Source organism: Numida meleagris, chromosome 1, assembly GCF_002078875.1.
Source record: "Numida meleagris isolate 19003 breed g44 Domestic line chromosome 1, NumMel1.0, whole genome shotgun sequence".
Lineage (NCBI taxonomy): Eukaryota > Metazoa > Chordata > Aves > Galliformes > Numididae > Numida > Numida meleagris.
Window position 1 is genome coordinate 128,112,367 of NC_034409.1, and position 60,948 is coordinate 128,173,314.

Consider the following 60,948-nt stretch of genomic DNA (forward strand, 5'->3'; position numbering starts at 1 on the left):
TTTTAGAAAGGGCCACAATCTACAGCTGACAGTAAATATAATAAGCAGCAGTAAAATGTAGATGTACATCAATATGGGTGTGATAGACGGGACTCCAGCTTCTCTATCTGCTCTGAGAATGAGTGAATCTGTCTGAATTAATAACTGACCATTTATTCCTGGTTCCATTTTCATATCTTGTCTCTCACTAGTGTTCATGATGGAGACATTCTAGCAATGTTATCCAGAGGTGTGCGCCGCAGGATCTGGGAAGGGAGTGAGTAAGAAAGTGCAAAATGTGAAGGGTGCTCAGTCACTCAGGATGGTGGGTACTAAGGTCATGACTCTTACAATGTGAGTAGCGTTTAGTGAAAAACACCTCTAATTGTATGAGTGCAGTGGCCTGTAAAATAGCTCTTTCTTTGTGAGAGAGCTCAGAATCATTCTGGGTAGTGTTCAGAAGGTAGCAGGAATTATTAAAAAGTGAATGGTGCTGGGAACAAAAATCCTTATGTTACTGTGTCCTTGCCATCAGCATTCCCTGCAGCTTTGGCTATCTTTGAAAGGACGTAAAAGGGAGAAAGCAGAGCAAGGCAAAAAACAGCCAGAGCTCCAGTGTAATTTTCCTGTGATGAGTAAACACCCGTGTTGTTAAAGTTTTGGTAAAGGAACAAATCTGAGCATGACTTATCGCAGTTCTGGTCGATGGAGGCAAAGCCTATCATAGGCTGTTCTGTCTGCTTTCCCTACAGATAGCTGCAAGCAGTGTTTCCAGTCATTAGAGCAGCTGCATTTTGTCTGTGCTTCTTGTCCGCTCTGGTCAGCAATGAGGTGTTAAAGTGACCGGAACGTGTTTTAGATAGCAGTCATTCTTGATCCTTTCCAGTCATGAAGTTGAGCTGAAGCTCACACCTGCTCTAGGCCTGGGAGCCTAACTTTTCCAGGATCACACTGTATAGGCACAGCAGGAACTTCCTGACAAGATAGCACAGTTCCTCTACCCGCTCTGAGTGAGGGCAAGCCACCCTTCTCGCTCCAGTTCACCCAGCACTCAGGAAGGGAAGGAAGCTCTGCAGTAAATCTGGAAGTGAGAAGCCTATCGTGGTTTGCTGTAGTTAAGTAGGTTTGGGCATCTGAAACGTGAACATGAGAAAGCATGTAATCAGGTAAGGGAAGAAGGTCTGGTATTTAATGAGAAAGGAACTCTTCTTCAACATTACCTAGTGTTATCTTAGAAAGCAAAGCTACTTCCTTACAGCTACTTCCTGCGTACAACCATCCCCCTTTGAGGAACCGATGCTTTTAATGCTACTTGTTTTCAAATGTTCTGGGTTTTTTTGTTTTTTTTTTTTTTTTTTAAATTTAATCCAAATAAGCTGTTGTTCTTTTGCTTTTGCATTATGTTTTTCTCAGATAGCTGGGAACATCCTTCTCTAGTTGTGACTAGCTAGGCTTTTTAAGGGTTCTCAATAACTTCTCAGTGTGCAGACACTGGCTGGATATTTGAACTAAATCAAACAGAGGAGGAGTGGAAATTGTGGTATGAGATGGTGATAACAACTGAAGCGTGCCTGATGAGCTGTGGAAGTTCAGCACTGTCTTTCTTTCCCCCGGGCATTCTGTGTATTCCCTAATATAGCCAATAAAGATGTTTGTGTTTGTCAACCTAATATCGCTTCTGCTGCAAGATATCATAGGTGTTTAGACCGAGCTCAGTGTTTGCAAAGAAACTGAATGTTGTTCATCCTATTTTCCCTAACCAGGAGTGGGATCACTAAGTGAAAGCTATTAATTATTCCCGCTAGACTAACCTACACACATAAGACCCAGTGACTTCTGCAACACACTCGCAGTACCAGAAGCCGTGTGTGTTTTTGAAGTTAGGAGCAAAGAGGTTTTTTGGTTTTGTTTGTTTTTCATAAACAAAGTTCACATTCAGTTTTGTGCAGTGTGATGCTTAAAAATGTAACTTTTTCTAAATACACTGTTTACGTGTTCTGAACCATCTGACTAATGAAATAAAACTATCAAATCCATGTCTATTAAAAATGTTAAAACCAAGCCTCCTCTCTTCTTATGGAACAAGAAATTGTATTTAAATGCTACATGATTATGTCTATTCTGAGCAACAGAAGCATAATAAGCTGGCATCTTACCAGTTGCAGCCACAACATTACAAAGTAGTGTTCAAATTGGTGCTCAGATCTAAAGATGCTTTTAGCGCTGCAGCTGCATTAAAGAGAAACTATCCACTTCCCCAGCAGTTTTTTTACCCTCATTGGTTTAAAGCCATCAAATGCAGAATTATCATTTCAGAGGTAGATAAATCACAGAATCTTAGAATGGCTTGGGTTGGAAGGGACCTCAAGGATCATCAAAGCTCCATCCCTCCCCTCCCCCCCCCCAGCCACAGGCAGGGCCGCCAACCTCCACATCTAATACTAGACCAGGCTGCCCAGGGCCCCATCCAGCCTGGCCTTGAACACCTCCAGGGACGGGGAATCCACAACCTCTCTGGGCAGCCTGTTCCAGCACCTCACCACTCTCATAGTAAAGAAAGAACTTCCCCCTGACATCCAACCTAAATCTTCCCTCCTTCAACTTAAAACCATTCCCCTTGTCATGCCGCTATCTACCCTTTCAAAGAGTTGACTCCCCTCCTGTTTGTAGGCTCCCTTTAGGTACTGGAAGGCTGCAATGAGGTCACCCTGCAGCCTTCTCTTCTCCAGGCTGAATGAGCCCAGCTCCCTCGGCCTGTCTTCGTAGGGGAGGTGCTCCAGCCCTCTGATCATCTTGGTGGCCCTCCTCTGGACCCTCTCCAACAGCTCCTTGTCCTTGTACTGGGGGCCCCAGACCTGGATGCAGTACTCTAGATGGGGCCTCATGAGGGCAGAGTAGAGAGGGACAATCACCTCCCTCTCCCTCCTTCTGATGGAGCCCAGGATACCATTGGCCTTCCGAGCTGCAAGAGCAAACTGCTGGCTCATGTTCAGGTTTTCATCCACCAGGACCCCCAGATCCTTCTCTGCAGGGCAAGAAAAAACAAAATAAAATAAAACCCTGCAGACATTCAGAAATTGGTCTCAGGAATTACTCTGTGGGACCTCTCACTGCTTCTGCATTCACCACATCAAAGCATCATTAGATGAGAAAAAGTTCTATTAATTAAATGCCCACCTCAAAATTATTGTCAAGTTCATAGCATCATGGGAAACTTCTCCTACTTAACCTATCACCACACAATAGAATCATTAAGGTTGGAAAAGATCTCTGAAATCATCTAGTCCAACCGTCAACCCACCGCCACCACCATGCCCACTAACCATGTCCCTCAGTACCACATCCACATGGTTTTTGAGCACCTCCAGGGATGATGACTGTAGAAAGTGATAAAGTCTCCCCTGAGCCTCCTCTTCTCCAGACTGAACAATCCCAGTTCCCTCAGCCGTTTCCCATCAGACTTGTGCTCCAGAGCTCTCACAGCTTCATTGCCCTTCTCTGGACGTGCTCCTGGGCCTCAATGTCTTTCTTGTAGTGAGGGGCCCCAAACTGGACACAGCACTTGAGGTGCGGCCTCACCAGAGCTGAGTACAGAAGAACGATCATGTCCCTGCTCCTGCTGGCAGCACTAGTTCTGATACAAGCCAGGATGCCTTTGGTCTCCTTGGCCACCTGGGCACACGGCTGGCTCATGTTCAGATGGCTGTCAACTAAAAATCCCAGAACCTTTTCCACCCCCCAGTTTTCCAGCCAGCTGCTGTACTTCCACAAGCAAATGACCTGTAAGTCATTTTAAAAATGAGCTGAGTTTGTTCAGTTTTAAAACTGCTTTCTGGCTGTCTCCTTCAAGGTTACTATGACCAGTCTACAGGCAACACATTAACCTAGAGCAGGTAGCCAAGAGCGGCAAGAGGTTTATTCTCCATGGAAGTATTAAGACAACCACACATAAAATCTTGTCAGAAGATAAAGGTTAACTCCTTTTCAATCCAGGAACAAATTTTGAGTAATATCAGCTTGATACTTCCAGCGTGAACATAGCAGCTTTGATTGTAAGTTCTCAAAAAAGTCAACCTACACAAATATTCTGGTAAGGATTTACTGAGAATCACTGTGAGCTATGGCTCCAGTCTACAGTTTATGGTGGAAAATGAAATTCATACTAAATTCCTCAGCAGTATAACTGCAGTCACTCAATCAGAAAGAAGCAACTCAAGGCTGGGTCCTGCTTGCTGTCTGTTTCCACATCTTACATCAAAACCGCAACAAAACAAAAACCACTTGGAACGGGCACGACAGGTAGGTGAGAACACCTCTCTTCATGCAAGAATTTGATGTTGTACAAATATTTATCTGGTTATCTGATATGGTGGCATTAAGGCAGCACTTGGAGGAGTTCTGTGGCTTGAATCACATGGAGCATGGAAGATGCTCAACGAAAAAGGATGAATGAACCCCAGAGTGCTCTGTCAGAACACGAATTGTACAACTGAAGCCTGAACTGGAAGCTAATAAGCTTGAAAGCTGATTAACGTGGTGTTTTTTTTGTGGTTGTTGTTGCTGTTGTGCAATAATCAATCATATAATTATGTACTTCTGCTAAAGCAAAGTTACAAAGTTTCCAGAAGGAAGTGGTGGCAGGCTGTGCTCTGCACCCAGAGAGAGAAATAAAAGACCTAAAGCAAGAAACGATTCTGAGTGATGGCAGAGAGCACTTTTATCAGCAGGCATCCTGACTGCTGGGGGCAGTTCCCGTCTTCTCAGAAAACAGGGCAAAAATTACCAAGTTAATGATGTGGCTTTTGTTCTCGTTCTCATTTATGGTACAGCTCTGGTACATTTTACTTAAATCCTGGCAAAGACAAAATGACCAAAATTTTTAAATGACATTAAGTTGTTGTGGAGTATTCCAGAACAAACTATTCACAATATTTCTGTGAAGGGCAGCATTCCCTCCTCCTCACAGAGCACACAAACAAAACACATGAAGCATCTGTAACCTGTGGGCCTGGCTTTCTGTAACATTACAGCTGGTTTTTCAGAAGGCTTCAGCATTCTGCTGACAACTTTCCACAGCCCGTGGGGCTCCCGGAGCCCACAGTCTCACCTCATGTCATAACACAGCTATCTACCACACCAATTCCTTCCCATTTCTAAATCGATGGAGCTGTCTCTTAAAAGGAGTTGTCTTTTCTCCCTCCCTTCCTGCTCCACTTGGAAGCCTGCTCCAGAGTCACACAGTTCTTCCAGCTTCCAGGCTAAAGTGATTCACTGCTCATGCACAAATTCCTGTTCTTGTGCCAAAGCTGTCCATGGCACGGTTACCTCTCCCCCTTGCTGCTATTCATTCTGCTGTGTGCTGCTGTCCTCCTTCCACCTTTCCTTTCAGGCTGAATAGCTCTGTCTTCTCCAAGGCAGAGGGCTTCTACTGCACTTGACATTTCTCTCTACCTACTAAAAGTCTGAATTAATTCACCCTGAGACTGGGTAATTAAGACACAGAGTGTGGTACTGCCATCAAACACGTGCCTTTTTCATGGGAACACAGAGGTCTGAGTGTGCTTGCTGAAGGTAAGACCAATGCAGATGTTTTCTGGTGTAAAATAAAGACACACAAACATACAAAAACCACTTTTACTAGCACATGCTAACAGTTTTTCGCAAACGTGGCCAACTGAGAGCAGCAACAGTAAAAACCAAACACGTGCATCCCTTACATGGAAAGTCATTCCCCCTGCCCAAACTGGGGTTCTTGTCCCAAAGCGCTGCAGTGACAAATGACTTCACATCTTGAGAGCCATCTTTGAGAGCACTTTGGACACAGGTGCAACACCACCACATCCCAGCCCTGGTTTCAAAGATGGACTCCACTGAATTAAGTTCCCCAAAGAGAATTAAACCTTGAGCCCAACAAGAAAAGATTCAGCCTAAATACAGTTAAAGTTTGTCAAAGTTAAACAGTTAGAAATGGGGAGGAAAACTTGGAGGCGGTGGGGAAAGCCCCAACTCCTGTTCATTAACACCAAGAAACGGTGAGCAGGGCATCAGCAGGGCTCAACAGCTTGGTGCTGGAAGTCAGAGTTGCCTGGTGCCAAATACCAAGACAGCATGAGTACAGCCCTGACTGCAGGATGTGCATCAGGTCCCAAGCCTGCAGAAAACCACCACTTCGATGCCTTTGGGTCTACAGAGCTCTGTTCTTCACCAAAATATTGTTTAATTGCACGACCGTAACAAACTCAGAAGTTCTGCACTGGTTTTCATAATCGGGCTTACCGAAAGCTGTGGTAGTGATGGTAGCCTGGAGAGAACTTCATGTAGAAACTCAGAACTTTTCTCCATACTCAGAGTGACCGGGGACAGCACTGAGCGTACTGACCCAACATCACAGCTGTTCCATAAGTGCCCATTCTCCACGACCATTCCAGCATTCCTCAGAGGACAGAGCAACTGGGAGAGCTCTGTGCTGGCAAACAGAAACCAAAGAAAGAAACACCTCTGCGCAACAAAAACATGTCCATTGTATCTAAAGTATGTGAGTACATAGCGTGGAGATCTGCAAGTGATGTCCCTGCACGTGTAAGTCATGCAAGGGGCTGTGTTTCTTCACTCTGCACTTTCACTGCTTCTCACGAGCGTGCAGTTGCCGCCCAGCAGTTTGAGGACAGATATGATGTGGTAACAGAGCAATTAGCAATTCCAGCACGGAAACACCACACTCAGAGCACAGCACTTTACATACAATTAGAGGACTCAAGTTTCTACCTCTCTTAAGGCAAACGCACCATGATCAAAAGTTAAGTAAAACCAGATGACAGAAATAATGGTGTAAGCATTTGTCGGCTTCGTTCCCAGTTCCAGCTACGACTTAATGTATTAAACCTGTTAATTCATTACATGTAATGTGACACAAGCATAGACTGTTCCCAAATCTCAGTCTGAACGACTAAAGCTCTGTGGCCCCTGTGTTCTAGAAGATGCCCAGAGCAGCAGAAGAGCTCATTAGCAAGCCACAGCAGTGCAGCTTAACCCTAGCTGTCCTGCACCCGGTGCCCAGCAGGCTGGGTGTCCTTCCAGAGAGCTCTCCCCACAAAGCTGCAGCGCCCACCCCAACCTCACACATTTCTTCTGTCCTTTCAGGCACAGATCGATGCTGTTGTTCGACATTACAATGTTTTTCCTTCAAGGTGCAGGTTACCAGGCCAACAAGGATGCGCTGTAAACATCTGTCACAATGCTTCAGGAGCAAAGTAGGTGGTGAGCCTCAGCCGTTCTCCTGAGACGGGGGCATTTCAGCAGGTCCCGTCCCAGCTGATGTGGAGCAGTCACAGCATCTGTCGTTGAGCAATCGTTGTCTAACCCTCGGTGCTCTTGCACATCCTGCTCTAACACCCCCCTCGCTGCCACTTCTTCATTTTTCAGTTTTGTTTGTTCCCCGCTGATAGTTTCACAGGGTCTTCTAATAAACTGTCACGCCCTGAATACAAAACAGAAATTGCACTTGCTGTATTTTTATACACTTTGCAGAACAGAGCCTTTTTCACGGTACACACACACAAAAAAAGACAAGAACTCCATCAGGTCTTAGGAGAACAGCTTGTGGTGAGAAAAAAAACCCAGTGAACCACTAACAAAGAAACTGCATCAGGAAACAACTTCTGTGGAGAAAAAATAAATCTTGGTACAGAAAATGCATCTGTCAATGTGGAAACTGTTTCAGAAAGCACGGAACAGTTTACAATTAGCGGATTTTTTTCAGAGAGAAGCACGAAGTTAGGCTGGGCGACAACATCTCTCACAACAAACCAATAAAAGTGAACCTAAGGGTGCATTTCCCACAGCTCCCTGGGACAGACCATTGCATCCTGGGCTGGCACGATGAGGCTCTCTGCCAAGGTGAAGTGAGTGCTTAACAGCTGCACTGTACAGCTCCGCGACTGCAACTTGCTGAACACAGACCAGCACAGAAAGCATGCTCATGACTGCGTTTCTTCCCAGCAACAGTGTCGATGCTAATGGCACTGCTCTTGGGTGGGAAGGCCAAGGAAGGAAAAGAGCCACAATAAATTAAGGTTGGCCCTAACAGACTGACATGTTTCACAGCACAATACCCAAAGCATGAAAAACTACAGCGCAATGCAAATGTTTCTCGTAAGACAATGCAACGTCTTCGAGCTGCCTTAGTTTCCAGCAGTTTATATAAACACGGCTTTGTTCTGAGCCTGGATTATCCTCCATCTGAAGCTCATGCTCTCACTTTGTGCTTGAGGATTGCATGTTAACATCACCACAACCCTACGTACTCCCGAGGTGCCATTTAGCTGCTGTCAGATTGGAACGGACCCAAGAGCAGTTCCTAAAAAGTTACAGTGAGTGCCCACAAATCACTCTTCAACCTCCTGTCCCCAAAGCAAACAACAGAAAGAAGACACTTGCACGCACACACGCATACCCTCCTCATACAAGCCCCAGGAAGACTACAGAAAAACATCACCTGAAAATCCAAAATGAACCTTAAGGATGTGTTGTATTTTTTTTTTTTTTCCTTAAATACAAACTTTTACTTGGGGGCTTCTTTTGCCAGGATGGATTTGCCCAGCCTTGTGTGGCAGCATGTCCTCTGTCCACACGCAGGAGCTACAGCTGAAAGGATGTTATTGCTGGGAAGGGATGTGAGCACAGCAGCCCTGCACAGTACATTGTCTCAGCCAGGAAGCTGGGACAGAAAGGCATTCTCTCTGTTGGTTGAGAAAACAAAATGGAAATGTCAAGCATTCACCTTCCAGATAATGTCATTTCTACGGGAATCCGCGAATAACATGTCAGCCACCAGTATCACGTGTACCAGTCTGTTAGAATACCCCACTTTAAGAAAAGGATTACAGCCTACTTTAGAAAAGTACAGACTTCTGGAACAAATGTTCTCAAGACACGGAAGCAGACAAATGCTCACGTTGCTCCTACCAGTGCTCCAAGGGCAGGGCTGCAGGTGGGGGCTGAGGGAGGTGCGGGCAGGGCCCATCCCACGGCTGCAGGGCAACCAAGCTGTGGGCACGGCAGCTCCTGCCAGGCGTGGGCAGCCAGATCCCGCAGGGAGTCCCACAGAGGCCTCCTTCACGTGTTTTAAGTGCGATACAACAGAACCAGACGTGTTTTATGCTCTGGGAGGGGTGATGCTCTCACACGAGTCCTCTGATTCTTTGCTTGGAGTCTTTTGTCAACTCAACACAAGTTTTAAGAACTTAAAACCCTTGGTAGGTCAGTTTTGCGTCCAGTAGGCCTTGGAGCTCGATGCTGTCCTGTGAAGACCTCTCCTACCAAATACCTCAGAACTCGTAGAAGCGCGTACCCTCAACACCTGGCGGCCGTCCCCAACTCCCCTTCACAGCAGGAGCCCAGATCTTGCCGCCCAACGGCCACGCTGCACGGGGCCGCCTCGCCCCTCGCTCGCCGGAGGGTCCCCATCCATCCCCTACCGCCGCTCCCCGGCGCTCAGCGGGTAGGCGAGCAGGCTCATGGCCTCGCCGCACGCCGCCTCCACCTGCCGCACCTGCTGGCGGCTGAGGCGCTCCCGCCAGGCGTGCACGGCCTCCCGCGCGTCGCGGGCGGAGATGAGGAAGGGCCGCTCGGAGGAGTAGGCGGCGCCGCGGGTCATGTTGACCACGAAGGCCTCCATGGCGGGCGGCACGGACAGACCGGCGAAGCGCAGCAGGCGGCGCAGCTGGGCGCGGGGCTCCCGCACCAGGTCCTCGTAGCGGAGCTGCGTGTAGCGGCGGCGCAGCGCGGCGGGGTTGCGGCGGGCCAGCAGCAGGTCGCGGAGCCACGCCTGGCAGATGACCTCCAGCGCTCCGCCGAGGAAGAACTCGGCGCGGTGCTGCGCGGGGGCCCGCCCGGCGCCCAGCAGCCCCAGGCCGGGCGGGAGCGGCGGCTGCTGCGGGCGGGGCGGTCCGCGGGGCTCGGCGCGGTGCCGGCTGCGCAGCACCTGGATGCTCTCGCGGAGCAGCGCCTGCTTGGCCTTCAGGCGAGAGTTGTGGACGGCGCGCGGGTCGCGGAAGAGCTGCACCACGCGCAGGTTGAGGCCGGGCTCCCGCAGCAGCGGCAGCAGCGCGCCCAGCTCCAGCAGCCGCACGTCCTTGATGACCACCACCGGGTACTTGCGGCACTCGGCCTCCAGCTCGCGCAGCGCCCGCGGCGGGCAGCGCTGCTCGCAGGCGGCGCCGTCCACCAGGCCGATCTCGCGGCGGGGCCGCGGCGCGGCGGGGCAGAGCGGCGCCGAGCAGATCACCTTGTTGGTCCGCCAGCCGAAGATGCCGGCCGTGGTCAGGTTGGCGGCGGCGGGCGGCGCGGCGCCCAGCGGGTCGCGGGGGGCGGCGGGGGCGGTGTAGAGGCGCAGCACGGAGAAGTCGCAGCGGAAGAGGGCGCGCAGCATGTCGCGCAGGGCGCCCTGCAGGCTGAGCGCGTCGCCGGGGTACAGCGCCTGCCACAGGTGCCACATGGGCTCGTAGAGGTAGAAGACGTCGGGGTGCTGGTTGAACAGCTCCCCCAGGAAGGACGAGCCCGTGCGCCAGGTGGCGTGCAGGTAGATGTGCCGCTTGCCCGCCCCGCTGCCGTTCCCAGCCGCCGCCGCCGCCGCCTCGTCGTCGTCGTCGTCGTCGTCGCCGGGCGGCGGCTGGCGCTGCTCCCAGCCCCACTCGCTCAGCGCCTCCTCCAGGCTGGGGCAGCGCCGCAGCAGCGGCTCCTCGTCCGCCCGCGCCCGCCGGGCTCCGTAGTCCAGCACGTAGGGCACCAGCAGCAGCAGCAGCAGGGTGTAGAGCGCCAGCAGCAGCGCCAAGCGGCGGTGCTCCCCCCGCCAGCACCACCGCCGACGGCCCTTCATGGCGGGGGGGGCGGCCCGAGAGCGAGCGGCCGCCGCCGCTCCAGCTCTCGGGGAAGGAGGCGAATACTCGGCGGCGGGGGTGTGGGCTCGGGGCGGCCCTCCCGCCGGGAGCACGCCCACGGGCACGCCGGCCACAGCCGCCGCCTCACGGCGTCGCGCGGAACCGCCGCACCTGGCCGCGCCGACCCCAGGGCCGGGCGCCGTGTGGGCACCTCAGGGCTCGGCCGAGCCGCGGCTGCCTCCTCGCTGCCCTAACGTCCGCCTGGCGGGAGGAGCGCCCTCAGCACAGGGGGAGTGTCGGCCGGTGCTGAGGAGGCGGGCTGCGTGCCGCGGGCTCTGTTAAGCTGTCCAGAGAGAGAACGCGCCGTAGTGATGGGAAGAGTGCGAATGTCTGTTTAGAGGCGGGACTCGGTACGCGGCAGCTATTCCAGCTTGCTGTAGGTTTCAGAAGTCTCAGCCGCGTTTTTGTTTCGGTGCTCGCGGCGGCTGCCTGCGGGCATCTGTGCGCGGGCTGACGTGGGCACTGCTGCGGCACGTCCGGCCCTCCTGGTGTCCCCTCCAATCTCTGGTTTACTACCTGGGGACGCAATGCTACCTCCTCAGGCTTAGGGTGTCACCTCTTTTAGGCTTCTAAGAACAGATTAAATAAATCTCTTCATTCGAGATGGAGGTCAACAAGATGTTGACTTCGGGTATAACCCACTGCAGGGAACCTGCTTCAGCAGGGGGTTGGGCCAGATAATCTCCAGAGGTCCCTTCCAACCCCTGCAGTTCTGTGATTCAAGTGCTTAAATTCCAACACTCAGCCTCAAAATGTGCAGTACAGCCCCTGCCCCAGCTGAAGATGCTCACAGGTGGATCCCGATCCCGTGTTCCTGGTTAAGGTGACCATCTGGCATGAAAGTGACATCCCCATCCTGCTAACTGCATGGCAGTGGATGGTATCCCAGGAAGAGAACAATATTTAAGCATGGCACACAGTGAAATTCAGCCACAATAACACAGCTCTTGCCTACATACATGATGTTTTCACCTCCAAAGCAGTCTGTGCACTGTGTGTTCACCCATGGTGAGGCACATGGCATAGCGTTAGTCACCAATGTCACACAAAGCTGTACGGAAATGACACACTAGCCATAGACGTTCTAAGAATGCTCTCTGCACAGTGAAAGTGTATAGATACAGAGCTTTCAGTTGCTGTGCATTTGTCTGCCTGAATGGGTAGGTATTAAATAATAATCTTATTTCAGATTTATTGGGTAACATAAGAGGGATACAAAGTGATGCGGGAGAAAAAGTGTGTGCCTGCCGTGCCCAGGTAGGGAGCCAGCCGCCTGCCTGCTAACACTCTCCTTGACCTCTGCTAAATAAGCGTTAAAGACTCGGCTTCCTGCAGTTTATGATGTGCTGAGTGAGGAGATGGAGCCAAACAAGACTCCTGGGTTCCAGAGCAGAATAATGTACAAAAATCCGGAAGGAAATTCTGCCCCAACATATATTTCCCTACTTAGGTTCATTGTGGCTCTGGGCTTTTTAAACAGCAAGATAAATCAGTCTGAGCTTCAGCTCGTGCTGTTTTACAGCCAGAATTTTATTTAGAACCTCTTAACTAGAGGAGGATACCAGAATAAAAGCACATTTGTCAATACTAGGCCATGGACTTGCCAAAAAAACCTTGACCTATGCAGAGAAAATGCTCTTCTAGTATTTCAAGGAGTTCTAGCACGTTTGACTTGTGTGGCATGATAATAACTTTGGAGGATTTACCAACTTACCAAGATGTAGATGAGAATGGATTAATGTGAGCTACTGGGGTTGTCCCTTTGTAAGACATGTAAGAATAAGATGGCCCGCCAGACCAATGAGGGACCATAGAAATAAAAATACGCACGCGTTGCGCTGAACATTTTCAGACAATGGAGCTACAAACTTCTGTGGCAAGTGTTCTGGAAAACAGAAGACACAAATCACTTTACCACGGGCTATGTTTTCACTAATATAAAAACTCAGGAAATTCTTGAAAGACTATCAAACCAAAAAAGAATCACATTGAATGCTTTGTTCTGCACCTTCATAGTGAGGTTCCTGCACTGAAACAGGATCATCCTGAATATGTTCACTTTGGTTCTTTTAGGTTTGGGCTTTTTTGGAGTGGAGAGAGAGCAGGAATCCCACTAAAGCTAGCATTCATAGAGTATCTCTAGTTGGAAGGGACGCTTAAGGATCACTGAGTCCAGCGCCGTTCTCCACACAGGGCCACCCAAAGTCAGACCATCTGTCTGAGAGCATTGTCCAGATGCTTCTTGAACTCCAACAAGCTTGGCACAGTGACCACTGCCCTGGAGAGCCTGTTCCAGTTCCTGACCACCTGCTGGTGAAGAACCTTAAGATTCTAAAAGAGCTTGAGAACCTCAGAGAGCTGGGAGGAGATCAGCCCTGGCTTGTCTTGGCTTTCAGTTTGATTAGAGTTTGTTCTGTCTTCAACACTAACAGTAGCGATAAGGGGGATGATCTTCCTCCATTTACCTTTTTTTTCCCTATGATTCATAAAGACACTATTTAAATAGATTATCTTCTTCATTTCCTTCCAAAAGCATGATAACTCAGCGCATGAGAAAGGCAGACAGATTCTTTGTTCATACGTGAAGCAGCCTGGCTGGCATCTGACTTCTGCCATTTCTTGGTGATAATTCTTTGCTTCATGCTATATTATAAAGAAAAAGAGGGTCAAAGTAGACATGTTCTGCATAGTTTTGTGTAGCCGTACTTCCATTCTGGTTTCCAAGTTTGTCACTGAAAGGGCTGGCTGTTTTTAACCTGGTATAGCATTGGCTTCCTGTGTATTATCTCTCTAACTTGATTTTTGCTCTTCCGTCTCCCACAGCTCTTCAACTGACAGGAAAGCCTGTAAACGTTGGAACACAGTGCTTCAGCTCCAGAATCATTTTTATCTTCTCAGCAGAGGTTTTAAAATAGAACTAGTTGCCTCTGTATCTCTTCATTTTTTGGATCATGCATGCTCTTGTCATTTTCAAAGAGCACTTAGCGATTAAAAATAGCTTGATTATCTGATAAAATTAAATGTGCTTTGCAAGAGGAGCATGGGCCTCACACATCCTGGCTGCTAATGAGCACTGTGCTTGCAAACATTGTCACTTACAGACTTCAGCCAAAAGGAAGCCCATGGTTAATGACAGCTTTCAAAGCTTTAAGAAGCCAACAAGCTAGGACAATGTTTTCATGTAATTCTTTTTTACTTTTTTGAAGGGTCTTTGTCATCCAGGGTTTCAACATGTGAGGCACTATGTGCTTTGCATACAAGACCAGTCATAATAGGTCACGGTTCGGAAGGAGTGCATTGAGAGTAGCAGGATGCATGGTGGCGTGGGAACCAGGTGGGTCAGCCCAGGGTTTGGTGCGATGGAACTTCCCTGAAGCAGAACAGAGACAGCCTGCAGTAGGCCTGAAATACTGCACGGTGTTTGGGAGGCTCGGTGGAAACTAGAGAAGATGCTGAAAGTGGAAAGTCAGACAAAAGGAGTAGCAGAAAGGTGAGGAGACTGTAGCCAATGGCTACAGTACTGGCTGAGAACTGGTAGAATCATAGAATTAGCTAGGTTGGAAAAAACCGACAAGATCATCCAGTCCAACCATCCACCTACCACCAATAACCCCACTGAATCATGTCTCTCAACGCTATATCTAAATGTTTCTTGAACACCTCCAGGGACGGTGACTCCACCACCTCCCTGGGCAGCCCATTCCAGCGCCTGACCACTCTTTCAGAAAAGTAGTATTTCCTAATGTCCAGCCTGAATCTCCCCTGGTGCCATTCCCCCTCGTCCTGTCACTAGTTATAAGAGAGAAGAGGCTGACCCCCAGCTCACTACAACCTCCCTTCAGGTAGTTATAGAGAGCAATAAGGTCTCCCCTGAGCCTCCTCTTCTCCAGACTGAACAATCCCAGTTCCCTCAGCTGCTCCTCATAAGGTCTGTGCTCCAGACTCCTCACCAGCTTCGTTGCCCTCCTCTGAACATGCTCCAGGGCCTCAATGTCTTTCCTGCAGTGAGGGGCCCAAAACTGGACACGGTACTTGAGGTGGGACAGTGCTCAGTATAGAGGGACAATTACTTCCTTACTCCTACTGGCAACACTATTTCTGATACAAATGGAGTCATAAAGGGAGCTTTTAAAAAAGAAAAATTATGGTTCCTTTTCTGACATCAGTGATCTTGTGAGCTCCTCCAACTTCCTGTAAGAAAGGAAGGAAGAAAATGCCCTCATTGAAAGTGATAGAAGATGCTACTAGGAAATATAACAAGAAAATGCAGGAGGTTGGAAGGCAAAGCAAAGTAAGCATATGAAGGTTCAACAGGAAGGCCAAAGGAGAAATCTATTATTTCTTACAGTGGAAATACAGAAAAAAACAGTTAAGTAGCAATGAAACAAGAATGAGCATGTATTCCGTGCTCAAACTCAATGCTAATACAACTTGAGTATTTCCATGGATGAGTTTAATTTGAGGTATTTAAGGTTCTTCATAGCAGAGTATGCCCAGAGTACCCCTATTATCCCCCAACAGTGACAGAGTAACCTTGCAGCCCAGCAGTGGGCATCTGCTGCATGAATAGCCAGCACCTCCTGAAAGCCTCTCCATGCCTCACAGTTTGCAGTAGCTACTGAACAAGAGTTATTCTCACAGGAACTTGTTTGAGGTCTCCCTGCTTCAAGAACAAGAAGCACCTCAACGCTAAAATGGATCTGATACCGTAATTGATAATGGCCGAAACCACAAATCTTTTTCTGTTTTCTCTCAATTTTGCAGACGTGCTTTTGCTGAATTAGAGATGCTGATGAAGAATAACAGCAAGCTTTTGCAACTCAAGTTAAACCATTGTGTCTGTGTAATTAGGGAACCAAATCTTTTGCAGTTCAGTCAAGCGAAAAATTGAGACTATTTTTAACAGGGGATTTTTTTTTCCAAAAATTCCTCTGACAGCTATTGCTACAAAATGCGTGCAGGTCTTCCGTGCTTTGTAACTCAACACTTTCATGCACAGAGTATAATATATAACAGGCATTTGGTAACCGCACTTTGCATAGTCAGAACTGAAGTGGGAGTGAGAAGTAAAGGTTGCAGTAGGTATCAGCACCTTGGCAGAAAACGACCGATGAGGACAACATGCTTACAGCAATTTTCTGTGATTAAAATTTGCCCAGGGCAGTTCTTTGTATGCAAACTTTAATTGTCAGGCTCTATGCTGCTTTAGTCCTGTAGACAGTTTAATGCATTTTTGGGCAGCACACAGCACTGAGAATTGCATTACAGATTTTACTAAAGCTTTAGTACAGATGTCATCTGCTCTTTTGCTCTCACGTTATCTGCACTCATACCATACCTATCAGGAAAATTAAGACCAAACCCACAAACTCAACTCATTAAACAACTGGGTGAGCAGAAGAAAACCACAAAGTAAAAGGTCATCACATAATTTCAGGATATAGTAGCGGGTTGACAAATGAGATGTAACTAATGTTCTAGCTGAACGACGACAGAAAAGTTGCATATGGTTGCAGAGCTCCTGTGCAAATTAATGGAATCTGTTCAGCTCAAATAGAAATCACCTAAATTCAGGCTGGACTCAGTGTAATCTCTGCAATACTCCTCATGTTCTTCACCCAGGATAAATTCCTGCCCATTCTGCTTTTGGGTTGTCTATAGAAGCGTTTTGGGAAAACCTGATCTCTGTACCTCCTGGAACTATCCTCTGCCCAGGTGGGCTTTCTGCATCATGCATTAGCTGCTGGGCTTGGATGTGTGGAATGTGTAGGAATTACCGGCAGTAGGATTGAATGGGTCAAGTCTAGCTGTTCTAGTTTGCTGTCCGTGACAGTCATTAGCCAAGCAGATACTAAAATGTTCCTCATACCTCTGTCCTGCATTCAAGAAACTTTGTACTTCCTTTGCTCTCTTTAGTCCTCTTGCCTACAGGCTTTATGCTCTTATACTCTTGGTGGAGGGTGCAGTCCCCAGCCCCAGGGAAGAGCCCTGTTCCACCTGAGGCTGAAGCAGCTGCCAAGGCAAAGAGCAACAGCAGGCTTTCCACATCTGTTTTGATACTGGGGTGAAATGGAAGGAAGACCCTGTTTCACATCTTGTTTTGACAAATTGCCATACTTCGTGGTTTTACTGTTTTTTAATTTCCCCTTCAATCACCTAAGAAATACCTCCTGAAAACAAAGTAAGACCACTGCTAAACCTGAAAATCTTACAAAAATTTCAAGTATTTCAAGTATTTGAAATCATTGCCACAGCAGCATCTATCTGCATTTTGAGGCGCTGCTCAGGCTGGATGCCTTTGATCTGGACATTTCCTACAGATGGCCCCAGGCTAGGCTGATGTGGGGTCCTGGGCAGGTTGCAGGGAGCCCTGGAGGGCAGGCAGGGAGAGGGAGATCTGCAGGTGCTCTCAGGAGACGGTTTCATTTCTGCCACCAGGCACTTTGAGGGTTGTGCTGGATACCCACCCACATCTGAGCTGATCACTGCTATAGGGCCCAGGCTCTTCCACCTGTGCTCACTAATTTTTGCTGAAAGAAGAGAAATGCACCAGTGTATATTCTCCTCACATTCCCAAAGTATAGAATCATAGAATTGCCAAGGTTGGAAAAGACCTACAAGATCATCCAGTCCAACCACCCACCTACCACCAATATAACCCCACTAAACCATGTCCCTCAACACAGTATTTAAACGTTCTTTGAACACAAGGAGTAAGCATAACATCAGCAATCACAAGGCTGTATCTTCTCTTGGCATCCTTGGTGTACCAACAAAGTTGGTAAAGCTTGTTTAACAAAGGTGAGGTGTCCTCTTACTGGGACTGACTCAAGTAACTCCTCTGCCACCAAGAGTTATGCTTAATTCTGAACTGAGCAAATCCAGATAGCTAACCAGTCTCTTTACATTTCACCTATTTGGGGTTTTTATCTACTTTGCCTTGGTCAAAGGTGTCCTGAATGGATTTTACCCATACTCACAGTCTGTGACTTAAAATAAAGGAGTTTCCTAGCTACAGTGTCACCTCACCTCTTGAGTAACTCAGCCACAGCAGACTTGATGGGCACCAAGGAACTTCTCTGAAGCTCTGGTTGAAGACGCCTCCTGAACACACAGAGTAGGGCAGGATAACGTGGGCACGTTCCACCTGTCCAGAGCCCTGGTATCTCACTGGCAGTCATCGCAAGCATCAGTCTGAGCTGATGGTGCTTTAGGAAACTTCAGTCTCCATGCCTTTCTTGACTTATTTTGTTTGTCACTTTTCTTACAAGATTTTTTTTCTTTCTAAATTACAGCCTCAATTGTCTCCACCCAAGAGTACTTTGGGTTTTTGATGTATCTCACCTTACAGCACTGACAAGAAGGTTTTGTAGGACAATCTAAATCAACACTTTTCAGTAGTTTATCTTTACTGACTTCAAGGGTCCGTACAGTGGCTAGGGAGCCTGACATTTACTCTGCAAGGAAGTCAAATGGATCAGTTTGTTTAAATGTTCTGCCTGGGATCTAAGATGCACTGTGTCTATTTACTTGGTTAATTTATCTTTATCCTGAGGGAGACCTGAAAAAAAATGGAGCCTCTCTTTAAATAGTTCCTGAAAAAACAATCAATTAAAATTATCAGTGTTTGTGTTAGGAAACCTGTTTTCCTTCCCTACGTGACCCACATAAGAGCTCCCTGTGATCTGAGTGCCAACCTTGTGTTTTGCAGGACTGAGTCTTGCTGCCTTGACCACAGTTCCTTCTGCTCCATGACATGCTCAAGCACAAAGCATGTAACATCTTTCCTGATTTAATTAGTGATGCCTCCATCTGTCTCATGATGAAAGTAACTGGCATCAACGTCAAGCTACATGGCTTTGTTGACTCTCTGTCCTTCAGACTGTGCTCATGTAACGTCACCTGTGGAGAGCAGTGTGAATTATTATGTATTTCTGATGTAGAAAACTGTATGCAGAGGCTGAAATACAATAAAATCATGAAAAGATGTCACCAAAGCTATGCCACATCATATAATAAATGCTAAGTTGCAATAAAAACAATTAAAATTCAAATGAAATTGAAGTCAGGTCTCATATTGTTTCTTTTATTACTTTTACACTATCCTCAGCACAGTAAATTCAATACAAAAACCAACCAATTAATACCAAGATTACCATTCCTAATATAAACTCTAAACGTGACTTTGAGTTTGATCAAGAAACCTAGGCTAGGACTGGAGAATTTTAGTGAGTAAATATAAGATGCAGCTGAACAGAAAAGCAGAACTATTCTTTTTTTTTGCACCAGAAACTCAGAACCGATTACAGAACTCCCTTCAGTTTTTGCTGTGAGGGGGTTTTGCTATGAAGATGGGATATTCCTGTTATTCTCATATTACTGCCACAGTGCCTTTATAATACAAACACTAGCAAAATCATTTCAGTAGAAATCTTAGCAGTCCTTAATTAAACAAAAGCACTTGACTGTCTCAGATCTCTAGGTGATTTTAGATGTACAAAATAGCATAGAGGCTGCCTTTATGAAATGGTTTACAATCATATTAAGTCTGGGGAAATTTGACTCACCTTCACTCTTGCCCTTAGTGTCACCCTTCTGTTTTTTTCACAGTCCTACAGTTTTCAACTCTACAAAACCACTTCACATGGCTGGGACCTCCCTGCAGCTTTGGCCGGAGCTCTGCTGATGTTCTCTGAGCTTCTGCACTCCCTGATCTTCTGCACGCCCATGCTGCTGCCTGCCCAGTGCCTCAGCAGCTGTAGGTGATGTGCCATCACCCTGTTGCAATAGTTGTTAGCCCACCCTGGTTGTACAGCTGGCGTGCGCTAATAGTCATTGGGATTTTGTACCAAGGCCACAGTCTGAATTGGCCGTGTAGCTCATACGCCCACATGGGTGTTTCAGGGTGTGACACTGAATTAAATTAAACTTTCTAAATACAACTGATCCCTCAAAAAATCCACTGCGCTGGCAACTTTCTAATTTGTTCTGACGCTTTGGTAGAAAATGTCTGAATCACAGACTCACAGGAGGGCAAAGCCTGGCAGAGCCCTCAGGGTCCACCTGTGGCAGGGCCACCCAGAGCAGGGTGCCCAGGGCCACGTCCAGGCGGCTGCTGGAGATCCCCAAGGAGGAGACCCCACAACCTCTGGGCAGCCTGTGCCACTGCTCCATCACCCGCACAGCACAGGAGTGCTCCTGGCATTCAGAGGGAGCTCCTGTGCTCCAGTTTGTGCCCGTGGCCTCCTGTCCTTTCAGTTAAAAGATATGCGATACGTTGCAGTGAGTGAAGCAGGTGCCAACTAATTTCTGGTTTGTGCTAGTGTCCAACTGATGTGTGCAGTGCAAGGCAGCCCACAAAACCTCTGGCTCATTCCAGGGAAAGAAGGATGTAAGTCTTACTTCTCCCACTGAAACACCCTCAGCATGGCCAGCTGCTCACAGACAGAGGACTGATTGCTGGATGTGTCCTTTATGCCAAAGGTGTGAAGTATCACCTTCAGACAACTCACAACCATTTTTCTTTCAGAACATGGCCCACAAACCCACTCAGCAGCAAGTACCACACATCTTTAAAATGGGGCAGTGGGAAGTACCTGCTTCTTTAATTTTAAACTTAGCTTGATCCTACAGCTACACCATTTCCATACCCAGCACAAACAGTCGATGCTGTTTGTTATTTCCATTTTGTTTCATTTTATTATCTATTTTGTTGTTTCTTCTCATTATAAGGCGGAAAAGCCGTATCACAGTGATGAAACACTAATTTCGGGCACCGGGCCTGGTGATACCATGGCTGTGTCACAACAGTCAGAATGTTGGCAGTGGCTGTGTGCCTCAAGGCCAGCCCAGGCCGAATGACCCAGAGTCACATGAGAATGGGCTGAGGGCAGGGAGGAAGGGGCTGCCTACAGCGATGGAAGAGGGCTGCTTCTCTTTTTCTGCTGCTTCTGGTTGTTACAGGTAGGCTACTGGCAAGGCACTTATACCTTGACTCAGTTCCTCTTTCCCCTTGCCACTAAGCTGAGGAGTTGTCAGCACTCTACAGGAAAGATGAGCCTACCTGTACCCCGCCGTTGTCTTGCCGGGAGCTACAGGTGTACCATAGCCATGGGCAAAAGAGACATTAAAGCCAGTTTGGATGGGGCCCTGGGCAACCTGATCTAGTGCCTGATTTAGTGGCTGCCCATGGCAGAGGGTTGGAATGCAATGATCTTTGAGGTCCCTTCCAACCCACACCATTCTATGGTTCTATTATTCTGTGATCCACATCCTTCTCCCCAGATTTCCAAGGGCTCATCCCCACACAGGTCCTGGCACCAGCCCTAGTGATGTGGCAGCCACGTGTATGGCACGCTCCTGTCCTCTTCCTCCTCATCACTCAGCTGAAGAGTGTTGCAACTTTCTATGACGACAGTCGTCAAAGAATAGAGAAACACATATTCCTGGCCTGTACCATGTCTTGGTTCTACAAGCATTTGGAAGGTGCTCACTGATACGGAAAACGTGAACTGCACACCACCCACCTTATCTGTACCCAGTCCTACACAGGTGCCTGCAGATATGGACAATGGGATCTCCACGCCACCCACAGCTCAGGCACAGGCAACTGGAGCTGCTCCCTACCCACCAGCTCTGTATCAGAGCAGACTGCAAAACACCACCTTGAACTGCAGTATTTTATTTTCTCCGTGTTTAAAAATATGTGAATAAGCCAGCATGTTTCCTTGTCTGTTAGATATGTCCCTGTATTTCTGTGAGCTACTGTTAGGGAATGCAAATGGAGCTAGTGATGTGCTGGTTATTTAGGTGCTGAAGATTATGTGGTGATATTCCAGACTGAGTATTCAGATTCTGAGTATCGTCTTAATGTGTGACTGATACTCTCAGCCATCAGTGCTATATCAATGCATGTAATATTTCAAGTATGTAACGGCTTCTTTATGCAAAACACCAAGCACTCTCCCCTCTCTGCTTCTGCTGAAGTGAAATGTGCTCCCACCACACCAGAAAAATTAGGCACAATCAAATTGGGCTCTCTGTTAACCTGATAAAGGCACTTATACTCTATGTGCCGTGGCATACTCATACAGATACAAAGCCTTTTCAAAAGGCTCAATTTAAGAAAGCAAATGTAGGGAATGCCAGCTTTGTCCTGTACAGAGCACTAATTCAAAGGATAACCTACAGTCACACTGTAGGCAGTGTGTTGTTACAGGGAAGGCATTCCAGTAGGATTCAGGACATCTGGATGCCATTCCTCTTGTACCAAATTACTGCACGGCCAGGGACAGGTTACTTTCCATGTCTGAGCCTCCCAGTGTTAGTGTTGATCTTCACCAAGAACGCTGTTGTAATAAATATAATCAGCACAGTCAGATGTACCTCTTCAGAAGAACTGAAAAGGATGCGCGTCACTGCTTCATTAAAAAGACACAACACAAACGCTCAGGTCTCAGGCTAAATTGGAAATGCTGTGCTCCTCTGGTCGCACCATCTGCTGAGACCTAAGGGCAGACCTTGGCTGGCGCAGCATCCAGAGATGCAGCAATCTGCAGCACAGGGGAATAGAGGCGTCCCTGCAGCAGACAGATTAAGCTTCTTTTTATCTCATTCTAATCTGTTAATCATGCGCAGGGTTTAAGTGCAGCTCAAGGCACACCAGACATTGAATGATTTAATTTTGCACTATTTATTGAACTGGGTTTAACTTGAAGATACGTTGTTATCCGCTGCTCAGCAGTTCTTCAAAAAAATAGAAGTTTATAATGAGATTTCTGCCATGAATCAGTGATTGTGTGTTTAAAATGGGTCACGGGGCAACAGGGTTGGCCTGTACAGCTCCTGCCACAGCTGGTGATCTGCGACAGCCACACAGGTTAACCTCTGCAGAACTTATTGTGGTGTCAAAGGCAGGGGAGCACCATTCAGGCACCTAACAGCACTTTTTTTTTTTTTTTAAAGTAATAGGGGTCTGCAGCCCAAAGCCACTTCACCCAGCATAGAAAGAGAGAATAATAATAATAATAATAATAAATCCATGATTGGAAGTAAGGGGATGTAGTGGTAAATCTGAGCTCAGCCAAGAGGATGAGAGGCAGTGGCTGTGCTGGCCTGGAAGGGAGTTCGTAGGGATTCGTGGGGAGAAGGGGTCAGGCCGCACTCACATTCAGCTGAAAAGGGCTGGAATGCCAAGAATGCGTGAATGTGGTCTGAAACCTGCAAACCATGGAACTGCTGACAGCAGCACAGCAAATCCCACAGGGAGAGAAACCACCGAACATGGATAGAGGTGTGTTTCCGGATGAGATGGAAAACCAGCTATATAACAAGTTGTGCTTGTTCAGGGTAGTGGCAGATATTCTAAAGGCATTGCAGCACACACGACAGTGTGTTTCACAATGACTGGTGTCCGCCCTGCATCCTTGCTGATGCTGTGTGCAGGAGTGTACGTGTCTGAATCTTCCTCCTGGTTCAGAGCTGCCTGTTGGCCACGAGGTCCCACCTGCTGCAGCCCCTCAGCTCAGCTTACAACTGGGACACAGAAGAGCTGACCGGCTGTGCAGGCTGCATGCTCATGCAGGACAGTGATCACCAGCTCTATTTCTTTTGGCTAGGAACATGAGGAAATACTTACGTGAGGAATTAAGAAATCAAACATGCCTAACTTTAAATATTCAAGCAAACAGCACTGTTATATTTTTCACTCCCTTGCCACACAAGCTGGCTTGTTTCATTTAGCAATATGAAAGATAAACGAGTTACCTTCTGTGAGCTCCTGATCTGAAACTGCATAGCGTACGGGAGAATCAGATTCCTCAAGAACTGAACACATCAAAAAAGCAATAGATAGGTTAAATATACAATTGCCAGTGCCAACCGAATGCATTCATCTCTCTCTATCCATTCCTGAGGTAGATGTGTGCTTTCAATAATCACCAAGAATTCTGATGTTTTGTTTTCCCTTCTACTCCTTCTCTCCTCAATTTCCTCTCAGCCACATTCCTGGCCTCGTTACAAAATTTGCTCAGATAGTAAAATGTTATTTTTTTGGGAAATGGATTAGAAAAGAATGCAAACCACAACAGACATAAAACCTGTGCTGTGAAGACAAATGCATTCCTCACAGCCCAGAGAGGGATACAGTTCTTGAGTGTGGTATGTAAGTTTGATGGGGTGAGGGAGTTAGGGAAACAAATTCTGTACTCTGTCTTTACTCCTGAACATTTTCATCATGTTTACTGATAAAATTCTTTCAGCTGAAAGTGCTGAAAAGGCAAAGGGTGGCAACCCCACCCAAGGCAAGGTGTTGGAACTAGATGATATTTAAGGTCCCTTCCAACCCAAGCCATGCTATGATTCTGTGATTCTATGAACGCTTTTTTCATCCTTGCACCCTGCTATGTGTAAATCCTTCTTCAGCCATATGCCCTTTGGAGGGAAATCTCCCAGTCGCATTGGTTTGAGCTATGGAGCTGTGATCATGTCCCTGCTTGTTATGCAGTATTCACTTCCCATTACTCAGAAGAGATGCTCATGGCACCATTTACTTGGGTAAATGGATCTGTGCAGCCATTAGCCAAAGGATGCTATGGATGCTATGCCATGGACACTGCCATGGATGTCCCTTTGTCCAGGTTACGTGCTTGTACTTAGTGCTGTTTTGGAAAGGTTATTTCTGATTGTTTTTTTTCCAGTTTGTGAAAGGCATGGATTCTAAGGTGTTTTTTTGTTTGTTTGTCTGTTTGTTTTTGTGAGAATTATAGCAACCATAGCTCAAGACACTCCTAAACCTAAAAAATATGGAAAAACAAATTGTGTGATGATTACAAAGGGAGTTTCTTTCCCTCTGTCATGCAAGCAATCTGTGTGGCAGCTATGGGCTGTATTTGACAGCAGTCACAGAGGAACACTTTTCTCCACACCTCCATACTTCTTCACACCCTCCCAGCCCACTGTAATCTCTGACTCAGGAACAGTACAGAGATGACGATCGAGCTAATCTATTTTCAGTAATTAATGGCAGAATGAGACTTTCTGGCAAATAAGGTGGCATTTTCCATGCTAGTTGCTTCTTTGGCCATCACAGTCTTCTCAGAAGTTGGCCATTTTGGTTGCAGGCCTCCATCCTTCCCTCTTCCTAGGCAGCTCAGTCCCAGGCACTTTGCATTCCTCAGCAGATCTGACAACAGTTCAGCATCTATTGCTCTGGCCACACAGGGATAATGAAACTATTTCTTAGTAACTGGCTAACCCTCATCATGTAAAATCTTCTTTCTTCAGTTCAAAAGGGCCACAGTTTCATGCCTATCCATTCTTCAAAGTGGCAGACAGCATATAGATCTGAATCTTAACAAAATCAGTCCCTTCAGTAAGTTTTCCTTTGCTTTCCTGACAATCTGTTAAGGAGTATATGCTCACGCTATTTTGTCAAAACTTGCATTTTTTTACTTAGATGAGTAAATGGAGCAGTACTATCACTGACCCTTCACGATTGTCCTGTTATCGTTTCAAATGCTGCAAAAGACTGAACTTGCAGCTGGTGTGGGTACAGGCCTTGGGGGGTAGCTGCCTTCAGCTGCTCCAGTTTTACGTGTAGACACTTTTGCCTGGGCTTCACAGCATCTCAGGATGATGGAAGCTGTAAGAGACTTCTGGAAGCCTTCTGGACCAGTCCCCACTTCTTCTGACTTCGTTTTATTCATCCATGTTGGAAGCACTTACAGCTGAGCTGATCACCCTGTCCACCCTTTACAGTCGAAAGAGAAACTGGCAATACCAAGGTGCTGTTTGTTTTATCTAGTTCAAATATCAGCTTTCAAATAGGATGACTCATGCCCAGAAACATCTGTTGTTCTCTATTTGCTACAAGGAGAACCCAAGGTGACTAACGCTAAAGCTGATGTCTGCACTGGAAACATCTAATCTGAGCACATTTAGCCCACTGTCTGTTCATTGCATTTGTTTTATAAAAACTCCTGACATGCCTCTATGCACTCTTTGTGTTCTTCCTACTTGGTGCTGAACTTAAAAATTTCATCCACAAGGATTGGGTTGAATCTGAATAGTCCTTATTATTAATTGATATTATTACAAACTGAATTAGTTCACTTAAGTATTTTTAAATTCCTTTTGAGGGATGATGGCAGACTTTTTCCCATGCATCTTCAGATCCACTGTTCACTTACTAGGAGTCCTTAAATAAATCAAAAGGTCATAGGATCATAGAATCATAGAACCACAGAATGGCTTGGGTTGGAAGGGACATTAAAGATCATCTAGTTCCACTCCCTGCCATGGGCAGGGTTGCCGACTAGATCAGATCATATGTATTGTCCATACAGGTCAAGGAAGACAAGTCCAGCTGACACCAAGAAAGTTCTTGGTAGGCAAAGAAGAAAGATCCTATCACCTGTCCAGTATGTCATTTCCTACTTATATTCAGGTGAAACTTAAATAATTTACTTGCCTATTCCAGCTAAGTTACTTTTTTTCCCAAGTGCTAACAGAGTCCAGTGCTTCTACTCCTGTCAGTACCCTTTAATTAAGAGCAATCTGTTTCTACTTGTATTTCCTTGAAAAAACCTACTAAATACACCCAGACATAGCTTGTAAACTTAACTACTTTCTAAGAGCCTTATCTAAGAGTCTGCTTTCTCTTTCTCAAATGTCTTTCTGCATATCTCCTGTGCACATGAGGAATTTTCCCATATTTTTGACTCACACTGGGTTGATGGCCGAAGACTGAAGGATGCAAGATGCTTCTCCTGCCCCCAGGCAGACTCTCTCTGGCTCCCCTGTACACGGAGAGCAGGTGTGAGATGAGACATTGACATCTCAGCCTGTGTACTACTCAGCTGGGCTCCTGCTGGTTTACATGGAGACTCACCTTAAGGAAAGAGAATCACTCCTCAGCCTCTTGTTTCTTTTTCCTGTTATCATAGTATAAGCATCACTGTGTTGGACGCAATAGTACAGTTTGGGTATTTTGTTAAAACCTGAGGTGACCAGGTTACCCTTTTGCGATAAGAACTTCTCCAAGTTTCTAGTAACCTGAAAAAAGTTACTTCAGTCTTCAAATGCCAAATCATCTCATTTCTTGATTTTTGGCATCTTTATCTAGGTTTCACAGTTCTTGGAAGCTGCCTCAGTGCATTGCCTTTTGCTTCTCGGTCAACAGCTTCATGGCGTCGCTGATTGATTTTCTAGCTCTTTGTTACAGTTTTTCACTTTCTGCCTCTTCTCTCTCTCTCTCTCTCTCTCTCTCTTTTTTTTGGTTGGTTTTTTCATGTTTTATTTAGCCAGGATTAGGCTGGCTTCTGTCCTACTTTGATTTGCTTAGCAGGTGGTTTTTCCTCTCTTTTCACAGTTCCTGCTTCACTGCTTTCTTCCAGAAAGGAGAAGGACAATTTAAGCATAATTTGCCTTAATACAAATTAATACAAAAGTGCAATTTTAGCAGACTTGTTCTATTCCTCAGCCCTGAAGGCAGGCTACCTTGAGCTACTGCCAGCAAATGCTGAAAGTATTTTCCAGACCAGACGACATAAGCCAGATGACCAGATGAAAAGTAAAATGAGTTAAGAAACTAGCAAGTAGTTTTGGAAAACAAATAAAAAGCAAGCAAGCAACAACAAACTTTATTGGCTGGCTGTCTCCAGTCTGATTCCCAAAATCCTCTCTGGGTTTTGTTCAGCTGGGAGCTGAAGGGACATGTCTGCAGCTTGTTGGAGCACGTAGCTGGCTTCCTTGACAAGCTGTATGCCCTGGCACTATCCCCTGGTGCTAGAAACTTGTTTACAGCAAAGCTCTTATGAATTTCTCTACGTGCTGCCAACTGCTGAATATAAATGCACTTCTGGAGACATCCGGTATGCTATGGCCATGACACTTCCTTTAAATAGGGCATTAATTTATGGCTCCTCAGTCTGTGAAGCACAGTCTCAGCCAGAATTAGCTTTTGATCTGCTGTGGTGCTTCTGAGACGGGGCCACGTGGCCTGTGTTCTGCTATTGACCAATAGTCAATAGGCAGTTCACTTACCTAGTGCAAACCTATCTCTTTTGACAAATAGGGTAATTAAGAGCTAGATTTATGAGGCTCCAAGCATATAAGTTTTCTGTAGTGCAGACCTCAACAGCTACTCATTTGACAGCCATTTCAGTGCTATCAGGAAATACAGCTTCAGATGAAGACTAAATATGGTAACTTGGGGATCATCCTGATTACTGCTTTCAGGATCTATGTTTACTGACAGATGACAAATCTGAAGGGGACTGCAAGAATCTGGGAGCAATAAGTGGAATGCTTGACTTTAAAAGGATTAGATTCTCATCTCAGTGTCATGAAGAAAAAGTGAGACCACTGACAGCAATGAAAGTATGCAGGTGTTCCAGACTCAGAAAGAATGTCATACATATATGACTAGGCAGGACAGGAGTGACTTGCCTTAATACCAGTAAATGAGTTGTATGGCTTCTGGAACCTATTGTAGTGCAAATTAGTAAGGTATACTTGACCATTAGAACAAACTGCTGTGTACTCTGGAGCCCACAGCCTTTCTACAGCTTTTCTACTGCTCGTGGCAGCAAAAAAAGTGGCTCAGAATTAAGATCCATCACAAAAATGGTGGCAAAGCCATTCCCTGAAGCCCTGCAGAACTAAACATGCACTCCCCCCAAAGCCCTTCACTTTCAGAACTCCTCCACCTATAAGTGTGATAAGACCATGTATGGCGAAGAGAATTTTTATTATATAAAAATAATCACAGTCAGGAACTTGCACAAAAAATAACAGGAAAAATAGACAGCAACTTTGACAGAAGCTTATCCACCTCCCTCTCTGTGATTTCCAGATGGCATCCAAATAACCACTTGTTATGAAAGTCATGTTGATGGTGTCCTAAATGTGTCTGTCAACATCTTCCTGCTATCCTTGATGCTGATGTGAGCTTGTCCTAGTTAGAATTCTTGATGCTGTAAGAAGATCCTTCTCTGAGGATTTCCTGTATGTACTTTGGAATAAATCTATTGGTTTTCTATGCCCCCACGCCCAAAAAGTATGATGTCTGCATCGAAAACATATTTTTCTGGGACATTCTTAATATATGAAGGTTATTTATTGTTTAGATACTCATTGCTTCTTGCCTATACAGATCAATAACATTACTTTCTTTCTATAATACTTTTCCTGTACGTTTAGACATTTTTGAATGCATATAGCAATACAGTATGACTTTTTACTGAAGAACAAGTGTGATTTCCATATTTCTAACAGATCAAGGCACTCAAAGTATTTAAATTATCCACAGAAATTCACGCACTCACTATGGTTACCTTCTTTATGGCCAATCGTGCAGAAATCATACTGCAGTTAGGGTGATGTGCACCACCACACTTTGACTCTGGGAAGGCTGTCAAGGGCAGGTGCTGGTGACTCTATACCTTCCAGCCATTTCTTACAGTCTATTTAGCAGCTCTGTACAGAGCTCAGGATATTTTTTTGGTGTCACCTGACTTTGTGTTCATAAGGTTTGTTTTGGTGTTCTTTCTTCTACTGCTTCCTGTTAAGCTGTTTTACTGCTGCTCTTATATGCTCCCCATTTCGTGAGAGTTTCTCTTATGTTTTCTAAAGAGCCTGGCTTTTTGCAGTTGCACTGGCTCCTCAGTTACATCTGAAACATTCTTTGAGTGTTTGTCTTTTACTTATGGACCATTGGAGACTTGTCTACTCACTCTCTCCATTTAAATTAGTTTCCACTTAATGCTAGTGTCATGACCATGCTTGCTAGCCTATACAGCATGCAAATTTGCCTATAAATGTTAAATTTTCCAGAAATGCAAACTTCTGTCTTTTTGCAGCAAATGCTGGAGAGTTACATTGCATTTTATGTATTTATAAGTAGATTTCCATGAATCAACAGTATATTCACAGAACTAAATTCAACTTAATCATTCAGCGTTTTGGTTAGAGTCAAAACCAGTCCAAACGTGCCCAAGATTTACAACAAATGATCATTGTTATTTTGCATTAAAATCACAACGTAAGCACTAGATGTCATCCCTACAAAGGCCTCCTGTAGCAAGTTATGACAAGAATCTTCACCTTTTCTGTTTTTAATTTTTTTTTATAATTATAAAATATAATACTGTTTGATTGCTATTTTTTTTTTCTGATCTAGCAGTAAACTTTAGTAGTTCTTTCACTGAATGGTTCTCCCTGAGTCAGTGCCTTTTCTGCTTCCAGCAGCACCGAGATAGTTCTGCCAGATTCTGGTACTGGGCAATAGTGGTTTTTGTCCCGATACATAATTTCCTTGAACCGGGCCACCTACTCACAGTATTTTTAAGAATGTTAAAAGCTCTCTATTTTACCTGACATTTTACCAGTGTCCCTCATTAATCTCATATTCTTAAGTTCAATTTTTATTACTGGTTTGGTCTGCAGGATTTTTTTGAGGCCTGGCTTTCTTCTGTGCTTTGGCAAAAGTTCATCACATTCTTCAGATTAAGCTGATCTCTTGTTGAGGCTTGGCTCCCAGTGTGTAATTCGGCAGTTTGACTTGTTTCATGCAATGGGAAATGCATAAATGCAATGGAAAAAATGGAAAATCCTCTAAGGCACTAGGTGAGGAAGAAAATATTAGAAGCTCCTTACGGAGTTACCTAGAATTTATCACTTGGGAATAACTGGCTAAAAAAAACACTCTTCCAAATCTTCCCTCCTTGACTGTGTCCTTTTGGGGATGCAGTGAGAAGTCATCGTGGGTAAAGTCATATGGAAAATCATATAATAACTGAACAGAAATTCTCCCCAGCATACACCCCTCTAGCATTTTTACTTTTTGTAACTTGATGAGCTGGATGCAAATACATAGCTCCCAAATGATTGCTTAGCATGTCAAAAGGGACGTGTTTGCTAAGCTCAGCAAAATGTGTAAGCTAACCATACTGTAAGGCATAAAGCAAATGCTAATTTATCTGTAAAAATGCAGTCGTGATCTCATGCAAATACTCCTTCTATAGTGATGTGTATGCATCCATCGATTTCATTTCAACTAATGAAGGATGCTTGTGTGATGTATGTGTTGAATTTGATGTAGATTGTTTGATTCTAAAAAGAAAAATCATGAAGCATCCTCATCTCCAGTACAATTCTTTATACTAACAAGAATGTGCTGAATTCTGCTCTCCTGAACATCAGACAAATCAATCAAGTCAGTTTTCATCACCAAGCACCTTTTCACCAAATACCCCCCAAACCTCTTTTCCTAGGATGCTGCTGCTGTATTTGTTTAGACTACTTTGAGGTCTGCCTACCTCTTTTACCATCTGGACTATCTCTCATCCTTGAAGATCTTAGAAAAGCCCATGGTAGTTCCTGAGCTGTCATTTTTCTTCCTTTTTGTCAAAGATACTACCTGTGTTTTGGGTATGAACACTGACTGTACCTCTGCTGCCAGCTCAGGTAAAGAAACTTGTAGATTTCTTGTAATGCTCTGAAATGAAAAAATTAAAGTTGCTTCCAATTATATCAACTTGCTTTAATCCAGTTTGAAATCATACACAATTACTAGTGATCTAATAAAGCGTTGATATAATTCAGCTTATTATATAGCAGTTACGTCATTTGCTGTGCGTTCATTAGCTCAAGGACAAGCAGAAATTCATTTCTCATATTTCATTTATTCTTTAATTTAATTCTTCAGTGTCTTCCATCCTATACCTGGAAATCAGCTTCAAAACCATCACCACAGAAGCCCCAGTGACACACTGCAATTACATTTCTAAGCTGAATAAAAAGAAATACCCTTAACAATACTGATGTTTTCACAGTTTGCAATGGGAAGTATTCCTGGGTTAGATCAGGCATTTCTCATTCCAGCATACAGTGACTTCAGATTTGCTGAATACTTGCACATCCAAGGACTAGTAATAGATTCATCTAAGCGATACATCTGGAAATAACTGAAAACTGTGTAGGCTTTTCCAGGGAAGCATGAGGAGGTGGTTTCCTTGGAAAGGTAGTCTAGAAAATTTCGGAGGTCATCAAGAGATGTTAGGTAACTACTGTGTGTTATGAAGAGAAGATAAAGTATGCTGCTTTTTTCTTCATTTGGCTTGTTTGCTTGTATGTCCCGTCACACCTGTGTCTTTAAGTGAAATCTACAGATTGATACTTAGATGAACTTGGAAGTTCAGATATTATATTTTTCTAGCACAAGGGAAGAACCTGTTATCGCAGTTTTACCTTGTTTCCTTAAAAAGGTTTCACATTACTGTAGCAGACAATACTGAGCAACCGTACTGGTACACTGAGATGTAATACCACTGAACACAGGAACAGAATGACAACATGCTCCCAGAAGGACCTGACAAGGGTGGAAACTTACGTCAGTGCATATACCATTAAAAGAAAATCAAAACTGATCCAGAAGAGCAAAATATTTTTATAGCATCTATATTTTTTAGCAAGAAGGAAAGCAGCATATGGTAAAATTGTCTACGAAAGCTTGATAACTTTAATGGGTGGGAAAAGTGAAGAATGCAGAAACAAAATATAAATGACTGTGACAAACTTCACAAACTGGAATACTTCTTAACATTTATGAAGGTCAAGTGCAGTTCCCATAGAAGATTAAAGAATGGTTCCTCAACCTAGTTCACAAACAGGTGAGAAAATCTGGAGACTGTGGCAGCTCCACTGACCTTCTGGAATTATATTAGTGAAGGAAAACACATTATACACAAATAAAAATTCAGACTAAAAAGTTTTTTCAGCGAAGAGTCTTCCCATGGAGCCAGTTTCACCAAGCTACCATGTAACTGTTGAAGTGTAACTACACAGGAACACTGGAGGTTTTTCAATATGCTAACAAGGATTTGCTGTTGCTAGCGCAATAGTGGTCTGGGATACAACATGATTTCTGTCTTCTGTGACTCTACAGCACAAGGCATTGCAGCCCTGATCAAATGGATGGGCTGGCTGTGCACATGAACCTAAGCTGAATATCAAAGTCTGTCACCCTCTATGTTATTTAATGTCTCTTACTTGTTTTCTTTCTTTTTTTTTCTTCCCCTTTTTTTGAATTCTTCTGCTCAGCTTTTCTTATTTTATTTTTTCTCTGTGTGCTGGGTGCATCCCTTCAGGTTTCCCGTCTGAAGTCACAGTATCTGCCTTCTTGCTCTTTCTTCACCGACTGTGTCACATATGTTTGCATGCTTTGTTTAATTCATGAAGAAAAGTTTATGAGTCTGATTTGGTTTCAACAACATGCATAGCTGAAGGGAGACTGTTGGCCCACACTGTCCTGCAAGACCTGTAAGAAAAAATGACGCAAAGTCAGAATTTTATCTATTATTCCACTGTGTAGTTAAATTAATATTTTAGGTGCATCAGAACTATACAATGATCTTTGTTGAAGCTGATGGTAATAGTGTAATTAGAAGACATACAGTATGCATTCTGTTTCAATATGAATAACTTGAATAACAGACGAGTGGAAATTTAACCTGCACATGAAATACTGATTCTTAAGATTAGCAAGACTGTAACACAATGTGAAATTTATCAAATCAGCCCTACTATCCCACTGTCTTTTTTCCAGTTAGTCAGTTCGGCACTCTTACAATTTCTTTATCTGTACTCCTACATCTTTTTATGACTGCTAAAAATTACAAGGCTATTTTTTTCCTTTAGGACTTAGCCCAAATCTTTATCAGTCTAGCATAAAAGTTTGGTGGATCTGTAGTTACTGATAGTTTAACTTATGTCCTGGAATGTCTATTTAAACAGGAAATGCAAGCAATTGTAAATCACAGACTTAAGCCAGTTCCAGCAGTTTTTAAAATCTGTCCTACATTTTACTCAGTTGTGAAACTCCACCAGAGGAAGAATTCAGAGTAAGACATTATAGTGTGCTTAAAAAACTATTGTAGTAGAAAGTTATCAGATGACTGCCTTCCTGTTAAGGATAAAGATCAGGTACACCATCTTCCTGTTGCTTTTCTGAGGTATTTTTTGTGCAGCTTCTGGTGCAAATCATTAGCTAAATTCCAGGAACTTAGAGCCTTCACTGATATTCAGTCACCCAGACTGATTTTTGCAAGACCATAAAGGCAGGCCTTACACTATAATGATAGTTCAGCACTCAGATTAGCTTCATACATCCTATGTTTAGTATTAAAGGAAAGTATAGCCAGAACTTATTTATAATAAATATCTATTTTCTCTATCTTCCTCCAACTAATTATTAAATAATTATTTCTATAGATACATGGACAATTAAAAAAAAAAAAAGCACCTTAAAATATTAAATACTTCTCTAAACATGGTATTTTAGACATACTCTCCCCCAGTCCTGTGGAATTTATCATGTGCTTTGCTGGTAGCAGCCAGTAAGGCGAGGGAAGTGATTGTTCGCCTCTGCTCTGCTCTCATGAGACCCCACTGGGAGTACTGCAGGTGTCCAGGGCCCCCAGCACAAGAAGGACATGGAGGGACAAAAAGATGATCAGAGGACCTCTCCTATGAAGACAGGATGAGAGAGCTGGGGTTGTTCAGTCTGGAGAAGGGAAGGCTCCAAGGAGACCATACAGCAGCCTTTCAGTATCTACAGGTGGCTTACAGGAAAGCTGGAGGGGAACTCTGTTGGGGAGTACAGTGATAGGACAAGGGGTAGTGGTTTTAAACTAAAAGAAGGCAGGTTTAGATTACACATTAGGAAGAAATTCCTTACTCAGAGGGTGGTGAGGTACAGGCACAGGCTGCCCAGAGAAGCTGTGGATGCCCCATCCTGGGAATTGTTCAAGGCCAGGCTGGATGGGGCTTCGGGCAACCTCATCTAGTGGGTGGCAGACCTGTCCACGGTGGGGGGTTGGAACTAGATGAACTGAGAACCTCACATAGTTGATCTGATGAATGATCCACTGCAGTCAGGATGACACCTGTTATGGTTCATGTCATACAATTCTTTTGCTTTTAAATCCTACTTGACAAATTGGCTTGACAATTGTACTTGAGAAGCAGGGGAGAGCTCACAACAACCTCACTAAAAGAAATACTTCAACAAAACTTGCTTTGTAAATCCTCCTCCGACATGTAACTGGACACAGATGTTTATATGACTGTATATGGAGAAACATGACTCACAGATACGACCTAGTTCTATGACCAAGGAAGGTGTCAGTAGAAATACATCTAGTTCATAGCAATGTGATCTGGACAGGCAGTTCTTAAGCTTCCCATCATTAAATCTTACTAAAAAAAAAGGTGAAACGTCTTTTAGAGAGGGTCTTCATGCCCTCTCTCTGTCCAGTGCTCCCTCCCCAAGCTGAAAACAGACACCAAGCCTTGCTACTGTAAATTGTTGAAACAAAAAGAAAATGAGACTTATGATGAGAAAAAAAGAAAAAAGAGAAAAAAAAAAGTAGCATTAAAGCCTTTTATGACTGAGGGAGCACAGATGTTATACATTTGTCCCAGCCCTTGTATCCTGTTTTGAAAGCCAGCTACAGATTTCTGATTCACCAGCTACTGAGGGTTTGGTTTTACTGCCTGGAGGCTTTAGGGTGTGTGGTTCTTCCTTCTTGTCTTGACGCCTCCAATGGAAAGGATTGGCGATTTGATCTGGGTTAAAACTCCTTGCAAAACAGAAACAAGATTATTTTTAAAGTGGGACCAATTCTCTGATGCAGCTCACTGTGAAGCTCCAAAAACAGTGCAATTGAGGGTGTGGTGTGAGGGGAAAGGACTTGTATAGGGCAGCTGGGAAGCAGGAAATCTTTCAGACAGTGTTGTTATTAAAGCCTGTGTTTTGTGGGACTCAGCTTGTCATGAGGCATCTAACAAGATTTGGAACTCTCCCTGTGAAAATCCCTTTTATTCTGATGGTGTATCAAAATGGGTGGCTGCCAAGAGTATCATACCACAAAGGGCACAGAAGACACATGCATGCTACAGTCACTGCAAAGCCTGGAACTTCCCCTCTCAACAATTAAAGTGATCGCACATATACGCTTAAGTACATAGGAGCAGGCGAGAAGCTAAAAACTGCAGCAATGTTGTATAAAGAACACCTGAAGCTTTAATGTCTAATAATTTTGTTTAAATGCCGTTCATAGTGTTCCAACCATTAATTGCTATTATGTATACCACTGCAGTGTCTACTGACTGCACAGACCTTTAGTTAACACCTAGGGCAAACAATGATGGCTCAGCACACTGCTTGGCTAATACTGTTCAGCTAAAAAGTGAAAATGCCGCTTCTAATCTAAAGTAAGAAATGTAATATCAGAGAAGAAAGAGGATCACCAACAAAGTTTTATAGATTTTCCTCTGAATATTTTGTAATTTAAGGCTTCACAGGAAAGGCCCTGGAGTCCCTTTGAGCTCAGGCTCACGATGAATTTCCTGCCTGCAGGTGCACTGAGAGCATCACTTCCTTTCAACTGTACTCTGAAACTTCAGATTTAGCCTATCCACATAAAAATACACTAGTGCTCCTTAATATAACTTGTAAGAATTTCAATATTATTTTACTGCTGTCAGGAATGTAAAATTACACTGACTACTGTATTTTCACAGGTTAAGAAAAAAGGCCCCAGAAAGAAATGTCCTTTAAAAAATACATTAAATGTATTTATTAATATATATTTATGTATTATGCATTATTAAATGTATAACAAAATGTAAAAGCTGCGCTGCTCTGTTGATACATTTTGTATATTTTAAAAAGGGACACTTCTTTCCACGGCCTCTTTTTTACTGCTCACTGTGATCAACTGGCTGGTCCTTTGGTTGTGCCAATATCAATGTTGTAACGGTGAAGAGGGTCATTCCTCTTCACCACAAAGAGAGAGGGAGGAAAGGTTACACCCAGTATTTGCTGGTGACATCAAGCACGACAAAGCCTAACGGTAAAGGATATGGGATATGACAACTGCAGTAAAGGAAAGACTTGCAGTAAAAGGTCAGTAATATCATTTCCCTCTGATTCAGATAATTGCTTTCCAGAAGGAAGCTTATGCTCAGGATGTTGCTGCTGTGCTACAAAGCTACACTGAAGGACAAAAGTGCTTTAGGCTGCTCAGTGCCATAACTGTGAACGTTTAATGCGGAATGAAGACAAAACTGAAGCTGGTTTATCACTCCACTCCTCCCATATAGCCATGTACTATTACAGCATATACACAGTGAACCTCTACAGCTATGCAAAGCAGTGCTCGGTCTGAGAGGTGCAGGTGTAGGTGCAGCAGTTTCGGGACAGCTCGCTGGCGGCTGGACCTGCTGGGGAGGGGGGAGGTTATGAAAAGACTGAAATCCAGTTTACTGCTCATGACAACAGGGTGGGCGATGTGACACTGTGCACAAAACCCCAGGGAAACCCTCTGAGTGGTAGAGCACCCTACCCTGACTTCAGACCCTCCTCACTGCCAAGAGACGCACAATATGGCACGGCTTGGAGCAGACCATCTCCAGAGGTCCCCTCCAAACCGTACGGTTCCGTGCTATTTTGGGTTACTGAAACGAACTATGCAACGTGGGGCCAGCCCCGACTGTTTATTAGGGTTGCTACTCGTGCAGCATCAGTTAATGGCGCGTCCCGTGTTGTGCTTCTGTGAACAAGTAACACCCGCCGAGCATGAAGCTGGGGCTGTGGCCGTACCCTCTCCGAGACGACCCGCGCTCGCTCAGCTCCTCATGAACAATGCCCGCAACCCCTCACACCCCTGAGATCGCCCACCGCCAGACGACCACAAAGCACCTCCGCCACCGTCCTCCCTTCCCGCTCCGCGCATGCGCACGCTCCCTTCCCGCCTCACTCCCACCTCCCCACACAGCCCGGAGAGGGGGTGCTCTCGTGAGGAGTTGCTGCGAAATCTCGCGAGAGGTGCGGCAGGCGGCTCTGTGGCGCCTCTCGGAGGTCCCTCTCCCGCGCCGCGGTGATGGCGGCCCCGCTGCTCGCCTCGCCCGGCCGCCGGAGCCGCTTCGAGCAGGAGCAGGACCGGGCCGTCCGCGCCCTCATCCGCAGCGTCACCGGCTTCCCCGAGGAGGAGGAGCAGGAGGAGGAGGAGCCGGGCGGCGGCCGGTTTCAGACGGCGTTGAATTTCGCCTGGTCTAACTTCAGGTCAGCGCCCGTGGCCTGAGGAGAGCCGGCTCGTGTGTGGGCCACGCTCCGGGCCGGCTGCGGAGGAGGGCTGAGCCGCTGCGGCGGTGTTCGCGTGGCAAGGTGCCCTTCGGCGGCCTCGCCTCAGCGGGCAGCGTTTTCTTGCTTGGAGGGAAATGAAGAGTAATGGCTGTGCGTGGTGGGCAGGGGAGCGAGCAGCCACGTCGAGATAAAGCTGCTGGCCTGGAGCGCTGCTGATACCGAATGTCGTCTGAGCTTGTCATAAACATGGTGTATTTTAACCTGCGTCCCTTCATTCTGTATTGGCTGCGTCCCTTTCCTTTTATTACAGTGACATCCAAAACGTTCCTATTGAACTTCGCTGCTTTTTCAGTTATCACAACTCCCATTTCACTGTCTGTTGCCACTCCTGACATGACCCATTTCTACTTTCCCTCACCATCAGTTGGCAGCTCCCGCTACAGGGCGCTTGCTGAACTTGATGCACAGAGTGCCAAATCCATGTTTTTACACTATTTATATCCAGTTTTTAGGTAAGCAGTTGCATTACTGCATTGCACTGAGTGAGGCAGGGAATCTGAGTGGCCTCATAGGCTCAAATAAGGCTATTTTACATGGAATAATAAATAGCTGTTGGGCAACAGTGTGGAGTTTTGAAAGTTCAGCTTGGATAGATTTTAAGGAGGCAACTTGTGTGCATTGGGAATGCAGGAATATGGTGTTGTAACTGCTGTCTCGTGTTTTTTTATTTACCAGAAATATTTTGTGTTATATATCGCAGTACTACATTTAATCCTTTTGTAGCCGCCTCAGAAACATTGCTTGTAACAGTGGTAATGCTGAGTTTAAACGTTGCTCGTGGCCCCAAGATTTCTCAAAACGTCTGATCATTCTCATTAGGAACTTCCCTTCACCTTAACAACTTATTTTTTCCTGGGGTGGGATTTTTAAATTTTTCTTTCCAGTCTTTTTTTCATTTTCCTAAGTCTTCCAGTTCTTGGGCTTGCCACTGTTTACTGTCGTTTCTAGTTGTTCCATCTGGCATTTATTCCAAAGCCTTAGATGCAGCTGAAATCAGGCTAGTAGATCTGTGGTTAGCGAAAAGGTTCTTTTTTGTTTCTCAAATACAGGCATGTTTTTATCCTCCAATGATGTTATTAATAAGCCTTGCTATTAGGCTTGCAGTTTCATTTTCTAGCTTGACTCTGAGGTGATGTTAAATTGTTTTTCTGAATTTGGTTGGTTAAACTTGGCTTTTGCCTCTGCTTTGGAAGCAGTAGTTACCATTTCTGTCTGCAGCTATATGAGTTTAGGCTAGCTTTCAGGCCTGTATTCTTGGTATCTTGAATCTTGCTCATGTCCTCAGTGTTGTTACATCCCATTTCCTGTTTTTTCTTCCTCTATACGTAATTGAAGAACCTTATTCCTGTTTTAATGTCTTTTGCAAAGTGAATTGTACCTTTCACAAGTTTGGGGTTTTTTTTAATCCGTATGCATGGTATTTCTGATGGTTTTTTGTTTTTGTTTTTTGATTAGATGCTCTTTTCTTTCAGGCACTGTCCTTTGCCATCTACAAAGAGTTTCATTTGGTTTTACAGGCCTTTCCACGTGGGTGTTTGTTTTGCCTGTGCTTGTGGTACAGGTCCCAGATAATTTGTGTGTTTGACACAGATGACTTTGACAGTAATTTTTTTTTTGTCTCCTTGCTCTGCTTGGCTTAACTGATGACATACTTTAATTACTTACTTTGCTGTTACTGCAGTAATTTTCCATTCATCTGAAATTGCTGGTTAAATTTAAGCTGCACTCCACTTTTCTGTCTTTAAGGCTGATTGCTGTTAATCCTTCTTGAGATAAGAGGCACAGAGATTAAATTTTGTTGATGTTTAATGATGTTGCTGAATTAAGCAGGCTTTGTTAAACAGAAAATAAGATAAAAAATTTGCCGTCATGTAAATTGACTTTATTTTCTTTCTTACGTAAGTTGCCTTATCAAGCATATTCTAATACAGATCTCTTACACAGATTTCACCGTTTTCTTGATGTGAACAGTCATAAAGTAGAGAGGACTATAGAAGGGTGAGTTTTATATTTATGGATTAATATGGATTAGTTAACTTTTTTTGAAGCATTACTTGTACTATTTTTTTTTTTTAAATTAGAATACATGAAAAATTGGTAGTTCATTCTGACCTGGGAAAAGCAGCAAGCTGGAAAAGATTAACAGAAAAATTTCTGAATTCACCACTGCCAAGCATTGAAGAAACAAAAGTATGTATGTTTCAGTTTCCTTCTCCTTTTTCTCTAGCCCTCTTCTTGTTGCGGTGGGCTTCTATTGTAATGTCATGTTGGAAATTTCAGATGACTTAGCAGTAGAGTTTGTGGTTGCTGTTCAGATCACGGTTGTGTTGTGTAGTTTCCCTATTTGTTTTAGAAGTAGTTTTATTGTCTCTTCAGTGCTCCAGTGTGTGCATACTTTCACTGCAGAGCAGATGTTTTTGTGGTCAATGTTGTACAAATGTTGTAGCTGAATCTTTGTCTATATGTTTTAAAACAATGGCTAACTGAGCAGAAATTCTTGCTCTTTGCCCAAATTTTTACTTTAAGTAATGAGTCTGAACCTTTTGATTTTATTATTCTCAAATGGAGCGCTCCTGGACTGTAGCTTCTTCATTGAGAACCGTGTTTGTGGTTTTGTTGTTTTTCTTGCCTTTGGTACAGTTTGTATCAAATCAGTTTAAGACGTGGCCTGAATGGAAAAGGCAAAAGTTGTCTCACTTGGGTATTTTCCATTGTGGTAGTTTATTATGTATTTCACCTTTGAAAACTGGAAGTTCCTGCTATTAGGAGGTTTGAGCTTGCAGTTTGTGAGGTGTTGCTCCATATAATGTCATTCTTCAATGCAAGGTGTGTTCGTAGTTGTAGCTGATTCTCCTTCTCATTGAACTGCTGTCATATGCCTTTCTTTGAACTGTTTTAGCTTTCCCCTGCTTTGTGGAAAAAACTCTGGAGCCCTCAATAGCTTGCACATCTTGAGTTACTGTACTGTACTCAGTAGATTTTTTTATTACATACCTTTAACTTGTACTTGTTTTGAGAGTTGAATAAGAACAGGAGTTCACTTTATACTTGAATGTTGCAAGTATCCTAAGACTTTTTTTTAATTGTTACTGGAGTACAGCTGGAGATGTATAATATCTCATACTTGGAAGTTAAACTGCTTTTAGTTTCTAGCAGTGTCACATAACTGGTAGGATTGGGTATTTAACAGTTTTGTGACTGGTAAGTGGAACAATAGCTCTCATTTGTGGTTCTGTTGACGACCTTCTAAAGCTCTTTGACAAACTCTTAAGGTCAGTAATGTTCAGTAGGAGCATATTCCATGTATACTAGCTGAGTGTGATGCTGCTCTACATAAAAATCGAGAATTTTTATTAGACCTGGATCACACTCCCAAAGAGCTTTTTGTATTGTTAATTTAATTTTTTTTACTTTTTAAGTCCATGTATGTAGACAGCAGAATATCTGCGTGGCTTGATATGAAGTGGCCTGCTGAAGAACTCTGGAAGGTCAGAATCAGGCCAAAGAAAAATCTTGCTTCAGAAAGAAAAAGCTTACTTCTGACAACAGTGCAGAAGCAAGGGTTAGGAATTAGGACTGTAACACCAATCTCTGCCAAATACCGCTGTTGGTATAATATTCTAGCTTGATTAAAAGCCTGTTTCGAAACTGCATTAGTGCAATATCAGAGTTAAAAACACGTCCTTAACACTTTGTGTGGGTTTTCAGATGATGCAAAGATGATGCAAAGATGATGCAAAGATGATGCAAAGATGATATCTAAATGTAGCAGTTTTAGTGAAATGTTTTTAGCTAACTTCACTTCAGCCTCTATTTGAAATAACAAACCATATGAGTGGGAAATGAGACTAAGATACCTGCAGGGCCAATTTCTTTTGTTGGTGTTGATATAGCTGTGTACACTAACCCTAGCCTCAGGTGACTTCTTACTTTCACAGTAGTTCTGGGTTCCTGTTATCTTTTTTTCGTATCACCTGATTAGCTGCTCAGTAAGAGGCAACTGAGAGTGTTTTCAAAGTATTTCCATATTGATCAGCTAGCTAGTGGGCGAAAGAGAACACATAACATTTGATATCGTGTTGCAGATCTTATTTTTTTAGTTCAGGACTGAGGTGAGGGAAGTAAAGCGGAACGTTCTGAAAGATAATAGGCTGAATTTGTTTTTAACCAAAATTTTTTTGATCTCTTTTTAATTTGCTTTTTTTCTAATGTGTTTTAAAGACAGATACACACTATTCCATACTGTCTCTTCTGTTATGTTTATCTGATTCTCCATCTAACACCACCTATGTGGAAAAACCAAGAGAAAAAGAAGCAGGTAAGTTTACAAGATGTTTGTGATGCTAATAAATGATGCACTCAGTTAATACAAGCTGATAAGAAGGCTGTTTTTCCTCTCCATTTTATTATCTCCATCACATCAAGGTGCATTATTGATTGTCTTTTTTTATGATGTGTACATTTCAAATAGTCTGCAAATAGCTTTTCCTACCTCCCGTTTATGTTACATTCCATCATTGAGTTTTCCAGCCAGCGAAGTACCTTGGGAGCTCTTACATGCTCAAAGACAGACAACTGGTTTCTATCCTCAGTGTCTGTCTTGTACCTTAATAGGATGTGTACTGAAACAGCTTTGGTAATATAAATTCCTATGTTCCCAGTGTAGTCAAGGAAAGGTAAATACCTTTGAAGGTTTCCAGAGGGGGACCCTAGTTGCCTGCGTTCTGAAGTGGGACTGTTTCACTCAGTGCCTAAAACGAGGCTTGTGCTTAAGTTTGAGTGGATACCATCCCCCATTTGTTTACAGTGTTGTATAATAGACTGAAAGAAGAATATTTCAGACTAACCTAAAGAAAATCTTGCATCTTAAGATTCCTTTTTGAATGATCTCTGCACATTCCCTCGGCGGTGTTTTGAATGCACTTTCAGCCCATTCCAGGAATGTGAATATGAAGAGGTTATCTCAAACAGCACTAATTACAGTTGAGTAAGCTTCATGTTTAAGATATAATATATTCTAAGTGTGATTTGTTACTTTTAAAACGTGACACATCACATCATGGATATGTGGTGTCTTTAGGAGAGTAAGATGATTCTTGCTTTATTGTTGTTTATAGTCCGCTATGCTTGTGCATATGTAAATTACCCATTTAGAATGTCTCCACCAAACTAATAGAGTAGTCTCAATCAGTGATATGTTGCATTCTTGCATGTTTTTCCAGGACTGAAGCATAGGGTAGTGTGACATAATAGAGATAAATATGCTGATAGCACACCATGCTGCATATTTTGAGTGTGTAAACAAAACTGAGAATTCATAAATAAAGAATATACATAGTTGTTATCACAATTTGTGTGTCTTGTTGAAAGTGTATAACCTTGTTAAAAGAACAGTGGTGTAACCTTAAGTGGATGACAGTGTCTTTGTTTTAGATTTAGAGTGAAAAGGTAATTTAAGCTTTGGAATTTGTTTTCAAAGCAAGTCAGAGTTAAGTGATACTTACTATTTTATTTTATTTATACTTCTCCTAGAAAAGGAAGAAAAATTTGATTGGGGAAAGTATTTGTTGGAAGGAGAAGAAATTTACTTTGGCCCAGGCATAGATTCACCAGTAAGTAATTTCTTGAAGTAAAAGGAAAGCATATTAACTGTTCTGAAGTATGCTGGAGACCTGGTTGAGTTGCCCTGGCTTGTGTGCTCTGTTTACGTTGATTCTTATAGGATTCCCTGCCGTGCTGCTTCTTACTTAACACCATGAAATACACACAGACTCAAGCAGAGTAGCAGTAATACAAACGCTTTTGTTCTTCATTCTGTTCTGACTTAGCCTTGCAACTGAGCCGGCCCCGTCTGCCTGCTCTTAATCAGAGCTTCCTTTAGCTCTGTAGTTAAACGCTTCCACTCCTAAAGTCTGATTCCCCTGAAAGGTTTCAGGGAAAACAAATTGCTTTCCTTTGGCAGCCAGTGTACTCTTCTGACCTCTTTCCTACTCAATATAGGTGATTGCTAGCCTTAACCAAGTATTGTCCGTAGTATAAAGGAGTATGTGAAATTTTTAGCACCAAAATGGCATGTATGTGTCAGCAGGAAGGTAGGACTACAGTGGATTTCCAAGCAAGTTTCACAGTACTGAAATTAATAGAATCTGTGTGGATTTCCCAGATCATCCTGACGTGGGCTTCCAAAAGTTAGAATCTTGCCAGTGTGTGAAGTTATGGTGGTAAATAAGAAGCAGAGGAGATTCAGGTCATGCTACATTTTGAGTCTCAGAAGGAGAAATTCTATCGGTAACCTTGGAAAGCACAGTATCATCATCAAACCCTTCTCTTGTGATTCTGGACATGTGGAATACAGCTCAAAAAATGCATAGTACGTGTTTTATTCTACACTTAAAACCGATTGTGCTCAATTTCTGTGCAGATAAATACAAATGCTTCTTCCACCTAAAAATTGCAGCTTTAATGTTAATATAATTTAAACAAGTCTCTGGGAGACAGTTCTATTAGTCTTAATGTCCTGAATTAGCTTTGTGATGATAGAAAGAAAATGGTTATGTTCAGCTTCACAAGTCAATAGGAACTGGGCATAGATCTGTCTGTTATGTTGTACCGAAATGGGATATTTGTTTCCCTTGTTAGGATTGGTCTGGAGAAAGTGAGGAGGAGGAAGACACCCAGCCTTTGAGCAGGGAGGACTCAGGCATTCAAGTAGACAGGACGCCTTTAGAAGACCAAGATCCAAACAAGAAAACAGTACCTAATGTTTCCTGGAAAGGTTAGAATAAGCATTAATTCTTCTAATCTAATCACACGTACTCAGATTTTGCAAATGAATACTGCTTTATTATTCTTCAGTGAGATACTGCATTTTAGACCTGTCATTGTAATTTCCAGATTCACTTTAGTGTTTACTCGTTTAATTTTTCAATATGGAAAGCTTGATTTAATCAGCGTTGATGCTAATGGAGAAGGCTTCTGTTTACTTGTATGGAAATAGACATACGTATTCCGAGAAAGAAATGAAACCTTACACAGTAAACGTAGCATGCAGCTTTGTGGGTATAAAGCAAATGTTTATTATTTACTATCAGAATGCTGAAATAATATTTAATTGGCAACAGAAATGACTGACTCAGTTCTAGGTATAGAAGATTTTTGAAGAATTAATTTTATATCATTAAAGCACTTGTGGCTTACTCTTGAATAGTTTCACAGAATGTCAACTATAGCAGTAGATTTTCACGCAGAATATTTTTGGACATATGATATCTTGTATAAGAAGTCTGTAATATTCATAGTTTGTATAAGCAGTAGTTAAGGTTTTCTTGGTAATCACATTTAAGAAAAAAGCATTTTTATGTAATGTACTGAATGCATAGTAAAAAGGAACAGAGTGACAAAGTCGATGATATTTGGTGGTTTAGTTTTGAAGTCTGCTTTGTTTTGTATATATCGTTTGAGAATTGCCTGAAATATGCTTTCTCTGAGGAAAAGTTGAAAACCAGGTACATCTCTGAGTCTGTTTTTTAAGACTTTTGCAACTTCTAGGAGGTGAGACGTTTCTATGTGAGTTAATTTGTGCGTGATGCACAAGTCACGTGAGCAAAGTGAAGTGTAAGCAGTTGAAAACTGTGATTTATTTGAAAAGATCTTTGCTTCTGCAGCTGAGCAGAGAGGCTTACTAATAACTTTTCTGTGTGTTTTTATAAGCATTTCCTGAACAAATAGAAACACCTCAGCCACAATCATGTGTTTTCACAGTTGGTGAGCCTGATGCCCGCAGCTGGCTGGAGCAGCATGTAGTTCCTCAGTACTGGACAGGAAGAGCTCCTCGCTTTTCACATAGTTTGCACTTGCATTCCAACCTAGCTGCAGTCTGGTGAGAAAACGATGTCACTTGCACCTTCCTTGCTGACGTGTAAAGCTAAATAATGACTTTATTAAGCAGCTTTACTGTTAAACTATAAAGCTAGTATAGTTATTGTTTGTGTAACTGTTGCCTCCAATAAAGAGTCAAACAATGCAAATATGAATAATCATTGTGTACTTCAGTAAAATATGCAACATACTGTGGAAGATTTAGACAGAATTGTGTGAGATACAGCAGGGAAAAGTTCATAGTTGCCGTGAGGGTTTCAATTTCATAAGCAAACTTTTGAGATAAAGTATGAATTTGCTGCTATGAGTTAAGGAAATAGAAATTTTACTTTTTAGCTTAGTTTTCTGAATGGAAAGATTAACTCCATAATTTTTCATAGCATTGAATGTGAAATAAGTAAAAACAAAAAACAAATCTCAAATTCATTACTTATTTCCTATCTAATTGTTAGCCTTGCTGTGTACAACTAGATGATATTAAATGCTTTCCATATTATTTTACTTAACAGTGTGAAAACAGACTCTGCTATTCTTTATATACTTAAAATGTCTACATGAGCATTGTATCTACCCCTATACAATTAGAGCAAAACTGAGCCTTAAGATTATTGCTTCATCCTTACTTTAAGATTATTCATCTTTGATTTCAGCCCTTAAATTGTTTTCGTTTCATGTTTTACAAGGGACCACCACTTGTACACCAGTGATCCTTTATATGTGCCAGAAGAGAGAACACTAGTCACAGAAACTCAGGTTATAAGGGAAACTCTTTGGTAAGAGCAATACCAAAAAGCTTGCATTTGAACTTTCAACATTTTTGTGTCCTCGTTCAAGGAAATAAGAGATTTATCTTTGAAGTTGTATCTGAAAAAATAATTATTACTGAGCTTTTAGCTTCCAGTGTTGCTGACAACAAAGATGCCGCTAATGTATATTTAACCATTCAGATTTACAAAGAAAATAGTTTACTGCTTCTTAGATGTATCGATTCCTCAAGTCTAACTGTTAAGAAAAACCAGCTTGTTCTCATCCTGCCCTAGATTTTTTGAATACAGTGCCCAGCTTTGCAAAGTAGGTTTTGACTCATTCCATCCCATAGCTGGAAAATATCTCATTTGGAAAGGAACTTTAGGATGTGTTTGCCTAGTGTCAGTGTTTTGTTCTTGTTCTAGCAACAACTTAACAGTATGAATAGCATTAGAGTTGATCTTTGATCTCCTTTGAAAACAAGAAATGTAGGCAAGGCAGAGCTTATTCTTTTATTAATAATATAGTTATGAGTCCATAAGGGCAGAGAAAAAGCATTACTCTTTTTCTTTCTTTTGAAGGCTACTTTCGGGAGTGAAAAAGCTCTTTATATTTCAGCTGAATGATGGAAAAGTGGTTGTGCGGAACGATATTATTGTAACTCACTTAACCCATGTAAGTTGTTTCTGAATCTCAGCTGAACGCATCTGTCAGTAGGAAGATGTAATTTTTGGGAATAGGAAGATATACTGCTTGTGGAAAAGCAACGTTTCTGTAATTGTTCTTCATTTAGTCAAAATGGAATGGGCTATTCCTATATGTGAGAATGTGATGAAGCAATAAAGATGGCAGAATTTCGTTGTATCTTAATTCGGATAAATGTCTTGTGATTTAATTGTTAGGCTTTTATAAAATTTTTATTAGCTGAATATAAAAAATATGTATTTTTTCTAGAATTGCCTAAGGTCTGTGTTGGAGCAGATAGCAGCATATGGTCAAGTTGTGTTCAGACTGCAGAAATTTATTGATGAAGTGATGGGACACAGCCCGGAAAATGTTTCTACTCCAAAGAAAACCACCGAAGCCCCATTCAGAACATATCAAGCTTTTATGTGGGCCTTATACAAATACTTCATTAGCTTCAAAGAAGAACTTACTGAAATTGAAAAATGCATAATCAACAAAGGTACAGCGCAAGGAAAATTTGAAGGGATATTTTACAAGAGGGAGGCACAGAAGGGAATTTTTATAAGAGGGAAGCATGCGAGATATTATGTGAATGCATTTTGAATCCGTGAAAGATGCCACGCTGCATTTTAAAACCTCATGGATAGCAACACCAAAATTTGATTTTCTGTTGGATGTTACCTTTATACATCTTTTTTTTTTTTCCTCAGACAAAACAGTCACACTTTCAATAGTAATAGATAAGCTGTCGCCTCGCCTGGCACAGCTGAAGGTGCTTCACAAGGTTTTTAGCACAGGAGTAGCAGAAGTGCCACCTGACACTAGAAATGTTGTACGAGCATCTCATCTGCTTAATACTCTCTACAAAGCTATTCTTGAATATGACAGTGTTGGAGAAGCATCTGAGCAAACGGTAGGCAGAATCATTCTTCCTTAATGGAATCACACTCTAGAATGTTTGATAACTTAGATTTCATTCTGCTGACTGAGTACGCTGTCCTTCAGCGACTGAGGGCAAATTACATAGCCATAATGAATTACTGTTGTCTGACAAGAGTTCACTCAATCTACGTAAAACAGGATTCACGAGGAGATGAGCACTAGTGAAAATGTAGTAGATGTCACTGTGTCCTTTTGTTTTCCTGTTTTCTGTATTACAAAATGATGGGTGTCTTACAACTGTCAGTTACCATTTAAGGGATGTCAGAGTAATAAAAGTTGCCGTGTGGGTCTAATTGCGATGACAAAAGTAATAATGGGAAACTTGCACAGTGCGTGTCTCCATGAATACTGCTAAGCCTGTAATTTTTAGTTCAATATTTCATCTTTAAAAATCTTGAAGTATAGGTATCTTACAAACTTACTATCACACAATTAACAGGTAAGACTTTGCCGTGTTGCTTGTAATATTTACTGAAAAAATGTTCAGCTGTTCTTTTTTTCTTTCTTTAAACTCAGGTGTCCCTTCTGTTCTCTCTCTGGGTTGAGACTGTGAGGCCGTACTTACAGACAGTGGATGAGTGGATTGTCCATGGCAATTTGTTTGATCCCGCAAAGGAATTCATCATTCAGAGGTAGGGGTACTGATGCTGGACACTCATAGTTTGAAAGTGCTTCTTGGCTGTTCTGAAAGAGGAGCAGAGTATAGAGCAAAGATGAAGATGCATCTTCTAGTAAGGTAGTTTCATTTTTTTAAAAAGGAAAATATTCAATGCTTTTTTTTCTTCTTCTCTGCAGGAACAAAAATGTTCCAGTTAATCACAGAGATTTTTGGTATGCTACCTACACATTATATAGTGTGTCAGAAAAGACAGAGAATGAAGAGAAGATGAGTGATAATGCCAGTGCCAGTTCTGGCAGTGATCAGGCCCCTTCGAGCAGGCAACACACTATGGTCTCTTTTCTGAAACCTGTGCTAAAGCAAATCATCATGGCTGGAAAATCCATGCAGCTGTTGAAGAACCTTCAATGCAAAGACGGCTCTCCACAGCAGGCCGCATCCAGGGGTGAGCTGTCACTTGGTGGAGTGTCATGCCATAGGGTACCTAACAGCATGGCAATATTTTATATAATGGTGTTTCCATGGTTAACAATGTAACTGTCCTCCTTACATGTCAGAGTCATGGTTTGTAACTCCAGTTCTAATTGAAAACTGTTATTCTTCCAATGCAATCAAGGGACAAGAACAAAGTGAACAATGATCGGTGATCGAGTATTATCTTCGGGTCTTATTGCTTCAGATTTTCTGAACTTGTTTTTGTATGCTTTCAAAACATTTCATTTATTATTAGACAAACACAGTTGCTGTGTTCAGTGTAAAACTGTTCTGGTCTAATAAGTAGTTGTTTTTCATTATTAAGTGGTTGAATAATTTCAAGGTAGCGCACAGAACTTCAACGTAAAAAAGCTTATTAATAATTAGATGAAACTTACATTGACATTTTTATGAGTATCTGTAGCTAGTTTTTTTTTTTTTTTTTTGGATGGTTGTAAAATGTAGTATAGCAGTGTAATCAATGTTGATTTTTTTTTTTGGAGGAGACGAAATGCATTTTTTGGTCATGCAATTTCTGTGGGGTTAATAGAGATAGCTGAATTATGTAGGCATCTCTCTAGGCTTGTTTCCCTCTCTGATGTGGTTGTTTAGGTGCTGAGAATTAACTGCCTTTATATTTGGAGGAAGAAGTTCTCTTACAGTCTCTGATCAGCAGTGCGTTTTTAACCAAATGCCTGACTTGAAGCATTGGACTAGCCCTGCTGATTTAGCAGTATTTAGTTCTAAGTATGTACTTGAGAAGTGGCCTAAATTTAGTTTGTTAATATATATCAAGCATATGTTGGATTCCACAGTTGTTCTTGTAGTTCAGCTGATAATTTCTCTTACAACAAAATCTTACCATGAAACATGTTGCCCAGTTCAGATGCTGAAAGAAAGAGTTTGTATACACTGTTCCTGGAATCCGTGCAGTCTCGCCTGCGGCATGGGGAAGAGTCTGTTCCAGATATTATTACAGAGCAGCAGGCCACCAAGCAGAGCCTGATAAAGATGCAATCAATAGCAGAAAGGCACTTAGAACTGGATGATGTCCATGACCCACTGCTGGCTATTAATTTTGCCAGGTAAGTAAATACCCCCTAGATGAATGATCTTCCTGCTGTGTTGTTGAGAGCCATGTTCTGCTTAGTGACATTTGGTAAAGCAAATTTTTATTGCTGCTGCAGAAAACAAGCAAACAGAATAAAGAGGAACACCAATAATCAGTGGCAGAATCTAAATAAATACTACCCTTGTGCTTAGTTACAGAAAAACAAATCAGTGAGGAGTTGGCTGCTTACATCTGTTAGCGTAGAAAATAGGTGCAGCCTTTCTCATAAACTTTTTTGCACATAAATAAGTGTTTGAGGAGTGAATGCTGTTGTAAAATCTAAATTTTAAATGTGCTTGCTTGGAATTTGTATGCAAAAAGTCCTTTTCTTTTGTCATTTTAAGTAAGAAATAGCTGTTGAAGTTTTTCCTAAATTCTAGTTGGCAATTTTTCTGTTTTCAGTTCAGACTTAGGAGGAGGTTGTTTTAAGGAAATCATAGTTATTAATGGATAAAACTATCGCTTCTCTCGTTTGTTGGTACTGTTTGCTTAAGTTAGATTGTCAGATTAATTTAGTGTCTGACTCATCCTGTGTATCAAGGCAATATCTGCAGTGAACCAGGCTTCGTACAGTGGATTCAACTAGTGAGCAGCTTTTCAAACATTATAATAATAATTTGACCTTTTGGGAGACAGTAGTAATTAAACTTAACAAACATAGGCTGTCTGCAAATAATATAGGTATCTTCTATTAAAGTGCCTCAAACAAAATCTGTTCTTTTCTCCAAGCTGTTTGTGTTTTTTTTGTTTTTTAATTTTTCCTTACTGGGAAGTTCATCTGGCAACTGTATGGGCATAACAGTAACATAGTTTTAAAAGTTCCAATGATAAAGGGCTTATTAAGCTGTATAGTGTTCAAACTTGATACTGTTTTCAGAATTATTCTTTTAGCAATTCAGTGATTACAGTATGCCATCCTTTTTCATATTCTTATGCCTGTTCACTATACTGTGAAACTAATAACTAATATATTGATAGTTGTAACTGTAATATTATATAATTCTATGTTACATAGGTAATAATATAACTTTTAATGTAACAGTTACAATTAATAGCTGCAAACAGCTTTTATTCTGCAATCCTTTTTTAGAGCAGAGGTTCCAATTTTGATTAAAGTTTTCAAAGGTATGACATTTTTCTTCTACGTATTGTGCAAGTTATGTGTATTCTTCACTAAGTATTTCTTATTTTAAAGATTATATTTGGAACAGAGTGACTTTCACGAGAAGTTTACTGGGGGGGATGTTTGTGTGGATAGATCCTCAGAATCGGTCACCTGCCAGACTTTTGAACTGACGTTGAGGTCTTGCCTTTATCCGCACATAGACAAGCAATACTTGGAATGCTGTGGTAACCTAATGCAGACTTTAAAGAAGGATTATAGGTAAGAAAGTAAATGTGTTTAGCATTTCTAATTACCAGTGTTATGCCATGTAAGTAAAAGCAGGAATTTTCTTTTAAAAAATGTGGTTTAAAATCTTTTCTGTACCAACTAAATCATCAAGAAAATACTTAACAAAAAAAGGGGGGATCTAACATGGTCACAAGTAAAACTTCGGTGTATCTACTTTAAACCAACAGCAAGTACATTGGTTTTCTTCAGTGGGTGTTCAATAGGGAAATTCTTTCGGACAGTATTTTTAGTAGTGGTGTCATTTGAAACAGGAAGATAAATTTTAGGAGGCCAGAATGTATTTATTTAGTCTGAGATTTGGTTACGGTAATCTAAAATGTATACTTTGTGAAACAGTAATACGCAATATTTTTATACAACATAAAGTAAAATGGCCTATTCCTTTTAGGTAGTCAAAGGTTGTTGTGCTTTTGAGCTACCTTAAGTACTTAATGTATTTTTGCAGTAGTGTTTTGCGAGAGATGTAGAGGTACTGTTCTTACTGTATTGCAAAGGAAGAATCACTATCACTTCCTGGAGCTCCATTTTGAAGTGCTTTCTTACACAGAACTCTCTTAAGTTCTGTTCAGAAAGGAGGACAGGATTGCTGAACTCTAAGCCTTTTTTTTTAGTATTGCCTGGCCTGTAAGAAGGCTAAATGCCATGATCATGTCTGTTGAAGACAGTACGCCTTTCAAGCTTACAGGAAAAAAATGAATTGATTATTTTGTTTTATTTGATTGTATTTTGAAAGCTTTCTGAGCAGTGGATTTCATTACATTTCTGTTCAGTACATATAATGAAGAGTTCTTAAGGTTTGGTTTCACTTGTATGATGAAGACTTAGGTAATGTTCTATATTTTTTTTCCCTCTTTAGGCTTGTAGAATATTTGCAAGCTATGAGAAACTTTTTCTTACTTGAAGCTGGAGATACTATGTATGATTTCTATACATCCATTTTTGACAAAATTAGAGAAAAGGAAACTTGGCAGAATGTTGCCTTCTTAAATGTTCAGCTTCAAGAAGCAGTAGGGCAGCGCTATCCAGAGGACAGCTCAAGGTAAATGCAAAATCCTGCAAAATATACTTCAGTTAACTGTTTCTTTCACATCCACCTATATTAATACATTTCACTTGCATAGTGCAGTACTAATTACTTCATATTCATTGCAAGGATCTGTTTCAATGAAGCTTCGAGCTGTTGTCACCTTTTAAACACAGCTCTATCAGATTAAATTAGACAGGTAATGTTTAAGAAAGTTTAAAAAAAAAATCACTAAGGCAGGTAGCCACTAATTTAGAATTAGATCACCACCAATAAAATCACTTCTTTCCTTGTAAAGGTTGTCTATATCATTTGAAAGTGTTGATACAGCAAAGAAGAAACTGCCTGTCCACACCTTGGATGGCTTGACATTAAGTTATAAGGTAGGGTATAGTAAGTTAATATTGCTGCGGGTTTTTATTCTAGAACACATTTGAAGTGTTGTATTAATGTGACTTACCTTTTCTGTCTTATCTTTTCTGTCTTATCCTCTGCTGTTCTTAGGTTCCTTGGCCTGTGGACATAGTTATAAGCCTAGAGTGCCAAAAAATTTACAATCAAGTTTTTCTGCTCTTGTTACAAATAAAGTGGGCCAAGTATAGTCTAGATGTTCTAAGATTTGACGGTAAGAAACTGTTTCAATGAGAGGTACTCTAAAAACTTGTTCTGTGGTCTAAGGATATAAATAGCCTCCTGCTTTCTGAAGTGAGTAGTTTAAATCTGTAAAATATTAATCTCTCTTAGCTTCACAAATCAGATATATTAAGCAGGGCATGTTTTTCACATCCGTTCAGCCTCACAGACAACAATGTTCATGTGTTGTGACTCTTTGGTTCAGGTCTAGTTGGTTTCTGTAGAAGCTTGTATTTCTTTCTTCAGACCTTGCTGTTGAAGGAAGATCTGTCCACCACACCCCTTATTCATAGCCCAAGTTTTTATGAGTAACATCTTGCAAACAAATAAAGAAAACAAGTTGAAAAAATACTGTAATTGAGATTGGAACAGTAAGCTAGATGAGAATACATACTTTAAGCTACAAATTAAATATTTGATGATTGTAGAAAGAGATCTGTTGGTGAGATCTTAATCTTTGCTGTATTAATGTTTATGCTTTTCCTTTCCTATACGAAGTTGATATGCGATTTGTGTCCTGGAAAAGCAAATTAGAAAGTCGGTGGTTCACCTGTGTTTTGTACATCAGCTAAATAATTCTATTCCTAAAAGTATGCAGTTTTCTATTGTTAAATCTTTACAGATAAGGCTCTGTGTTTTAAGTATTTCCCTCTTTGTGGAGATAGTGTACACATTTATTTCTTCATATTTTTTGTCTTTTTACATAATTAGCTCTTAAATAGCATTTCCTATCCTAGTATTTATCAAATTACATTGTACATATATTTTCACAATACAGTATATTGTTGCTGTATTTTAATAAAACACCTGAATGGCCAGAAAAATCTTATATCAGTGTATTGTGCACGGTAATAAGAAATAAATCAATTTTAAGTAACATTTTAGCTACAATTTGTCTTCATAAACATTTTATCTTAATACTTTTATGTTTTATTTTTAGAACTAGCCTGTGCTGCGGAAAACCCACAGGTTAAGGAGGGAACTTTATTAGAACATGGAACACTTCCTCTATTTGGACCACAAACAGAAAGTATAAAACAACAAATACATCGCATGTTCCTCTTAAGAGTGAAACTTATGCATTTTGTTAACAGCCTGCACAACTACATCATGACTAGGGTTTGTCTTATATCATAACTTCATTTATGCTAAGAACTTGTAACTGTAGATGCAGTATTATTTTTTTTATTTAAAACTATCCAGATCAAAGAGACACAAGTTAATAAAGCAAAATCTTTTTCTAGTGTCCGTTCTGCAAAGTGATTTTAACCTAAAATTTAAACTAAAAATGTTTCAGCTTTCACTTGGCTGGTTAAAATCAATAATTCTAAAAATACTTAAGAAGTTCTATGTGCTGACTGATCTTCGGATATTATTATTTCTTATCTTTCTTTTCGGCTGTCTGTAGCAGCGCTGTGTGCCCAATGCACAACTGTGCCAAAATAGGTTTCTGTAAACTGTTAATCTCTTAAGAGCTATTACAATTGTAAAAGTGTTACTACAGACATTTTATGTAAGTAGATTCTTCTAAAAATCTCTCTTATGCAGATCCAAAAGTATGACTTCTCAAAAATAAAGGTAGTATCTAGCAGATTCATATCTACTCAACTGCCTTTTTTGGCCTTTGATGAAATAATGTAGTCCAAATTGATTCCTCTAGAGCTAATATATCTGCTTGTGAGTAGTGATAACGTTCCTACTTATGCAAAGTATACAGATTGTCACTGAGTTATGAGAAGAGCTCAGCGTTTTTACTTTATAGTAGCTGGAAGGCTGAGCCTCCAAGTTGAGACTGGAAAGGGAAGAGTGAATATATCAGGCAATTATTAGCTCTCAGAAAGGAAGTCTTGGAAATGAGTCACAAGCACTTGTGTGCAACATAGAATTTAAATAACTGTGGTTTTCTCTTCAGATTCTTCACAGTACTGGCTTGGAATTTCAGCACCAGGTAGAAGAAGCCAAAGATTTAGATCAGTTAATAAAGATTCATTACAGATACCTATCTACAATCCATGATCGCTGCTTACTGAGAGAAAAGGTGGGTAAAAAGTGGAATATGTGTTGTATTGAGTTCAGCAGGACAAGAAAATGGTTTAGTACTAACGATGCTGTGCCTATTTTGTAGGCCATACATACATTGTAATAAATAGATCCTCGTGAGGAAAAGGTAACTTGTTCAAGATCAATACTGATATTGTTTCCCTTGCAAGTCTCAGCTTCGTTTCTATGAAGGAGAGAAAATAAAACTAAGTTATTTACATTGGAGTTTATATACATTTGTTTTTAAGAGATGCTGGGATTTGAACAAACAGGCTTGGAAATGTAATGAGGATCGTACATGCTGGTGTAGTAGGAAACGGAGACACGTCTGTTGATGTAGTCTTCTGTCTCATACTGTCTGTACTAACACTCATGGGAATAATGATGGAATGAATGAGAGGGCAAATGCAAAACATATCTTAACTGGGCAGACCTGTGTTATACCTTGGAGACCATTTTTACAGATGAGATTAAATGGCCTAGGATACTTTTGTGTCCATAATAATGAAAATGATTATGTAATTCATTAACAGTTACTTTCTGATTGTTACTCGTTTTGTTACTTTAGGTGAGCTTTGTGAAAGAAGCTATAATGAAAGTTTTAAATTTAGTGCTGATGTTTGCAGACCGTTGGCAGGCTGGTTTGGGGGCTTGGAAGTAAGTATACGTACCTAAAATTATACGCAGTCATGATTTCACAGCTCAGAATGTGCTTTTGAGATTTTTTTGTGTGTGAAATAGTGGGATTTAATCTTTGTTTAACAGTAGATGCCTGAAGCTAATCGCTATTTCTTAACAAAAGTGAAATTTATTTTAGATAGAACATAACAAGTTTCATGCCCTTGTGTGAGTGTATATTCAGTACTTTCCAATTACAAGTATGGCTCATAAGTATCTTTAAAGTATTTGAAAGGATTGTAGAGCGTAGCAGCAAAGAGAGGTTTTCTTTTCATCCGTATTTGTTTGCAATGGTAAAATGGGATGTTCACAGGTTTGGTTTATGATCTTGTTTTCTGGCTGTGATTTAAAGTTACAGGCAGCCAGATGCTGACACTCATTCATTGTTTCATGAAAATTGGGATTATCTAGCATGACCTTCATTCTAGAAGGCAATACATTTGTGCCTTTCTTAAAAATAAATAAATCCAAGTAAATCTTAATACCTAACTAACCTTATTTTTCTAATTTAGACCGTCCACATTATAAAACCTTTGTCAAAGTTTCAAAATATGTGGAACTGTTGAAGTCTATGAAAGTTGACTTTGGGGTGAAGACTTCAATGTAGAGACTGGGTGATCTCCAGAGGTCCTTTACTGCCCCTACAATTCTGTGTTGTTCTGGGATTCGAAGAAAGCAGTGTGGGTGATTGGGGCCCTGTTTAACCTGCTCCGTGTCCCTGTTTTATTTGGCAGTGTAAGCTTATCCCAAAGAGCTCCAAAGCAATTGGGACCAGCAATGGCTGTCTTGACATTCCTGTGAATACCTCAGAATAGTAGTTCTCATCGGCTGAAACCACAAAATTCCTCCTAGTAATGGCAAATGCTTACAAGGGGATGACAAAATCACTAGTAAAGCCACTGTGATAGTGTTCAGGCACTCCAGTCTAAATTGGCCACAGTTTTCTAGAGTGGTATACTCGGATATAACTGAAATATTTTAAGTTCAAGATGGAATACTATGCAAAGAGCACTTTGGTCATTCATTGTGAAGTTTTGGTTATGTTTTGAAGGTAACAGTTGCTCGACTGACTGTTAAGTGTACCTCTGTTAAACTTCTCTGTAGGATGGAATCCATAGAGAAAATGGAATCTGATTTTAAAAACTGCCACATGTTTCTTGTAACTGTCCTCAACAAAGCTGTCTGTCGAGGCTCTTTTCCTCACTGTAAGTCCATGATGCTTTTCATATACACGCACTTGTCACTCAACACGTATTTACATTTTAATCTATTTGTCAGTACAGATTAAAGAATCTCATTTGTGAAAATACTAAATGAAGTATTCGGAGAGCCATAAAACCTTACTTCCGAATAAGTTTAATTCATACATTTTAGAATATATGTACCATAATTTATTTTTCATAACAACTATCTTCAGTTTACCTGTTCACTTGAAGAGAGGATCATAGAATCATAGAATGGCTTGGGTTGGAAGGGACCCCAAGGGTCATCAAGTTCCAACCCCCCCGCCACAGGCAGGGCCACCAACCTCCAGATCTGGTACTACACCAGGCTGCCCAGGGCCCCATCCAACCTGGCCTTGAACACCTCCAGGGACGGATCATTCACAGCCACTCTGGGCAGCCTGTGCCATCACCTCACCACTCCCTCTGTAAAGAACTTCCCCTTGAAATCCGATTTAAACTTTCTCTCCTTGAGCTTAAAACAATCCCCCCTTGTCCTATCACTGTCTACTCTTGTAAAAAGTTGGTTCCCCTCCTGTTTATAATCCACTTTTAAATACTGGAAGGCTACAGTGAGGTCTCCTCGGCAGCCTTCTCTTCTCCAGGCTGAACAAGCCCAGCTCCCTCAGCCTGTATCCCTTGACTGATTCAGCTAAGGTGGTCTTCTAAAAAAGTACTTCAAACAAAGACCTGAAGAGCATATACAAGCATTTTTGATGTTGCTGGGTGACAGCTGGGAACTAGCGTGCACAAATAGAATGTTAATATTTTGATGCCTTAGCTGCGGCTGCTCTTGTGGTCTTGACTCTGCCTGTTACTGAGGTTACTCAGTACCAGAAACAGCAGAAGAGAACATTGCAGCATGATACTAGCTTAAATGAGTTGTCAACGTCAGTTAGAGGTAGGGTGTGACTTCTGAGTGGAATAAGCTGGTATGTAGATGCACATTCACCTGTTTCTCCTTTGAGATCAGTCCTTTCCAATACGGAAGGCGATGGGCTTCTAAAAGAGGTTAGATCTTATCACTGCTTTTCAGTCAACAAGAGCTTGTCTGCAAGAACTGTCTGTGAGAATAACTAACTGCACATAATTCCCTCCAACTTTTATTCAGTTTTCTATTTGCAGCCATTAGTATTTCAAACAAAGGAGCTTATTTCTTGTCAGTTCCTACCAGTTAACCATCACTAAGAAATGTCAGAAATTTGTAATATTTAAAAAGTCTCACCATCTTCAATCCTGAAGTGCTGACATTTAAAAAACAAATGGAAAATATCATTTAAACTACGAAATAGAATATTACAGCGAATGTTTGCGGACTGATGCAAGTGCAAATACTCAACTTTTTTATGGTTTGATTCACAGTGGAATCTTTAGCACTGTCGCTGATGGCCGGCATGGAACAGAGCTAGCGCCCAAATCTGCTGAACTGCAGAACTACTGAAAGCAGCATTTATGTTGAATGTCCTTTGTTGACTGGAAGCATTTTACACTCCATTTTGAAACGTGTATAGTTAAATTATGCTGTTGGTTTGGAGTTGTGTAAAGTATTTTCAAATGTAAATAATGTACAGGTATTGAAGTGTATTGGTTGTGGCTGTATTGTTCTCTGTATGTATATGCTTTAACATGAAAAAATGTGCATTGTAAAATGCAACCTGCGTGAACAATCTTGCTTGAAATATATGAAGTGTATTTTGTGCTGTATAAAGGATTTTTTTTTTAGTTTTTATTATGATGATGAATAATTGCTGATTTACTGTTTCCATTAATTTTGCAGCTGTGACTAGGTCACAGGGCACTGTGGAGTGGTGTGACTCAATTCTTATAATTATTCAAAAGGTTGGTTGAGTTCATTTTGGCCTTTTTTTCTTTGGGAAAAAAAAATAAGCTAAGAGGCATTTATCTTGTTTGCTTTAATGGCTCTTAAACACTCTTTGGGAACAATTACGACTGTTACAATAACCTGATATTAAAGAACAACAACAACAACGTTAACTTAATTGAAGTGGATTATCGCAGGCCATAAAATACTGATATTTTTGATGTGAAATAATGAAAGCGTGCTAATTTTAGTGGTAAGCTTGTCAGTTTAAGCATGATGAAGACTACGGTGTGAAATATATTGGTTTTACCTGTCGGATTGCTGAGATGTTTCAGAGGTTATCAGATACAACTTGATCATTCTCCTTCAAAGTCTTTTGCAAACAAACCATTCATCAATAGTTGATCTATTGTAAAGAGGTAGGTCAGAATACAGAAAGTGTTCATTTTTAGAGAAGTGAATGTAGGGCTTGTTCTACAGTCCTGCTGTTTTCCCATGAAATTTTCTTGGTAATTCTGACATGAATACACCTACATTTTAAAAGAGCAAATTGCAGCCATTTACCATTTTATTTGAATAAATAAAAGATTAAATAATTGGAATTTGACCATCGTGCGTGTGTTTCTGCTGGAATCTAACTGGTAACTTACTAAAGTTGGAGAAGTGTTTCTGCTATAGAAATGGTGTATATTACTACTAGCTGTGATAAAACTGTTTTTTGCAGCTGTGAATTGCTGCATTACTTTATGCGTATAAATATTGCGAGTCTTGTGGAAACGAGATCTCAAAAGGCTCCTGCAAAGCTATGGCTTTTTTTTTTTTGTTCTTCTTTTGTTTAACTGAGTGCAGGTTTTGCTTTAGAGAATATTTTGCATTATTCTCTTCTACCACATGGTATAATTTTCCAAGAGCATGTGTTGAGTGGTAGGCGGACAGCTATTAACAAAAGGAATTTGTACTTCCATTTTTAACGTGAGTGGTGCTCATTTGAGATTCCATGCTATGTATTGCATGCAGAGACAGTGTATATTCTTTACTAAGTTCTTCTTATTCAGAGTAAAACTGAATAGCATAATAGCAGTTTTAAAATGCAGACTTGTACGATGAAGTTCAGTGCTTGTATGTAATGGCTCATGGCTTTTTGAGTATATGTATGTCATCTACTCCATGCTTTTGAAAACTTAAGAAGCAGTTGTTTATTCTTCCCTTCTGTACAGTGGTTACCTTTACCTTCAGTGAAATTCCTGCTTTTCTTAGACTGGCCTTGGATAATATTAACTAGACATGAGGAAAAAAAAATCAGCCCTTCCTGCTGATGAAAACCTGATTCCTAGTAAATTCTCTTCCAGCTTTTACTTACAAAAGAAGTAAAATGCTAGTGAAGGAATTTTCTCTTTCACTCTGTTTCCCGCTAGGAAGATAACCTTGCATTCTGCGGAGACACCTCCATGTACATTGGAGGTGGGTGATGCTTGCACACTGTTTTTTAACCAACTTCCAGTGTTTGTTTGCTCTTCTGTTGTCATAAAAGC

The 60,948-nt window shown here is 42.0% G+C and overlaps 2 protein-coding genes and 1 long non-coding RNA gene across 6 annotated transcripts; 1 reads left to right on the forward strand and 2 right to left on the reverse strand.

The window, feature by feature from the left end:
- Window positions 9,315-10,955, reverse strand: CHST7 (carbohydrate sulfotransferase 7). The gene has a single exon (XM_021412044.1). The coding sequence runs from the start codon at window positions 10,853-10,855 to the stop codon at window positions 9,452-9,454; it is 1,404 nt and encodes a 467-aa protein (XP_021267719.1). The 5' UTR covers window positions 10,856-10,955; the 3' UTR covers window positions 9,315-9,451.
- LOC110406061 lies at window positions 28,633-37,757 on the reverse strand. 3 transcript variants are annotated; one of them, XR_002443240.1, is made up of 4 exons: window positions 37,681-37,757; window positions 32,166-33,234; window positions 31,235-31,413; window positions 28,633-28,891 (listed from the first exon to the last, which is right to left on the reverse strand). It is a non-coding gene; the product is annotated as an uncharacterized LOC110406061 (long non-coding RNA). The 3 variants fall into 3 exon arrangements; XR_002443239.1 differs by lacking the exon at window positions 28,633-28,891 and having other exon boundaries at window positions 30,121-31,413; XR_002443233.1 differs by lacking the exons at window positions 28,633-28,891; window positions 31,235-31,413 and having other exon boundaries at window positions 31,581-33,234.
- TUBGCP5 (tubulin gamma complex associated protein 5) lies at window positions 37,835-60,024 on the forward strand. Of its 2 annotated transcripts, XM_021412052.1 has the most exons (24): window positions 37,835-38,043; window positions 40,069-40,122; window positions 40,206-40,314; window positions 42,346-42,442; window positions 42,996-43,106; window positions 43,657-43,736; window positions 44,764-44,899; window positions 45,886-46,003; window positions 46,686-46,775; window positions 47,331-47,424; window positions 47,704-47,935; window positions 48,147-48,349; window positions 48,895-49,010; window positions 49,174-49,442; window positions 50,358-50,556; window positions 51,778-51,966; window positions 52,853-53,035; window positions 53,319-53,403; window positions 53,525-53,645; window positions 54,594-54,772; window positions 55,566-55,691; window positions 56,262-56,350; window positions 57,476-57,576; window positions 58,957-60,024. In XM_021412052.1, exons 1-24 carry the CDS (start codon window positions 37,862-37,864, stop codon window positions 59,001-59,003), a joined length of 3,210 nt encoding a protein of 1,069 aa, XP_021267727.1. In that variant the 5' UTR covers window positions 37,835-37,861; the 3' UTR covers window positions 59,004-60,024. The 2 variants fall into 2 exon arrangements, with proteins under 2 accessions (XP_021267727.1, XP_021267736.1); XM_021412061.1 differs by lacking the exon at window positions 42,996-43,106.

Excerpts from the sequence above, each read along its gene's own strand:
- CHST7 (XM_021412044.1), bottom strand. The coding sequence starts at position 10,855 with ATGAAGGGCCGTCGGCGGTGGTGCTGGCGGGGGGAGCACCGCCGCTTG.
- TUBGCP5 (XM_021412052.1), top strand. The coding sequence starts at position 37,862 with ATGGCGGCCCCGCTGCTCGCCTCGCCCGGCCGCCGGAGCCGCTTCGAG. Across the intron at positions 43,107-43,656 it reads CTCAAACAGCACTAATTACA|AAAAGGAAGAAAAATTTGAT; the intron begins GTTGAGTAAGCT and ends TACTTCTCCTAG. Across the intron at positions 46,776-47,330 it reads GTTATAAGGGAAACTCTTTG|GCTACTTTCGGGAGTGAAAA; the intron begins GTAAGAGCAATA and ends TTTCTTTTGAAG.